At 44.4% G+C, this 72,089-nt stretch overlaps 1 protein-coding gene across 1 annotated transcript; it reads left to right on the forward strand.

The window, feature by feature from the left end:
* Positions 1-5,262: 5,262 nt before the first annotated feature.
* On the forward strand, positions 5,263-35,764 carry PDGFB (platelet derived growth factor subunit B). Its single transcript, XM_056847119.1, has 7 exons — positions 5,263-5,529; positions 21,619-21,715; positions 27,513-27,602; positions 30,162-30,367; positions 33,078-33,213; positions 33,637-33,807; positions 35,559-35,764. Exons 1-6 carry the CDS (start codon positions 5,440-5,442, stop codon positions 33,774-33,776), a joined length of 759 nt encoding a protein of 252 aa, XP_056703097.1. The 5' UTR covers positions 5,263-5,439; the 3' UTR covers positions 33,777-33,807; positions 35,559-35,764.
* Positions 35,765-72,089: the final 36,325 nt, after the last annotated feature.

The raw sequence follows: 72,089 nt of genomic DNA on the forward strand, positions 1-72,089 counted from the left end.
AGACTGTTAAGCAGCAAGGTGGGCAATACACCAACAGAATCCCAATCCTGCCTTTCAATCCCAACTTCAAAGCTGGAAGCGTCCTGGATGGGGAACCGAACCATGCTATGGGATAAAGTCCTTACAGACCACAGCAACACCCCCTCCCCACGTGCCAGACCTATGCTGCTGTATTGCTCGGGGGGGGGGCACGTTTGGGAGCGGTTAACCCCCCCAGTGCTATATATGGCCATGTAAACTGTGATCCCATTGATTTCAATAGAGCTTCAAAATAAACATGCTGAAGATTTTATTTTTTTAAATTATACACCACTTTTTTATATGAATGCACCAAGTTGTATACTATGATAAAACACAAATCATAAAACAGCATAAACACATTAAAATCTGTGAATTAAAATCTATGGACAATACAAAATTACATTCCATGTAGGATAACATTTTTCAAATCTGTAAATCCCAATGGAATTTGGAAATACAATGGCCCGGACATTAAAATGTAAAAATGGCTCAGTCAGACTATGAGTTGTACATCTATTTGGTGTGCCTCAGGGCCTACAGATGTTGTTGTAAGGGGGTGATCTACATAGTCCATACATTTATCAGCCAGATCTTAAACATGTTTACTCACCTTCCGGTGTGTTCAACTGAAACTTTGTTCCTAATAAATCTGCTTAGGACTGCGGCTGATTTCCCACAGTGATCTCACCCTACACCGACACTGAGTTGGATTGTCAGCAGGTAGCAATGGACAGAGCAGTATTTTTACTCCAGGAGAGTCCCTTGACTAGCTGCTTAAAAAGGTAAAGGTTCCCTGTGCAAGCACCGGGTCATTCCTGACCCATGGGGTGACGTCACATCCCAACGTTTACTAGGCAGACTTTGTGTATAGGGTGGTTTGCCAGTGCCTTCCCCAGTCATCTTCCCTTTACCCCCAGCAAGCTGGGTACTCATTTTACTGACCTCGGAAGGGTGGAAGGCTGAGTCAACCTTGAGCTGGCTACCTGAAACCGACTTCCATTGGGAATGAACTCAGGTCGTGAGCAGCTTGGACTGCAGTACTGCAGCTTACCACTCTGTGCCATGGGGCTCCTTAATAAACAACAATGGTGTTAAAGACTGACAGATTTAAATTGGTTAGTCTTTACAGTGCCACAAGACTCTTGGTTTTCCAAGCTTTTCTATGCGATGACTACACTTTCTTGTGTGTTCGCTCACCAAACAATCCACAAAACAGAAGGACATGGGATGCATATATATGATTTTTGCAATACATGGCAGTGTAAAGCCCCTGAATCATGAGCAGGGCTAGATTACATGAGATCGTAACAGTGCCTTTCTGGAAATGAATGAATGCAGACAGCGTCTAAGCCTTAAGAATGCCATACTGAAATTAAGGTTTGAACAGGCAGCTCCTCTTCCTCATATACTGTGGCGGATGTTTGCAATCAAGGTGAGGGTCCTGGGGCACCACATGGAGAGCAACCCGAGTCTTGTAGCTGGAATAAAATTCTGATATGGAGATTGAGTGCCCGACGCAGCTGGCTGTCAGCTCTGCCCGGGTTCTTAGTCTTTGCAGCGCAAAGTATGTCTAGATCCCAGAGGTATAAAAGTGAAATTAGAGAAGCACTGTAATCCCGCATGTGTCTAGCTACATCTATGTGACAGAAAAAAAGAATGAGAAGGTTGTGCTGTTCAATCCGTACGCCTGTGGGCTGTCTGAATTTGATGAAGTTTGTGTGTATGAAATAGATTATTTGGCTGACAGGATGGTTTTGCACACAGCTAGGGTTACAGGGCTTTTATTCAAACGTAACAGAGACGGTACTCTGCGACTAAGTAAACCCTTCCTGCATCCCCCACATGATCCACTTCCTCTCAGCCAAAGTACTTCTTGTTTCACCCTTGATATCACCACCAAAATGGATGACCAGATGATAATAGCAAATGGGTTCAAAACAGAGAGAGGAAGTTCACAATCCTCCTTTTTGCGGTGAGAATGCGTCAAAGTTAGGGGACATGTCACGAGGGGCTATGGTTCAGTGGTAGAGCATCTGCTTGGCATGCAGAAGGTCCCAGGTTCAATCCCCGGCATCGCCAATTAAAGGGACTAGGCAAGTAGGTGATGGGCAAGACCTCCGCCTGAGACCCTGGAGAGCAGCTGCCGGTCTGAGTAGGCAATACTGACTTTGATGGACCAAAGGTCTGATTCAGTAAAAGGCAGCTTCATGTATTCATGTGAGACCCTTCCCTCCAGTTCCTGTGAGAAGAGACCATCCTACCTGACTATTCCTGGAACAAGCACCCAAATGCCAAGCTACTTCTACAGACACACAGACACACAAGATAGTCCTGAGGCCATTTTTGAAATGTAACCTCTTATGACCCTGGGCTGTTTGCGTAAATACTAGACACCTGCTACAAGACAGGGACAAATTCATTAAGGGCTGAGCATTTAGCTGTTAAAAGACCCTGAATGTATGTTTGTTGAAGGGGAAAACAGCCTGGACTATGCCTAAAAGGGGGAGGAATGGCAGTGTATCAACTAATTCCCACAGGAATAACGTGCCTGGCAACAACCCAGTGTAGATGCCGTTTCCAAGTGACCCTCCACAGCGCTGACACCATGCCTTTCCTCAGCTGTAGTGCAGACAGATGCTTTGGATACAGGCACAACACAGTACGGACTACGCTTGCGGAATGTACACTGGCCTCTACCTGAAGTGAGATCAACCTGCAGACACCAAGGGGGTGCCGTCACAATCTAAATGGCGTACGCATACAACATATGCTTAAGTGGGCTTGCTTTGGCTGCTTCCACCCAGGGATTTTCCTCTGGGATGCAATGCAGCATACCAACACTTTTGGGGTGAGCTTCCACATGACGTCATGCTGTTTCCGAGTACAAAATGCACGTCTTCAGGCGCTTCAAGCCAGAACACAGGAAAACCTTCCTTTGCTCTGGCTGAAAGAGAAAATGGCAGGGGAGCTGCAGGCTGAGCCTTCATGTGGAAGTTGTGCCCACAGCCTGACCAGGGAGGACGGCAGAGTTAAGCTCCACCTTCAAAATAGTGGTGTTAACGTTCTGTTTCACACTCTCCCCTTTAGCCTTTTAACTGTCTTTCCCCCTTCAAGTTCACAGGTGAGCTGCACTGCTTTGAGAACATTCTTGCCACGTTGCCACTTATGTGCTGACAAGACAGAGGGGTGATACAGCAGCAAGCACCATGAGGCCTGGGTCTGTGGACCCCCTCCCTACCCAGCTTGCGGTAGTTGCCATAGCTGAGGAGGCTTTCCCCACCCCCATGTGAAAACAGCATTGCAGTATCTGAACATGTAGTAAGTGTACACAGAGTACACTGGACTATGGCCCACCTGGTTCATTTACAGCTCCAATGCTACTTTATTTTCCTTTCCCTTCTGACTCGGCCCTTCCCTTATCCTCATGACTCTTCACACGTTCCTAACCTTTCACCTTTCAAATTCCTGTCTTGCCTATTTAATCTAGAGGAATAACAAATTGTAGCCATAGAACACTTGTTCTCAGACCTGGAGAAGGGTCTAGAAAACGGCCTTACATGCCACGGGTCTCACATGGAGAGGGGCCTTAACACCGATAAAAGTGTTACGTACTTCACATACATGAAATCTTAGGTTTAATGTCTACCACCGTCAGCTAAAAGGAATGTAGGTAGCTAACTACCGCCAGTCAGAGTAGACTATACTGAGGTAGACGGACCAATGGCCTGCCAGCAAAGCAACTTCATAGGTCTGAAACATGGTAAGAGCACAGAAGGATATGGAGGTTTTGTCAAACGTGTTTTGGACTTAGGGATGTGACCAAGAAGAAACCAGAAGGATGGGCATCCACAACCATCTTTTACGACTTCCATATTCATGGATTTGGAATGTGAGTAAACTTTACCATTAATGTAGCCCCAACAGGACACATTTAGGTGGGGAAACTCTTTTGTTAACTATGTCTTGCTCTCACCTGTTAACTAATTGCCCCTACTTCCCTCAGCAAATATCTGTTGGCTCAACTTTCCAAAACTTGGATGTTTATTACACTGTGGAAATTACTATGCAACGGAATGCCTCCTAGCACTGAACACAACACCAAGCACCAACCCCTCTATGGATCCTGTTGTAACAGCTTTTATATTTCTTTGGCTCTCTTCTGCATATGCAGGTAGATCAAAGATATTAAAAACCTCCATCTCCCTTCTGAACCACAGAGGTGGCAGAACTAAATTAACACAAATTAATCTTATCTCAAAAAAGAAAAGAAAAAGTCGACAGAATATATTAAGAGCCAAAAACAGAACAAAATCCTGCTCTGATGAGAGCTACTATCCCTTTATCCCGAAGGAATAGATTTCCCCAAGTTCTTAGCTTTGATGTCAGTGATGTTTCTGCATTCACACTGTTTGTTGTTGGAGGTTGTTTTGTTTTTCTAAATAAAAAAAAATTCTGTTGAGTTCTCAATAGTGCCTCATTTTTTTCCTCTCTTTGATTCACAGCCAAGAGGAGTTACTGCTAGCTCTGTCTCCACCCCCCTCCTCTTTCTTCTCCTTTAAAAGAAGGAACAACTCAAAGGGTGACACCTTATTTTCTTGCAAACTAAAAATCAAGACCCAAACTGGCTCTCTCCCTGGTGCTATCTCTCCTCCCACTCGAGCTTACCTTTTCCCTCTTGCTGAAACAGACCAGCGGCGGCAGTAGCAGCAGCAATTCCAGTCTGAGACTTAGCAAGACTTGAATGCACACGGGAAAGCTCCCCTAGAGCCATCTGCTCACCTGTCCAGAAAACATACCAAGTCCAGCCTCAAACTTTCACCCAACCAAAGCTACTCGGAAAGAAACCTCAAACGGGCATCTGACTGAAAAGAGGAAGATTTGAAAACCAAGAGGGGAAAGTGTTTTAAAGAAGACAAACAAGAAAGAAGGGAAGCCTTCAGTTCTCCCAGACAAATTTTAATGTTTTGATATTTAATATTTTCTGAGGAATACTGCAAATTCTTGCTTTTGCTAGCAGATACATTTTTCCCCCTTAAAAGAAGACCTGATTTCACGTGGACTGCCAAATCAAAGGAAATGTTGAAAGACTTCTTATAGTGGAGTGGTGGTGGCTCAGACACACATTTTGGATATGAAATTTTTTTAATAGGGATGTTTCCCTGTTTTATTTTTCTATTTTTTTCCTCCTCTAACAAGGAGACAGAATACTAATCAGTAATTATCCCCCCCCCCAAAAAAAAAACTTCAGTCAAGACTGCATGATATTTTGGGGGGGAAGAAGAGTTTAGAGGGGAGAAATGAAAAAGCACAGAAACCCCTGTGCATGAAAGACAACACAGGCTATAGGCAAGGACTTTTCTCTCTCATCTCTGTGCCTACAGTGTGGGGATTCTATTTCTTTTAAAAGACTCTCCTTCAATGTGTCTAGAACTTCTGGGGATTGGAGTCGGCATGAATTTTGGAGTGCTCTTCCTGTCTCTCTGGTACCTGCCACTCATCAGCACTAAGGTGAGTACTTAACTGAATTTCCTTAACAATGGAGGGAATTTACCTGTGAAACTCAGATACATTATATTTTTTTTAACAAATAAGAGAGAATACTCTATGTAAGTGCTTATCAACAAAGTATATATGCTAAAGAGATACATATTTATGGGCTACATTCTTTTTAAGATTTGCGAAACTGCTATTTTTCACCATGATCCTAGCCCATTTAGATGAACGTAAGTCTAGCCAAGTTGATTTCCTATTGAGTATGTTAAGGATTTCAGTTTTACAGCATAATCCTATGCCTTGTTACTCGGTAGTCCCAATCAAATCAAGGAGACTTATTCCCTAGTAAACACGCAAAGGAATGCATTCTAAATTGGACTGCTAGCGAAACAAAAAGATGATTCAGTTTTATCTTGAAGCCTCCCTCCAGACTGAGCAAATGTAGCTCTTTGAATGTTTGAATTCCTGGGGCAACTTGTGCAGAAAAGACTTATGCTTTTAACTCTCTACCTGGTAGTTAGGTATTGTAGAACCTTAATTATGCAAACCAGATCTTCCAATTATCTCATTCACCCCTGTGCTCCTAACATCAATATGATCATACATAAATTATATCCTTCTATAAGTAGCTGTTATTATTCCAACATTTTGGATGCCCCCTCCCACACAACGGATTTAGGTAAAGGATGTTGTGTTGAAGTTCTTTTGCACCCTACCTCAGAGGCTAATGAGTTGACACCTTAAGGCTTTTTAGAAGGGTTCCAAAAGGCAAGGAATCTCTTCCACAAAACATATTCAAATGATATATTGGATTGCCCCAGAGGATCACTGCAAAAGCTTTGATGAAATCAGACAAGCCTACCTGGGAACTCAGCCCAGCTACTTGCTGCAATGAGGGTGGGAGAATCTCTGGTAGTTAATGGAGGGCTCTGCAGAATATATTATGATGCCTGGGGGAGTCAGTCTGAATGGAAAAGTGCAGATAGAACACTCTCTCTCCCTCGAAGGGAGGTCAGGCTAAAGGCAGCTGAATATTACAGTTTTGGCTGGCAGCTGAATTCCAACCAGGGGTTAGCAACTGAGGCCATAGTTTCCCAGCTGCTCCAAGTTGAAACTGCTGCAGAAAGGATCCTGTATCAGTTCCAAACAAATGCCTAGGAGGAAAGACCGGGACAGATCGCAGAGATGGGGGACTGGGGAGGGGCTCTTAAAGGGCTAGAGCTCTTATTTTCCTTTGATTTCAAAGACTGTGCCTGCCACCTCTACATTCATCTTGGGTGGGGGGGAGTTTGCACCTCCTTTTCCCAGTACCAATTTTAATCCTATTTACTGAAATGTCTGATAATTCATTATTTTCAGCAAAGTCACTCTGATTTATACCATGTAATGTCTCAGAAACAATGTTCCTTTATGGGAATTCCAGCCCAGCAGTTTGCATGGGGTTATGATTCAGTTTCCACTGGCTGAGTGGTTTTCCCCAATGAACTTCAAGTGAGGCTAGGGACATTTGGCCCTGTAGCGGTATACCTGGTTGACACCCTATAGGAACCAAACTCATGCTTTCCTGATGCATACCAAGAAAGGGTCAAAGGGAGTTTTAATAGAACTCTGCTCAAGATGCCTACTCAAGTTCATCTTAACAGCTTGATTGCCTCTTAACCACCTTCATCATTTTAGCGATGACAGTGTCCCCACCACCACCAGGGGAAAAAACTATGCTAGCTTATGGGGGTTACCGCACTTTGTATTCCCAGCAATGTATTAGGAGTTTGAAAATGTTATAAAAAACATCACTTTAAAAGGGTTTTTGGATACCACGGCTTATAAATGGTTGGAAGATGTCTTCACAGCTAAAGGGGCCAAACAAAGTGTGCAGTATTTTTTATAACGTTTTCAAACTCTTAATACATCGGTGGGAATACAAGTGCGGTAACAGCCTATGTTTGGTGGGGACTCTAACCTACAGCATGAGAGCCAGCGTGGTGTAGTGGTTAAGAGCGGTGGTTTGGAGCAGTGGACTCTGTTCTGGAGAACCGGGTTGATTCCCCACTCCTCCACATGAGCAGCAGAGGCTAATCTGGTGAACTGGGTTTGTTTCCCCACTCCTACACACGAAGCCAGCTAGGTGACCTTGGGCCAGTCACAGCTCTGTTAGAGCTCTCTCGGCCCCACCTACCTCACAGGGTATCTGTTGTGGGGAAGGTGATTGTAAGCCAGTTTGAGTCTTTCTTAAGTGGTAGAGAAAGTTGGCATATAAAAAACCAACTCCTTTTCTTCTACATCTATGAATAAAGAATGAGGCATAGGTAGGTAACAGCCTGAGTTAATATACACACAGGTACATGGTCTTGTGCATATGCCCGTTCACCTCTGAAAACCTGAGGCCTTTGTGAGTGTGAGAATATGCGCAGAATAAGAGCATCTCTGGAGGGGAGAACCAGGCCTGAAAGGCAAAGACTGTTTGCAAATGCATAGCTGCAAGGGAGGGACTGGAGAAATCAAGTCGGGTTGGTTTTTTGGCTCCTCCTTGCCACGAGCTGGCAGCAGCAAGAAAGCCAAGGGGAGAAGAGCAGGAGGAACCATAATCCTGTAATAATGTTATTTATAGAGAACCCGGGGAATGGTACGGGCGATCATAAACAAACTGTGTGCCATGCAATACCGCCCTTTTCAAATAGGAAGCAGGAGTGGGGAGGCAGAGAGAGAGAGAGAGAGAGAGAGAGAGAGAGAGAGAGAGAGAGGTTCAGATCGCAGCTTGCTTTGGGCCCAAGGCTCACCAGGTGAGAAGGAATGTTTCCAGGCTCCAGAGGCTCGTCAGGAACACGCGGCCCGAGAGCCGCTTGGAGCATGTGCAGAGCGCCCCCTCGCAGATGCACCTGGGGGAACCAGCCAGGCTTCCATGCTAGCTGGCTTGGTGGTTGTCCAGGTACATTTTAAAAAGGAATTAAGCGCAGAATTTGTGGGAGAATGGGAGGCATGGACAATATACTGTCAAAATGAATTTAAATTGGGAAGTACTGAAGGTGATGTTTTGTTCTAATTCAATTGATCAAGGTAGAAATATTATTAAGGTTAACGATTTAGATTTTAAGAATTGTAGTAAGATCTATATATGAAGTACTGTATTGAATTAGAAAGCCCTGACCTGGATGGCCCAGGCTAGCCTGATCTTGTCAGATCTCAGAAGCACTAAGCAGGGTCAGCCCTGGTTAGTATTTGGATGGGAGACCACCAAGTCAGTCCAGGGTTGCTGTGCAGAGGGAGGCACTGGCAAACCACCTGTTAGTCTCTTGCCTTGAAAACCCCATAAGGGGTCGCCATAAGTCGGCTGCGACTTGACAGCACTTTACACACACACACACACACACACACATATTGAATTAGAAATTAAACGCAAAGGTGACAATAAAGTTATCAATAAGATAGAGGAGGTGAGAAGGGAAGTCAATGTAAATATTTGAATTAATTAGTTATATAGAATAGCGATATATTGTTTATATCATATAATTATGTTAATGAATGATGGAAATTACTGTACAATAAAAAATGTTATTAAAAAAAGGAATTAAGCGCGGGTTGGTCGGGGGGGGAAGAGAAGGAATCTGGCAGGCCGCCCCAGGTCTGTTGTGCCTACAAACCTGTGCAAAGAATCCGCCTTTTGTTCTGGCCTAGGGGACGCGCGCGCTCGCCGGCTCCCCTCCAAGGCCCGCCCGCAGGCGGTCGGCGCAGCAGCAGTAGCGCATGCGCGCCCCTTCGCCACGCCCACCGGAGGCCCACCTTCTGGGAGGAGGGCGGCGCCCGTCCGTTGGACCTCGCCCGTTGGTTTCCCGAGACTGTGCCAGCCGTTCGCCTCCCCCCTGCGGCCTAGTCACTGCGGGAGGGGAAAGGTATCCCCGCAGCTCTCAGGCCGCTTTCCCAGGCCTCCTCTCCTCTAGTCGGGGGGGGGGGGGCTTGATTGCTTTGGAGGAGGGACGGTAATTTGCGCGCTTTCCTTCTCCCCCGCTCAAAGTTCCTGGGCCTTAATGGCTTCATGGTAGGAATTCCGCCGGGGAGGCTTTTCTCCGCATGGAAATGCAAACACCGGCCGGCCAGAGGATCGCTGGTGGGGTGGGAAAGCTGGAAACTTGTCACGTCTACAGAAACCAATGAGGCCCACTTAGGGTTGCCAACCTCCAGATAGTCACCAGAAAAAGAGGCTCTGTGCTGTATGTAATGTTATGAAGAACAAAACCAGCTCAAATATCAAATGCAATCACATATATTAAGTGCAGAAAAACTGAAAAGACAAACAATACAATATTTACAACAAGCGCAGACTAACAACAAAAATCTAGCAATGAACAATATATGTAAGATTATTATATTGTTCATTGCTAGATTTTTGTTTTTAGTCTGCACAGTATATGTAAGATTATTATATTGTTCATTGCTAGATTTTTGTTGTTAGTCTGCACAGATATGTAAGATTATTATATTGTTCATTGCTAGATTTTTGTTGTTAGTCTGCACTTGTAAATATTGTATTGTTTGTCTTTTCAGTTTTTCTGCACTTAATATATGTGATTGCATTTGATATTTGTGCTGGTTTTGTTCTTCATAACCTCCAGGTAGTAGCTGGAGATCTGCTATTACGACTGATCTCCAGCAGATAGAGATCAGTTCCCCTGGAGAAAATGACAGCTTTGGCAGTTGGACTCGATGGCATTTAAGTCCCTCCCCAAACCCCGCCCTCCCCAAGCTCCGCCCCAAAAAACCCCTGCCGGTGGCGGAGAGGCCCACTACTGATAGAGTTGCGGTGCATTCCTTAGGAGAGTTACTCCAGTCTAAGCCCATTCATTTCAATGGGCTTAGATTGGAGTAACTCTTTAGGAATGCACTGTTGGTCTTGGACTGGGGAGGCCTAGGATCTGATTCCTGTGCAGCCCTGGAGTTAACAGGTTAACAGGGAACAACACAGTCTTCCCTGGCAGAGATGTTGTGACGGTCAGATGGAATAATCTCCTGTAGGATTGCTGCGAGCTCTCAGGAGAAAGGTCGGTATACAAAACTGATGATTCAATTTTCACAAGTTTGCACAATGCTTCCAGTCAACTGTACATCTAGCTAGCAGTGAGGCGAAACTAGCAGTCTGGAACGTGTTTCCTAGTTCGTGATGCAATCAAAACACTCCTTCCTTAGCACAGAGTTCGCTGGTATAGCACATTATATAGATGTCAAGGGTGTCTTCAATGCTATAATAAAAATGTTATTTATGCTAAATTGTCTCAGATGAGAAAAACCCCTTTCCATTGGTTGTACAACCCAAAAGCTTGCCTAGTATATTATCTCAAATGAAGTTGGCTCAGCTAACAACAACATGTATCCATTTCTCAGAGTGTGTCAGCTGCACTCAGGTCTGCCCTTATGCACTTCCTCGCTGCATATTGATCAAACACACATGCTGTGTCAGTTGTGAAGCTGCATGTATATAAATAACAACTTTCTCTTTAAAAATATGAGCTTTACTGCTCATTCCTTGGGAAAAGCTGTGCACAAGTTGTATTTTGGGATCTGCACATGAATACAAATATGTTACTTCTAGTCAGTGCTTTAGAGGTGAGCTCTAGCCTAAAGATGCCAAGGTTGGTTTATGGAAAGAGAAGTTTGCCCATCTCTGTTAGACATGCACCATTAAAGACACTATCCCTTCAGCCCCATAGTTATACAGGTGCTAATTTCTCATTCATACCTGCACATGCTCTACGCATCTTGTTTTTAATCAACTAGAAGTATGTCAAGCACTTGCTGTAGACAAGTAAAGGCAGAGTCCCTGCCTTGAGGAGCCTACAGTTGTCAATAAAACGCGATATAAGAAAGTAATGTTTGCCTGCATCATCAGACAAAAGAATGGGCTGTGCTGTGAAACAAGGGAAAGTACAGAAATTATGACCATGATACCAAAGACCCTGCAAACGTACATAATATGCCTACTTGATAGTTCACCTAAATTAAGATGAGCTTCTGTACCATTAAATGAAATTAGATGCCTAAATTAAAATGAACATCTATAGATGTGAAGAACATATCTACTCAAGGAGTAGTGATGCAAATATTGTTCATAAACTAGTTTATCCAAGTAGGAATTGACGCTGCCACTTAAACCAACTGATAAGATCTCAAAGAAAGCATGATGTATCTTAAATCTGGTAGTTGTTCTGATGTGGGTATTGCACAATTGTTTCGGTGACTTATGTACATAAGGGATTGATATGGCTTACCACTGTGTCTGGCCACAACTAAATGACTGTTTGATAGAGAAGTAATCATCCTGTATAGTATCAGTTGGGGTGGAAAATCTGCAAAAGGCAGGAAGCGCTCTAATTGCTTGGTCACAATTGGTGACATTGTAAGCCTGTTGACTTCAGTGGACTTACAGAGGTATAACTCTGCTCAGAATGGCACTATAAGTGAGACAACTACTAGGGGGTTCCTGTAGCTCCTTGATATTAAAACCAGATAGCCTGTTCCATGTCTACAATGCTGGTGTATGTGCATGAATGCATATAGGTGTTTGTATGCTCTTCCTCCAATATTGCCTAGGGAAGATTCTCAGTTCGTGCTCCACAGACTTGTGGGAATTCCATTGGGTAAGCTCAGACCAGGACTACACAGAAGGTAGGGGGTGTAGAAGACATTTAGCACCATCCCAGTAACTTCTCCCATCTAATAGGAATGTGATACAGATAGATAAAATACAATCAAGGAAGGAGGTGAGTCTAGGACATTCTTTTTTCTTAGAACTCCCACAAACTGACATCATCCTTCTCTGTTCCTCAATTTGGTCAGCCCCTATGCAGCCACAGGAGAGTGGGTGTGTGTGAAGCCTTTGCCTTCCTTCCAATAACTGTCCTATTGTTACCCAGGTCATAAAGGGAAGCAGTTGGAGATGTGGGCTACTTAGTGGTTGGTTTGTATATATGCGGCCAATTATATTTCTTCCTTAGGCAGTAAACATTTTCTTTCCTTAGCTGCTCCTGTAATCTAGGAAGGAAATGTGTGCAGTGTCCCTTGGTGTAATCATGGTTGGTGTATGCATCCCCCGGCACGTACATGCTCTCACACACATGCTGCATTGTCGCTTCAGGACTGGTATTAGGCTGTAGAAATTCTAACCCCTGGGCAAGATGCTCCTAGAATTTATCCCCTATCTGAAAATGGCATCTGCCAACTAGGAAATCTCTGGTTCCATTCAGTATGTCATCAGGGGTCTTCAGCTCAGGTCTGCAATCTGAAGCTTTGGTTCTGTTGTTCTTGCTGTTCACTGTCAACCTGTAGCTGGCCACTAATGTATTTCTCAGTGGCGAGGCACTCGGTATGCACTGTGAGACTCTTTATTGGCTGCAGATGGGAAACTGTTCCTTACTTCTCAGAGGACTGGAGAGTAAGAAGTGTAGTTTTGCATCACTGAATGAGAATTTGGGAACCTTACTTGCCTTTCTGATGTTCCTCCATGAGTGCCCAGCAGTTTTTCCAAATGCATTTGATTTACAAGGGAGGTGCTTATTGGTGAGTAAGAATTCCAAACAGTGCAGCCCCTGCAGTCTGGATTTCTCTAACCTAGATTCTTCTTAATCTTCCCATACTATTCTGTATTTAGTATGCTTTACATTCTTTTCTTGCCCTGACCTGGATGGCCCAGGCTAGCCTGATCTCATCAGATCTCAGAAGCTAAGCAGGGTCAGCCCTGGTTAGTATTTGGATGGGAGACCACCAAGGAAGTCCAGGGTTGCTGTGCAGGGGAAGGCACTGGCAAACCACCTCTGATAGTCTCTTGCCATGAAAACCCCAAAAGGGGTCGCCATAAGTCGGCTGCGACTTGACGGCACTTCACACACACACACACATTCTTCCCTTATTTTAGATGCCCTTATATTGCAGGCAAACCACCTTTGAATGTCTCTTGCCTTGAAAACCCCCTACAGGGTCACCATGTCAGCTGCGTCTTGACAGCATTTTCCACCACCACATTGCGGGCAAATTCTGCATCTCTAGTGCTGCAGTGATTAAAAGACAAGGGTTTTGTGCACATGTTTAGCAAAGGGGCAAAACAATGATGTTCTAGTAGTGTTGAGAGGCATGGGGCTGTGTACATGTGAATCTCATTTTGCATAGCCCTTTTGGACTCAATTTCCTAGTGAATGAATGAGAACGGCTAAGTATTGGAGCAGTTAGATTGCACTAGTTATGCTAAGATAAGACACTGGAAATGGTAAAGCGATGCAGACATGTGACTACCTCCAAGGATGTCTCTCTGAACAGCTGATCTGTGGGTCCAGGAGATAATGACTCATGTTATTTCCTGCACTCATCAGTGTACATTACTGTATTGGGGAAATCCCACACTCTGCTTTTTTTTCTTGGAAGTTGCATACTGGGTGGTGGTGAGAATGTAAAGGGTGAATGGTGAACTGTAAGAACTATTAAGAAAATCTAGTTTTGCCTTTTTTAGTCCAACTATAAATAAATATAAATATATGTACTACAGTCTAAGAGGTAATATGAATTTATATTTTTTGTAACAGAACGGTTCCTTCGTGGAACAGGCTTTTTCGGGAGGTGGTAAGCTCTCCTCCCCTGGAAGTTTTTAAGAAGAGGCTAGATGCCCATCTGTCAACAATGCTGATTCTATTACCTTAGGCAGATCATGAGAGGGAGGGCACCTTGGCCATCTTCTGGGCATGGAGTATGGGTCACTGGGGGTGGGGGGGAGGTAGTTTGGAACTTCCTGCATTGTGCAGGGGGCTGGACTAGAGGACCCTGGTGGTCCCTTCCAACTCTATGATTCTATGATTATATTAATATAAATACTAGTATGGGATATAATTGTGGTATGACTAGTGAAGAATTGAAACTGAAATGCCCTTGTATGTAGAATTCATATGTAGAATTCTTGAAGAGCCTTCAAGAGACTTGAATGGCACGTGAGTCAGAAACTCCTTTTTTGAGATTTCCAAGGATGTGGCAACAGAATGGTTAATGGCATCTTCCCAGCCATGGAATCAATGGCCCCTGGGGTGAAGTCATCTTGTTGTATCTCTTGCTCAGTTCTGCTGGGACTCGTCTCTGTTACTCCATGCTGAGGAATGTCACGGTGTTTCCCCACCACCACCCCCAAGCACAGCTTGAGAAAAAAAGAAACATCTTTATTTATTTCTCCTTTGCTCTCCTTGTCCTCCAGGTGTGCAGAATGCACCCCACCCTGATACAACACAGAGCCATAACAGTTAATCGCTGTAAGGCACAGGTTTCCCCAAGGGTTGGTTGGGACCTTGTGGGTGGCCTGCCAGGTTGGTGGTAGCGATGGTATCAGTTTGGCATGCTGGGCCTATGAAACCTGGGTAGTATTTTCTAGATTATTGTTCTTGGGGGTGTGGGGGGAACCCACTTAGCTCTAACAATTTATTTGATGAAAGAGAATGAGTTGATTTAATTAGAATCCTCCCCTTGCTAAAATTTAATAGGAAGATAGAGTAGGACAAGGAACAGGATGGATTCCAAAACTGGGAGTTGGGACCTGCTCGAAAGTCAAACTGTTCATGGTAAGGGGGGGGATTACTATACGTTATGAGTCTTGGCCTAGCTCTTTCTCTCTGTCACTTCAATAATAAACTGGCCCAAGAATTCCATAATCTGCCATGATTTACTGAAATAAAATTTAGATAGAGAAGGAGAGTAGAGCCATTCCTTCATTTTTCAGATCTAGAGAGCTTCCATTCTGCCTTATCTGCCATTGCATTAACATGACACTCTGTGTGTGCCCAGAATTAGCAACTAAATGCAAGAGAAATCTTCCCCCTTTTTTCTCCCTACCTTATGACTGCTTGTCAGGTGCTATCCTTTGTCCATCACACTAACAATTTGAAATGGGCAAGTGGCACAGTGAAGTTACAAGGTTTATACATACTTTTTTTTATCAGCGGCTACAGATAAGAGATCAGGTAACATAACAAAGGTGAGTCTATGGGGAAAGTATTGTAGGACTGAAATAGCTGATGTTGTATAAAAGAATTTAAGTGAATGAGACAAAGATGTGTGGCTGTCCTAAAAGTGGAGGGAAGGAGGGGACATTATTATAATAATACAAGCAGGGGACCCACAAGGACTTGTGGGGGGCATCTCATTTTGATTTCCTCTACTATTTCCTCCTTCCCTTCCCTGGCAGCCCCATAGCCTCTCCTCTTTTCCTGCATCCTTCTCTCCTTCCCACCCACCAGCCAACCTACCTGTACCTGCCACTTGTCTTCAGCTTTCCCTCCTCCCCTCCCTGGCAGCCTCTATCCAGAAAACTATGGGCCAGCATGGTGAGGACCCAACCTGAAAGGACTTGCAGGAGGCACTTCACTTTCCCCTGTATCCCCTTCCCCACACTAGTTCCTTTCCCTCCTCCTGGCAACCCTCAAATTTCACTTTCCCCTGCTTGCTTCTCTCCTTCTCATCAACAAACCTACCTTTTTTCTGCTCCCATAATCGGCTATATTTATTATTTACTTTATTTTTACCCCACCTTTTTCTCCTGTGGGGACCCAAAGCAGCTTACATTGCTCTCTTCTCCTCCAATTTATCCTCACAACAACCCTGCAAGGTAGATTAGGCTGAGAAAGAGTGAGTGGGCCAAGCTCACCCAGTGAGCATCCATGGCAGAATCCAAATTTTAACCTGGGTCTCTCAGACTCCAGTCTGAAACTCTAACCACTATGAAATACTGAAATACTGGTGGCTGCTGTTGAAGAGTAGGAAGCAGCCATGCCAGAGTTAGTTATGCAAGTTACATAGTAGCAAGTTGCCTAGTGGTTGCTCCCTTACCTGGTCCAAATGAATCCTCCCTCAAAGGCCAAAACAGCCCTGGAAAGAGCCCGCTCCCCACCCTTATTTCCTCTCCCCTCCCTCTGTCTCCCCCTCCCCACCATTTGCCTTTACAGCAGCCCCAGTGTAAAGAGGTACATTATGATTTTTCATACCAATTTGGATATGGCTAAAGAGATAAGTGGCTACCCCAAGTGTTTAATTGAGAAGCTTTCTCTCTTTCCTGCACAGAAACTGCAGAGGACAATATATGTCTTCCACTTCTCTCGTGTATACCCATGTCAGAGAATCAGGGATTGAATTGGGAATGGGAACCTCATAATTTGGTCCACCCGGTCAGTAAAGTACCTCAGAAGTATGTCCGCTCAGGCCATGGTACTTTTTTCAGGCCCAAAAGGAAATGTGGATATGTAACATTGGCCCCCATATTTGGCAAGGAGCCCAGGCTTCTGGATTGGCTGTGTATAGGCGCTTGGCCTGCTGTCTGCCTAGTCAGGAGACCAGGAATGTTCTGCTTGCTTTGGTTCATACCCCAGCCCCAACTTAAGCCTGCAGGTTTCTGAGTTGAAAATGCATTCTAGATCTGGCTCCTGTTATAGCTGCCCCACCCATCTTTGACAGCTAGATCTGTGGGCAGCTGTTAGAGCAGTGTGTGTATATGGAAAGAGTGCTCTTGTACGTGTTAGTCTGGTGGCTTGTGAGCATGCGGCTGCGCATGCCGGTACATAGTGTACACTTGGGGAGCAGTAAGATTGGGAAGGCAAGGCGTACAAAGAGATATAAAAATCACCGGGGCTAGGTATTCTCAGCCTTGCAGCAATGCAAGGCCAGGCCAGGCCTCAGGCACTTGACAGCCAGCCAGCAAGGCCAGTGTCTTCTTTGATCTGCTGAGCAATTAAAAGGAGATCATTAACCTGCTCTAGACATACAACCTTACCTTCCTAGAAGCGGGCCATAAAATAACTCTGGCTGCCTTATTGGTCTGTGGACAAACTCTGCCCCTTGTTACCTCTCTTACTTTTCTCCCAGTCATTTCACAAAGGAAGGTGGCTTAAGTTTATTGTTAATGATTTGCACTGGGTATCTGTGCTTATGAAGTCTGACAGTGTCTGCCTGTCTGGAACGTGGGTGTGCGACGGCCTGAGCAAGCTGCCTCTTCTGAACTGGTTTCTATGTCATCAGCATGCTGGGATGGTTTAGAGTGAATCAGTTTCCTGCTGGAGAAGTGTAGACGGAAGGAAAACAAGGCTCGTAATTCCAATCTGAAGTCCCTCTCTTGTAGGCACACACAGCCCCAATCCTATGCCTTTAGACCTAGGTCCAAAGTGAAAATAAAGAGCCTTTGTAGTGCAGGCACACACGCCTCTCTGTGAGACAGAGGATAATGAACTTTACAAGCTGGGCGTGTTGACATGCTTTGGTCCAACTGATAACATCTCTGACAAGGAAAAACTTGGCACCTGAACCCATCTCTCGGAACAGGGAGTGGGAGCTTAGTCCTATAATCAGTTCCTCATCATGTTGGCCTCCCATGCTCTGTTTTTTTGCAAATCCCCCAGTAAAAGTGTCGATCCCTAACATCTCCAGTTTTCTGTCCTCCCGTTCTCAAAAATGTACTGTGTCCTTCCCACCAAAGTCACACTGACAGTCAGCATTTGCCAAGATGCCCAAGTTTTAAATGAAGCCCTGTTTCCTACATGGATTAAATACCCAGAGTCATCTATATGGTTACGATATTCACGCACAACTTGCTGTCCTTGACAGGTGCAATCCTTTCAAAATGGCTCCATTGATCAGTTCTGCTATCAGGTTGCAGAGATCTAAGCTTTGCAAACTGTTTTTTTCAGATATAATATACCACTGCAACATTGGGCTTCTGGAACAAGATGTAAATTTCATCACTGCATCGCAAACTCAAACCAATCCAAGCTGGCTTATAAACTGACATTTTCTCAACTGGCAGCTGCTGCTTGATTCCCAAGTGAGATGTCCTTGTGGTCTCTGGATGTATAAATATACACCACAAAAAACTTACCCTGGTTTAATATTCATTCCCTTTCCCTGGGAAACCCTGGGAACTATGACTTTGTGAGTAGGACTAGGTTCTCCAACAGAGAATTCTCAGCATCTCGCAATCCTAAGAACTGCTGGCAAAAAGCCCAGCCAATTAGACCCCCAAGTAAGATCCTGAGCAGACCTGCTCAGGATTGCACTGTAAACTACAGTTCCCAGGCTTCTTTGTAACTGGAAATTCATCTGTCTCTGTGAGGCCCCCAGATAACAAGCAAACCCTTAAATATATTGCAAATAGTCTTATTTATTAACATAGACCAAGGGAAATATGCTGGGTTCTCTTTGTTACAGAACAGCCAAATAAGTAGCTCTAGACTTGGACTCAAAACAGCCCCTAAAAGGGACCCTATTTAGGCAGTCCGCCCAGCTACTTCAGGGGAAAGAGACTTGGCTCTCTGGATTTGGCTTTCTGGCCTCATCTTCCTGGCCATCCCCCGAAGAAAAGTTGCCCTGTATGCTTCAGCCAATTTTTATGCTCCCTTCCCTTCTTTCCCCTCTCCAGGATAGCCTGCTATAAAACCAATATAAGTGTGTTGTGCACACATTGAAATTGACCTTTAGAACTTGACATCTTGAATTGTTGATGTTATCCTTTCCCATTGTAGCTGTTTCTTGTGTGGGTAAAATATTATTATTAGAATATCATCCCAAGTTTAATAGCGCTAAAGTTAACCAAGGATCATCAAAATAAGACATAGATGCCCCATTCCTGATGGGGGGGGGAAGCTTCTTTTGCGGCTGTCATGACCCCATGCTGGCATAGGTGCCACCTTATGGAATGTGGTGGCATCTATGCTGGCGGGGGGCAAACATGCCTCTGTCTGGGTGCTGCTGGCGCCATCGCAGTCACGCCGGCAGGGCTTTTCTGGAAGAGAAAGCCTATGCCGGCATGGGGGGGGGGGGCGTTCCCAGGGGTAGAGCTGCCTTTAGGCAGCTTCCACAGCCCTTTTACCCCAGGAATGCCCCCTTGAGCAGCAGCGGGGCTTTTGACCCTCAAGGGCTGAGCTGTGTATGTTAAGATGCATTGCATAAGTAAGAGCTGATGGTGCAACAACAATTTTTTAATGTTGCTGGCATTGGGGCAGATTTATGGAGGATCATGCCTCATAGAAGATGGGCTAGATGATATTATATTGCCTTTCCAGATCTACTGCTCCATATAGATAAGCCAGAATACAGTGGCAGTGGAAAGGGAACACAGTTATATCCAAATAAATATAGTGCAATGTATAATTTCAGCATTGCATCTTCAGTCCAATTTTATCCTCTAACATTGTGCAAACTGATTTAATCCATGGGACATGTATCTAGACTAGAGCAGAAGATCCTTTGTCATCCATTTCCCAGGTCAGCAGTCATCTGAGAGCAATTTTGCTAGCTAAGTAAGACTATAGAGAGGACAAATAGAGTAGTGAATAAAGTTTTATAGCGTTGTAACTTTTTAAATTACATTTGTCTTCTGGCTGATACAATGTTGAAAAAGCAGGTTTTGGCTTCTAACTTAGCCTTCCCCCACTCCGTGTGTATTTAAAGACTAAAACGAGTTCAGCGCATCTTTTAATTAAAAGTTATTTGGATACTGAGTGTTTTGTTTTGCTGACAACGGGTGTAATCAGCCAGAACTTCCGCACAAAATCTGCTTAAATGACCAGGGTTTGCTAAACACATCCATCATCTGATTGGGATCATATTCAGTTCAGTTGAGGCTTGTGCAGGAGAGCTTACTGGCGGATTCTTGTATTTCAATCTGTTACAGCTGTATATAAATATATTAGGTGGGTGATGGAGTCTCTTCCCTTTGATCATAACCTTAGTTATAGCTCAGCATATGCCTTCTTTACCTCTTTTGTTAAAGAACAAAAAAACAGAAGAGTCGCTTGGATCCCACAGAGGATTTCTACAGGTGGAAACGGGGGGGGGGGAGGAGCAGCTTCCGCCAGTTACCCATTCCTGCTGTAGAACTCCAGCTTTTCCCCGAATGCTGTCCCTGGGGATCCTCTGTGCCTCTACAGCAGCATTTTGGGCTGCTGCGGGAGGAGTGAGATGAGAAAGTAGTGCTCCATGGATGGAAATGGAAATCCCTTCTATCTGCGAAAATCCTCTGTAGGATCAGACGGTATATTTTGATTGGACGTCCCAAAACTAGGGTATTTTGTTTAAAACAAATCAGAAACACCACCATTATTTATCCTGGCTTCATTGTAACCCGACTGAGATTTACACAAATACACACATTCCCTCCCAAAACGGAGGATCAGATGCCCTACGATGCATAAAACATTCAGGCATTTAAAAAGTGAAGAGACGAAAATACCACTTCAGCAAGTGTTTCAGCATTTCAGAACATTGCATAACTATAATTTGATGAGGCAGAGGTGAGTAAGAAAAAAGGCTTAGATTGCCCCCCATTAGAAAAACTGCTATTAGTCACACTTGCCAGAAGCTGCTTTCCTTTAAAAAAAAAAAAAAAAAGCATGTTTGTATGTACTCTGTGATTTTTGTCCCTATCTCTTAGCTGAAAGGACTCAAGAATTTGTTGATAATACATTTGATAAAAATTTGCCTATGATTTAAAATGCATCAGGGTTTGATACGAGTTGTGATTGCACCTTTATTGACAAATGGAAAAATCAGGTTATCAAAGACAACTCCAACATCCCTTTCCTTGCTCCCAGTGTTTTAACAGTATTCATGTTCTCCACATAATGGGTCAACATTATAAAATCAACAAAAGAACAAACCTAGAGAACACATTCAAACTTTATTCTACCCGCTAGCTTGATATCAGAGAAGCCCGTGTTTTCTTTGGAAGCGTTTTCAAAGCTCCCTGGACCACGTGTGTGTGTGTGTGTCACAGGAGAGCCTGCCCTCTCGAGCAATCCCAAGATCTGCCTATTAGCGGTGTGTTCAGCGTTCTCATGTGTGCAGTCCTGAGGGACGTCAAGTGTCATAGCTCTCATTCTGTGGAGCAGGAATGAGAGATTCTCTCACGGGCCATCGAGCCTCTCAGGTTTCCAATCCCACACTTTGGCAGGGGAATGCTCCTGTACACATTTTGTCTTGCTGTTGCGCTGGCTGGCTGTCCACTAGCCCACCCCCTGCCATAACTCTCAAGCAGCTGGTGCAGAACTAGCATACGGGACTTATTTTACACTTAATCTCTCTCTCTCTCTTTTTATTGTCTGGCAGGGAGACCCCATCCCTGAAGAGATTTATGAAATGTTGAGTGACAGCTCGGTGCGCTCCATCACCGACCTCCGGCGGATCCTGCGGATAGACTCCGTAGGTAAATCTCCTCAACACAGAATTGTTCCTCTTCCTTAAAAACCAAGTAAAAGCAATAGTAAGATGAGAAAACAAGTGCACATGTGTTCCAGTGAGATATGCTCTTATTGGAGTTCACTCGAAGGAACAGAATGCTTCATTCTCTAGATTTGCGGCAGACAACAGAAAACCACTGGCTGTAGCTTGTTGGTCAAAGTCCAACCTGATCCACAAATTGTGTGTGGGACCAACTTATCCACAGGCCAACTAGACATTAGGAAGAATTTTCTAACAGCGGTTCTTCAGTGGAGCAGGCTTCCTCAGGAGGTGGTAAGCTCTTCTTCCCTGGAGATTTTTAAGAAGAGGCTAGATGGCCATCTGTCAGCAATGCTGATTCTATGACCTTAGGCAGATCATGAGAGGGAGGGTACCTTGGCTATCTTCTGGGCATGGAGTCTGGGTCACTGGGGGTGTGTGGGGGGAGGTAGTTTGGAATTTACTGCATTGTGCAGGGGATTGGACTAGATGACCCTAGTGGTCCCTTCCAACTCTATGATTCTATTCTGGGAGAAAAGTATGGGGGGTGGGATTCAGTGGGTTGGGTATGGCCTGCTTCTATTTCCTATCCTTGTTCTAGGTAATTAGTTTGCATTGGCCCAGTTTTGAATAGTGGAAAGGGCAACAAAAAAAAACCTGGTATGTGCCTGGAGAAATGCCTAGAGGATCTCCTGGGAAATGGCCGGACCTGGTAATGGGAACAGAAAGAAATGGGATGGTTGAATGCATGGGTGAACAGATGCAAGAAGGATAGTGCTGTCTTCACCACGTGTACTGCTCATGTACCTGCAGCAGGAACTGGATTGGGCTCCCGTTCTCCAACACATGTACACACAGAATACTTTCAGTGCAAAAAAGACATTTCTAGTATATATGTATAGTATTCATGCCATGTAGCTGCTGGTTCTGTAATGTTCAAAAGAGCCCCTGCCTGATTAAACAAAACAAAAATTCACATAGTGGCCAAATCTGACATCTCTTTACAAGGATTATTTTTGGCACGAATGATGGCAAAAAAAAAGCAAGACACATGAGAACATTGTGGGGGGTAGAGGAAGAGGTCGGGGTGGGGGCTGTGAAGTCATGGCTTCTAGCCTCTGAAACTTTCATCTGCCTGTTTGCGGTTTCTGAGAAAATTTAGCCCGACAGTATGAAGTAGGAAATTGCCAAGGGCAAATCTAGATGAAGGAAACTTTTAATAGGGCTGCCAGCGTAATAAAATGTACTGCTGTTAGAGATAAATATTTTGAAATACAATTTAACAGGTAACCTATTGAATGGAGGTGTATTTCATGTGCACCTGCCAGTGTGCTGTTGCTGGCTCACACAAATACTCTGGCTGTGTTCACACTGTCAGCACTCCCCCACGCACACATTCTCTGATAATCTTTTCATCACTTCTAGACTTTCAGAGCAATTGTACCATAGTAAGTCTCTGAGCCAGGAATTCCCCAAATTTAAAATTATTCTCCACCATGAACCTGCCTTAAAGGGTCTTAAATGAGCAACTGCTTTTTCAGAATGGTCCCCAACCTGTACCTGTGAATAATAATACTGGACTACATTACAAGATCGTTGTTCATAAGAATATAAGAAAGGCCATTCTGGATCAGACTAAGGTCCATCAAGTCCAGCAGTCTGTTCACACAGTGGCCAACCAGGTGCCTCTAGGAAACCTACAAACAAATCCAGTTCCATGAGCAGTACACGTGGTGAAGACAGCACTATCCTTCTTGCATCTGTTCACCCATGCCTTCAACCATCCCATTTTGACTTAGTTACAAGAAGTGCTTTCAACACCCAGAAAATTGTTATGTAGACTAGGCCGCATTCAAATATCATGATAAGCCATGATTTGGTTTAAACTGTGGTTTGTACTACAAACTCTCTGATGGTATATAAACTCTGGTTTGTATGCTTCTTGAAGGTTGCAAAGCTGCCTTCTGCTGAGTCAGACCACTGGTCTTTCAGGGTCAATATTGCCTACTCTGATTGGCAGAGGTTCTCCAGGGACTTAGGCCAAGGTCTTTCACATCACCTATGACCTGGATCTCTTTGCTGGAGATACTAGGGATTGAACCTGGGTCCTTCTCCATGTGAAGCAGGTGCTCTGTCATTGAGCCACAGTCCCAGCAGGAGGGGACTTCTTATGCAGCTGTCTCTAGCCAGGTGCCTATGAGGGATGACATTAACTTAATAAACTGTGATTAATAAATTCCAGCATAGAAACAAACCACAATTAGTACAAACTGAACAAACCAGCTACATATCATAGTTTGTAGTTCCAGTCAACAAACTCCATTTTGTTGGCCTGAACACAACTAACCAGGATTTATCATGATGTCTAAATGTAAGCTTGTTACTTTCAACCCCTCATAAGCAGACAGCACTCTTAGGCCAAGAACAGTTCAGGGTATCATGCTAACTTAAACCTGGCCTAACATAGCAACAACTGCCCCCAAGTACCACCAGCATTTTGGGAAGTAGCTGCAGAGGGAAGGATATGGGAGTGAAAGGAAGTGAGAAATACCTTCCAGAGCTCCCAGCTAATTGCTTTAGCATATTTGTAACGAGTTTCTCCTCCAAAGTCATGACTAATAATCTCTTGTTTTTAGATCAGGGCAGAGATCTCAAGGAGTCTGGTCATTTCATCAGATTTTACCCTAGAAACTAGACTTTCCTGATTCATGGCACAGTCGCTGCCTTGTGAATTTTACCGCCCTGCTCCCTCCTCTCTGTACACGAAATGAGGCTATACGATGATGGTGAAGGGGGGCCGAGGGAAGCATTCTGCCTGGCTGCTGCCTCTGCATAGTGGTTTTATTTTGGCTGTGTGGTGCTGCTCTGGGGCCGGCGGTCACTCAGCAGCAGCAAGATTGTGGAGGGTTTGGCGCGTGTGGGGATGTGAGCACGCGTCACGGCCACCGGGCTGGCCCTGGAATGTATTTATAAACGCTTTCTATGGAGCAAATTCCATTCTGTTCCAACTTTTGCTGTCGTCTGTCCTCCTCTCTCTCTCCCCCCCCCCCGCCTCTTGCCTTCTCTCTGGTGTTTTGTCTGTTTGTAGCTTTGTAATCCTTGCCGAGACACTATCTACGGGGGAACAGAATTTCCTGCTTTTGTTTCCTATGCCAGTCGGACCACTGGCGTGCTCTCAAAAGCATTCCCGCTCCCTTTCAAAATGCCTGTGAGGGGAGGAGGGAATGAGAGAGGGAGGGCCCCAGCTGTGTTCTGCTATTGTTTCCCTTAAAGAAAGGCGACTAGGGCTCCCCCCCCCCCCCGCCTTCACTTGGACTCTATAAGCAATACAATGGCGTGGCTTCCAAAATTAGCAGCTCTGGCTTTTCCAGGGCTGGGCCAGCCGCCCCCGCCAGCAGTAGCTGTTTTGCCCTATCAAGGAGCGGGATAGCCCTGTAGGGAAAAGAAGGTGGGGTTGAACGGTGAACTATGTTTTCCAACAGAAGATTTGCTTCAAGTCAACAGTGCTGCTATTTTTTTCCCCTTGTCAATTTAACCTTTGGGCGAAAGGCGGCCCCCACCCTAGCCTGATAAAATTCCAACACATGGGGAATGGAATGATGGCGGGGAAGAAGGTGCACGCAGCCCGTCAGGCCCTTCAGCGCAGGGATAATAAATATACCTTTGTTCCACTGACTAATCTCACTCATTTCCTCAGGAGAAGGGGCTATTTAAGGGCACTGAATTTGGGAGCTTTGCAAAGTAATTTTAACTCCTACATTCAGGATTGTGTGGGGCACTATGTGAGGTTTTGAGATTGATGTTGGAATAACGAATGGCCTCAGATGCCCTGCTGGCCATTCCATATGCTGTTAGTTACGGATGTAGAAATGCCTACCACATCCTAATCAACATAAGGAGTGGTATCAGTCAGATATAGAAACATTGTGCCTATGGGTTGAGCTTGAGTAGGCTTTCCACCAGTTCTTTATTTCAAAGAACCATTATTTATTGATTTCATATTACACCGTTGTGTTCCCACCTTTTATGTGATGCACCCCCTAACTTGGAAAAACATTTTAACTGAATACATTACAAGGATGGTATAGTCTCATAAAGTATTGCTTAATATTCTGATGCACATAATGCATTGTTTCCTTACCATCTCCCAATGCGTCCCTTGTTTTGGAGCACTGGTGGCGACCTAGCTTGAAGATACAGCCCTAGTGGTGCACCGTGAGAAGCTGGACTTTATTCCTGGCCTGCTGTACAGATAAACACAAGCCTTCAGTTCCCTACGCCTGCCAATCCAAATCAAGCCCACAGCATTGACGTCTGCCCCATTTCTCACGACAAGTCAACTAGCTAACAGAAGGAAAGACCTGCAGCTGAGTGGGACCTATCTTCGAATGTTGCCATTGTCCTCGGCTTTAAAAGCCGAGGAGGAGCTCCTGGGGTGGGCCGGGAGGGTTTGACGGAAACTGCTTTATTCAGCATTTCCTATGGGAAAACATAGGGGTGTGGGTTTTGGGAACTGAACTGAATGCACTGGCAGGCCTTTCCTTCTCTTGCAAGTAATCCTCATTCTGTTACCCTGCACACCTGAGCCTTTTGCTTCAACGCTCCTGAGCTATTCATGTCTATTTCTTTCTCTTAGTTCAAAAATGTTCCATCTTTTATTCCCCAAAGCAGGCCCAAGGCAAATAACAAGGCAGTCACGCTTATACCATGCAGACATAAAAACACCACATAACCATAAAATAAAAATCCAGTACAGTGAGAAATGTAGATAGATTTTTTTTCACCTAACAAGCCTGCAGGGTCAGGGTCCTTCTTCAGAAGGGTAATTCAGAGCTATCAGTCCACAACCTTGCTCCTAACCCTCCTGGACTTTAGTTCTTGATCGGATAGGCCTTGTAGAAGCAAGGATTATTAAAAAGCAATTGATGGTTCAACAAGGTACATTCATAGGGCATCATCCTTTCTGGAAATACTGTGTGCGGTCCTCCATGGTGCCCAAGTAAGGCTTGGAATGCCACCCCTGGGGGAAGGAATGGCACTTGCCTGCCCCCACCAACTGTTCTCCCATAAAAAAAAAACATGTAGTTTGGCCCGATGTCTCATCTTTTTCTCATTTCTTCACAATCTCATCTTTCACTTAAACATACACACGCACACAATTTCTGCCTATTTGGCTATGCATTTGTGTGGCGCATCATGCAAGGAAAGGGTTGCATTATTTGAAAGGTAGCAGTTCCATACCTAGTATAACTGTCTTCTGCTTGTGGTCTCCACTGACGTTTCTCACATTTCTTTATCCAGTCATCTTTGTTGCCCCTCAGCCTTATATCTGATTTTTTTTCTTTTTATGCCAAAACATTATGCCAAAACAACCAGTTGGCAAACATGGGGTTGATTCATATATTTTATTTGGTTTGCAGAAATATATATTTTCTTGGTGCAGAATTTGGAGCTTTTCCCGAAAGAACATGCTCTCTGCACCACACTTGTTTACCCAAATTGATCCTCCTGGTGACTAACCTATGAAGAAATGTGTTTCAGAGGGTAACCATGTTGGTCTGCAGTGGAAGAACTTGATTCGAGTGCAGTAGCACCTTAGAGACCAACTAGATTTTCAGGGTATAAGCTTTCAAGTGTCTAAGCTTCCTTCAACATATACCTGTGAACAAATGGTAGTGCTTTCATTGATTTTATCGAACTTTCTGAACCTGTCAATCTCCACATGCTTGCTTTGATGCTGTATCTTTTGCATTGTCTTATATACGTCTTTTCCTCTTTTGCAGAAGAAGATGACTCCAATTTCTATCTGAACTCCACCAGAATACGTCCTGGTCGAAATCATGTTCCTTTTTTCCGAGGAAGACGAAGTCTGGGTGAGTTTCAGCCATGGCTAACCTAGGGTGCTTTCACAAATGCACTTCCATTCCACTTTCAATGCACTTTAACAATAATTTGTAAATGGATGTTGCCGTTTCACACAGTAAAATCCAGCTGCAAAGTGCACTGAAAGTGTTTTGAAAATGCATTATTCGACATGTGTGAAAGTGCCCCTAGACTCGGGAGGAGATGCAGACATAAAACTGTTGCTGTAGACCCAAATAGATAGTAGGAGTATCATAGTGTGTTTTCTGCTCTACCATGGAAAAGGTGCACCTGGAAAGCTTGGGTTGGAGCTACTTTGCCATGTATCTTCCACACTTTCCTGTCCCTCAGCAGTCCCTTTTGACTCTGCAAAAGTTGATTCCTGAGACCCACCTGGAGGTGGGTGGACTGCAGTGAGGAGGAGGAAGGTGGTGAAATTGCCCTTCCTGCCTCTTCCATCAGTGGAGCTTCTTCCCCCTCCTCACTGCATCCCACCACCTGGTGACAGAAGGAAGGAGAAAAATTGCCTCTTCTTATCACTGCAGCCCATCAACCTGCATGGCTATTGCTCCATGTGGGTACCACAGCTGCAGGAATAAACTTTCCAGGGGTCAGAAGAAACTGCTTGGGGGAGTGCCGCCTGCTAATAGACATGGACCCAAGCCCATGCCCTTTGTCAACCAGGGATTTGTCCCGTTTTCTTTTTTAACTGTAAGTAAGGCACATTTCGTTTCCAGCGATATGTCTTGACCATCTTTGACCTAACTCAGGGTGGAATTTGCTGTGGGGTAGCTCAGTGGGAGTGCAGAGGACACTGCATCCTTCTCGGCACTGCTTGCAGCATTTTTGCAGAAACCAGCCACATTTTGTACAGTCTATTTGATCGAATGGATTCGCAAGAACTCCCATAATCTGAGTGGACTGTCAAAGCAGTGAGAAGGTTTGTATGAGCAAAGGCGTAGTATGTTTCACAGCTATTAAGGGTGCAGGATGGGAGACAGACAGTTCTGACACATGAGGGTACAGCCCTCCCAGGAAATCATAGAATCATAGAGTTGGAAGGGACCACTGGGACCATCAAGTCCAACCCCCTGCACAATGCAGGAAATTCACAACTACCTCCTCACTCCACATCCCTAGTGACCAGAAGATGGCCAAGATGCCCTCCCTCTCATCATCTGCCTAAGGTCACAGAATCAGCATTGCTGACAGATGGCCATCTAACCTCTTCTTAAAAACCTCCAGGGAAGGAGAGCTTACCACCTCCCAAGGAAGCCTGTTCCACTGAGGAACTGAGAAATTCTCCTGTGCAAGCCCATCTTGCATGTTTTCTTTATCCTTTAGTGAGATTTGCACTGGAGACATTCCTGGAAGTTCGTACTGCATATTAATTAGTATTCCATCTCAGTATTGCATTATTAATATTCAGCTAATTAATATTGATCTCTGGCTTGGTATTAGTATCCAGAATGATAGGGTTGCCAATCTCCAGGTGGGACCTGGAGATCTCCTGGTATTATAATTGTATTCCAGACTACAGAGATCAGTTTCCCTGGAGAGAATGGCTGTTTTGGAGGATGGACTCTAGGTTATTAGAGCCCATTGAGGTCCCTCTCCTCCCCAAACTCTGCCTTCCTCAAGCTCCACCCCCCCAAATCTCTAAGTATTTCCCAGCCCATAGTTGGTAGCCCTAGTGTTTTTGTGGATGCAAAAGGACTTGTGCCTGTGAAGGGCAGCTTTTTTCTTTCTTTTTTTGCCTAATTCAGCAGTCCAAAATTCTCCCTGAAATCCCATTCCCAGGTGTCCCCTATTCCCTAGGTACAGAATGTCAAGGGGGCATTCAGGGCTGCCGTGAGAGGGGGGATGTGGAACAATCACACTCTGCAGGCACAAGTCCTTTTGCCTCCAGAAATTGTCAATCCGAATCCAACCCTCCAGCTCAGTTGTTTTCCAACTCAGACACAAAAATCCCTTGAGCAATACTAGAGCTAAATATTTCACTGAGGACTGAATGGTGATTTGCATGCTTCGTATAGGCCACTCAGAAATTTCTTTCCATGACTTGCACTTGAATGTGTGAATGGCCTCCACTGAAAAGCCTCGGGAGTTGTGGAGTTGTTGGATTAAAGGCTTGTCTTTGTGGTCCATGATGGCTTCCAGTGCTATAAAAATAGCAGAGGGTTCAAAAATAAATTGGGAAGCAGTAGTACAGAGACACAAGTACCTGGGGAATGACTTAGAACTGTGTTGAATTTAAGCTCTGCACTCCTTGTCTACTAGAAGTCTTAATTAAGGCCCCTGGTAGTCTCTGAATATGTAGGAGAATTTTCTCAAGTTTTCCCCCCAACCTTTTCTTCATAAACATAAAGACTAGAAACCGAATCTTTTCCAGCCGTTATCTAATAATAATCCTGCCTTGAGCCACAAGATGAACAAGTCAGTACATTGGATGATGCTTAAGTGAAAATATGTGTGTGTGTGCATGAATATCTGTAAGACTAGAAAAGAATATGGTCTTGTCCATCAAAACTGACTTATCCGAGATGGTTTTCCTTTTGAAACAGGTTCAGGTGGTGAGGAATCAGTTGAGCCGGCAGTAATCGCTGAGTGTAAGACACGGACAGAAGTCTTTGAAATCTCCAGGAATATGGTAGATCCCACAAACGCCAACTTCATAGTGTGGCCACCGTGTGTGGAGGTGCAGCGGTGCACCGGCTGCTGCAACACCCGAAACATGCACTGCCTTCCTACTCGGGTTCGTGTGCGTCACATCCAGGTGGGCAAAGACCTGCTTTCCTTTTCGCAAGTCTCCAATTTTTCTGTTTGAGCAAATGTGGAATAATGTAGAGGAATAATAGGGTACGCAGACAAAAGAGGGTAGAGCAGCCGACTTGACAGTTTTGGAAAACTAAACAATGTAGGTCAGGGTTCCATCAGCCTGACTTGAACTTCTCTCTGTCTCTCTGTGTCTCTCCACACACACGCACCATTTGTGAATCACTGCTGAAAACAAAGCCTATAAATGGAGAGTGTTGTGAATTTGGCATCTGAGCTGTAAATGCTTCTATCACAATTCTTTTCACCTAAATTGTTATCTGATGGATGTTAGAAATTTGACAAAAGAACGTCAGTGTACCTTTAATGGCTGGGGATGTTTTCTGGATGGAAGACTCACCTGCAGGCCCCAAACCTGTGCTTTACAGTATATATTAAAGATTGATTCTAGCTGTAGTTAGTTAGCTAGAATGGTGGATGAAGTGGGGGAGGCGGAGGGCTACACAGGCTCTCTGGGAAACTCTGCCTGCTGAAGAAATGTCTGTTTGCTTCCAATGTGCTCTGCTTGTATATTTATAAAGCAAATTTTACAAAGATGCAGTGACTCATCAGCACTCTCTCATCTCATCCAACCAAACAGTGTAACTTCTCACTGCTCAATCAGATGGGAAAGTGTATCATTCTGTGGTTTGATAACCCTCAATTAAACAAAAAAAATTAAACATTCTGTACAGCCCACATCGTGAAGCAGTGGCATAGATTTTAGTCTGTATTGCTCTTCAGTCTTTGTAATTCCCTATGTGAATTGGCTGACTTGCATTTAATCTTCAGTCTCAAGACTTCTTGTTCTGTCATAACTTGCAGACAAGCTAAAGACGTGCAAGAAGCTCTCATTTAATGCTTTTCTTTGAATTCTGGTTTTGAGAAATCTGTTTTGATCCTCTTATGGAGGATCTGGTGTTTTGCCAGGAGTACTTCTTTGTTTCAGCAATCGAGGTTATGTAGGTGTTCCATGGCACTTTGTTTCCGCAATCCCCCATCTTTGCCTTCATGCCGCTGTGTCACCTATGGTTTTGAGAGACAATGTGGTGTAGTGGTTAAGAGTGGTGGTTAGGAACGGTGGACTCTAATCTGGAGAACTGGGTTTGATTCCCCACTCCTCCACATGAGTGGTGGATGCTAATCTGGTGAACTGGGTTGGTTTCCCCACCCCAAGACATGAAGCCAGCTGGGTGACCCTGGGCCAGTCACAGTTCTCTCAGAACCCAGCTCCACCTACCTCACAGGGTGTCTGTTGTGGGGAGGGGAAGGGAAGGCGATTGTAAGCCAGTTTGATTTTTCCTTAAGTGGTAGAGAAAGTTGGCATATAAAAATTAACTCCTCTTCTGCAGAAAAGAATTTTGCATAGTGTCAAGTCTTCTCTGTCACATGACTTATTTGGGTCTTCTGTGGCACTGTAATCCAGTCCTACAAAGCATATTTCACGTAGCTAGCAAAAACTTTGGATGCTTTGGTGAGGCGAAATGGAGTCGGTGTCCTGTATTTAAACCAAGCAGCGCAAAAGTGGTATGCGGTGGTAGAACTAAGAGATCAGAATATGCTGCCCTCTGCTTCTTCACCATGCCAACACACCTTGCTCTCAGTTCACACACTACACTGGGCCAGCGGTTCCTCCTCCTCTTCCTGTCTAGAAGCATTGCAAGCGGATACCTGACAGATGACCTCTCACTCTGATTCTGTGAGATGGCCAGCTCAGTGTGATCTCGATGCTTCCTCCCAGACAGATTGTTTAAAAATATCATGAAAATCCCTTGCTTGACCTGTGTGCGTTGAGGGAAAATTCCTTGGGCCTCTTGTGGTATGAAGTCATGCGGCAGAGAAGATGTTACACCATCCATGTGTAGGAAATTCTTTCCTGCAGAATTCATAGGGAACATGGTGGGATGACAGCAAAGATGGGATTGTTTTTGTGGAAAAAAGGCAAGCCAGAGGTCAAAGGCTAGCCCCCAAAATGTGACCTGTAAATGCTTCCCCTGAAAATAGAGATCCCTGTATTGTTTGGTTAGAAACATTTGTCTAGCAGGCAGTGTGTGACTGAGGTATGCAGAGCAGAGCGTTCAACGGAAGATAAGCAGATAGTTTGGTCACTGTTTAGTCTCCAGAAAGGATACTGTCCAGTGCTCTGATCAATGATAGATTTTTAATTGCTTACAAATGGGTTACTGTCTCTTCCAGGAGAAAGTAATATTTATGTTTCCAACCCATTGTCTCAACACACCACATACGTTGCCTCCCCTTTATGGCTAGCCGGCATAATCTAGAACTATTTTCTTTGCGGGTCTCTTTCTGCAGTGTATCAGTTCATGACTTGTGGCGTGGGGCTGGGGAAAGGGAGGTTCTCCTTTGCGGTGGGAGGTTGGGTTGGGTGGCCTTCTGATCTCTTTCAGATTTGTTGGTCCAGTCGAGCAATAACTAGGAGTTAACAAGGAGCTCTTGCATCCACTGTACCTTCAAGACTCCTGGGTTAGTCCAATGAAATGATAGCTGATGGCCCAAGTGAATGAATGTGGTGGTTGCATTGAACTGTTCTGCATCTGAGTTTCAGCTAAAGACTGGAAAAGGCTTTAAGAAATCTATAGATCCTTTGGTGTTAGTTTTGCGCTTGATTTGGCATGTTTACATATCAGGTTTTTTTTTAAATCTCTTGATAGGTAAATAAGATTGGAATTGTCCAAAAAAAACCAACCTTTAATAAAGCCATTGTGGCCTTGGAGGACCACCTGGAGTGTCGATGTGAGGCAGTATCAACCCGACCTCTGAGCCGGGCACATTCACACGAGCACAGAGGTGAGTATTACAGAACTGGTGTTTATGAGGACTGGGTGAACATGAAGAGGGAGAGGTCAGAAGAAAAGACAGGGGTGGGCATCTTACCACTCTGTGCATGAAATGCAGAGTTTTCTTCTGTTCCTGCACCCTTTCCAACCCCCAGAAAGATCAGTCCCACGGTTGCAGGATCTGTGCAGTGGACTATCAGATACAGAGTGGGGTGAGAATTAATTGCTGCTCCTTCCTCTTCCACTGAGGAAAGGGGTCTGTTTCATCCCCTTGTCCCTCCTCACTCAAGCCCAGGAATAGAAAGGGGATGAAGGAATGGAGAGTAATGTGGGGAAACTCTTTGTGCCTTCTGTTTTACTATGGTGGAATACACATCTTTGTTCTCCTGCCACTGTAACTGTTGCTACTGGTACATTGTGTTCCCTCCTCCAGCAAGTGGGCCACGACTGAGCACTGTCGGTCCTGTTCCAGCAAGGGCACGAGCGCACCGGTTGATGCCACAAAAGAGGAAGCATCGGAAGTTCAAGCATGTACATGATAAGAAGGCGCTGAAAGATATCTTCCCAGCATAGAGATGCTGGCAGTCAAAAGTGCAAATGTCAGGTAAACGCAACAAACTCAGCGGCTGTGTTAGGAATGCACAGGAATGGCCATTGTAAGAGCTCCACCTTGGAATTTAGGAACAAAGTGGACGGTGTAGGAGATGTCCATTGGGAAAGACACAAAAACTGATGCGATGTGGGAGAATCCCAAGCCAACATCATAGTAGGGTCACTGGGACATCCTGGGCAGGTGTTGACTCTGTGTGTGGCTTCCTGTGCAGTGCAGGCTTCATTCACTCAAGCACACAGTGTAGAAGTCACAGTGCTAATTGTTATCCAGAGTGTAATGTTCTTGACAAATGAAGATGCCCAACCTTGCCTTTTATGCATAAAACGTTTGGTGGCTAGCCCATGTAGCTGAGAGCAGTTTAAAATGCGATTCCTTGGTAGCCGCATGGGAATCACACTTAACTTACTTTTCATATCTTGGAGTACAAAGAATGAGAGGAAGAGACAAGGAATAAATATTTCCTGCACTGGGATTTCTCTTATGGAGGAAGGCTGATTTCTGTACCAATCTTTGATTCGTCTTAATGGGCCATCACCTGTCCAGGAAGGAAGGAAAGCATAATAGGTACAGAAAAGATGTAGACCTGCTGACTGAGATGCTGGATCAAAGGGAAGGAACAAGTTACTAGTCATTTGAGCTGACAGCTTAGCCCTTGATTGACGGGTTACATCGAACAAAGAAATGGCTTCAAGTGTTGCCAGTGTGGGCTCTTCTAGGACCAAACACAGAAAAAGGACTGTAGGCCCATTTTGCTTCCTTCTGCCTACACACCCCAGTGCCTTCTCTTTCTCTTGATTTTCTTTCTGCCATCACGCTATCTTTTCCTTCTCTCGCTCAGAAAAAAAATCCAAATTGTAGAAAATCAGATGCTGGATTTAGCCAATGGGATGACTTTCCCCAAAAATAAAATAAGAGTGCATTTGCATAATTTCTTGTCATTTTGCCTTCATTTGAAAAATCATAATGTGTCTTCTCCCAATAGTCCCCTCCCGCTTGAGGACACAGTCTGTGACAGCCTAGGCCTTTTCCAATGCTGCTATGGAACAGCCCCCCAGTAGGAATGAGACTGGCACCTGCCCTTAGAGCCCTCCGGGAAGGCTATAAGACAGAATTATTGTTTTATTTTATGTTATTATTTTAAAGAGCTTATTGGCAGCTCAAACAGGTTGTGGCTTAACTGCTGTAACTATTTGCTGTAATTAATTTAAATACTGACATTTTCTATTTTTATTGTTATCAGGCCTTTGGTCCCGATTGTGACGGGAGAAACACAAAGTATAAAATGTTCTAAATAAATACATTGCACACGTATTTAAAATCCCTTCTCAGGTGGCCTTTTCTAGCAGCCCCAGAGGGCCCTGGCATTGCCACCAGCAGTAGCTTCTTTGAAGACCCTGGTGGGTGAAAAGGCAGCATAGCAGCGGCCTGTATAAATAAAAATAAATGTTTGACATCCGGAGTCAGCCATTGATAAGTTTGAGATCGGCTTGGAAATCATAATGTTCAAGGGAATCTCTTTGTCTTCTGAGACTTTGAGACATATGCTTATTATGTTTCCAGGCTTTAGTCTACAACCATGAGGACCAGAGGTTTTCTAGCTTTTTAAAAGCTTTAATGAGGCTCTGTCAGCCGCAGCCCTTCTACTAAGAGTATATTGTCCGTCTCCTCCAAGAATAACTGCAATGAAAGGATATGGTAGAACAGGATGGAATCTAAACTTTCTTTTCCTGTTTACCTTACAGGTTTATTATTTAATATATTTGCTGTATTGCCCCCATGGGGTCCTCAGAATTTTTCTCTCCGTCCATCTGCCTCATCACTTGTTCTGGACGGCAAATGGTGCTTTCCAATCCCTCACGCACTGGACGTTCTCCCACCAAAGTTTACCCTTCAGGTTCTTACTCTTCAATTCTTAACCGCATTTCAGCATTCTCCCAAAGGAAGAAAACTGTGGGCAGGGAACGACAACTTAACACATGGCAATTTGGACGGACTCTGTGCTTCCTGTTGCAGCAAACCCAAATGGAAATGTGGCACTTGTGGTCCCAGTCTGCTTTTTGAAGGGGGAGGACAAAATGGGGAGAAGGGTGTTTTCTCTCCTATTCCTTTTCCCCACCCCCATCCAGCATTAGCTGGGCTTAGACTGTTTGGACACAATTCAGAGCAGTCGGACTTGGCATCCAATGACAGCAAATGCACTAAGGACTTCTGTTGTTATGTCGGAATAGATTTTTTTTAATGTGTGTTTGTATATTTTTATTTTTAAACCACTAAACCACACCATGCCTCGGGGAACAGAAACAAAGAAAACAAAATACATTCACCTTCTGTACTCTGCTGTCAACTGGACTACACGCAGGACAATGAACAGAAAGGGAGCTGCGGCCAGGAACACCACTAACCCCCACCCCGATCCATGGATTCCCCTGGGTCAAAGAGGCCTTCTTTGCACATGACTATGGAGGGCTTGGCTTATCCTGTTTCCAGTCTCCTACATAAGATGGGAGTTTAGATTTGGGGGGGGGTATGTATAGCTGTGAGATTTCACTCCTTGTTTTATTCCACAGGAGGAACTTGTTGCTGGATCTCAAGAGTGTGGTAGCAGAAAGAGCAAATGTGCGGGTATTTACCATGTGAGCTGTGGATTCATGAGGAGAGGGGATGGGAGGGTGACAGTGGTCTAGTTTCCTGTTGCCTCTTCAGCTCTTTTGGACAGCCAAAGGGGGGTGATCTTCAGACTCTTTCCTGTTTCAGAGCAAACCATAGTGGGCTACCCTCAGAGACCAGGATTAGATGGTCTAGTGGCCATTGGAAGCAGGCATAGATGTGTCCCATGGATGAGTCGTATGGAAGCTTACTGACAGGGCATATATTCCTGCAGATGTACCCTCAAGGTGCTAATCTCCAAACATGCAGTAGCTTCACTTTCTACACCAGCCTGTGAAAGTAGAACATAAAATTGCAGAGCAAACTAAAGCTGATCATTTTGGGGTAAAGTGGGTCTCCAACACTGCTGAATCGCTATCCCAGGGGTAGCTGCCTCCATGGCCGCTAGACTATTTTCTAGGAGAAGGCCTATAAGCAGCAAGAGAATACATAGAAGGCTGCATGTTCCATCAATGGCATCTCTGTGGGACACTGTTGGAGCAGGACAGGGCAAGACCACTTAAACTGAACTTGGGAGGGCTATTACCATTCAGGGTAGACAGTACTAGACAGAATGGGTGACTCATTGGTTTGATTCAGTTACATATGTTATAGTCAACCTAATATCCACCAGTCAGTCACAAGTGTCCCTTGTGTATGACCTTATTTACAGATGCTTCTTATTACCATTTCACCTCCACCCCCCATCTTTTAGGAATTCCATTAGTTAAGAATGTGCAAATGCTCAGGATACTAACACATTAATAACATTGGATTAATATCTCCTGGTCTGATGAAATGCAATTGTGCCCTGATTGTACAAAGTAGCCATAACAGATGATGCACTATATATAGATTATTCGAAACTCCCAAGTGGTGCATTTGTACTTCATGTCTACTTCCAGTGCTGACCAACCAGTCCCCAGACAAAGATCCAGTCAGTAGCATTCAGTACTCGTAGCAGAGGAAAAGAAGGCTGGAAGAATGGACGAACCCACATTAACCATGTGCCATTTTAAAGCTTCCCCTTTGTTTGGTTTCTAGAACACTGGGACAGGTCATTCTTTTCTGTAGTTCACAAAGCCATTTCAGATCACCAAAGAATGAGACCCCCTGAAAGTTTTGAGTGATTGGACAGAGTGAGACACTGACCTATTTGCAAGAGTGGTGTAAAAAAAAATGAAAAGGAAACATGTCTGTTTCTCTGAGGGAGAAAACACGGTGGTAAAAGTTGGAGGGGAGAGCAAAGAAAAATAAAATAAACCAGGCCCAGAAACTTGTTGAGAGAGAAATTTTATTTTCCAACTACCTCTATGGCACTTTTTGTTCACTGTATTCTCTTGCTCCAGAGGAGAAAGGGAAAAATAAATCATGATGTGCAGGAGACATGGGTGGAGTTTGATTTAGCTCCTCCCTCCCACATGAGTTCTCCACTGCTTCATCCTTCCTCTCAGCTGTTTCAGTTTCCCAAGTTCAAACGTGGAGTCCTAAGCATACAGGATGTTTATTCAGTGTAAAATCCGCCTTGAATAGACCCAGCACATAGAAAACCTGCTAACTACATCCTTAGAAGATAAGGTGGCTAGAGGAAGAGAACAGCACATTCATGTTAGTTAGGAGGTGATGGATGCTCCTACTAGTGAAGACAAGGCTGTGCAGAGTTGGGGGTGGGGGGAGGAAGGAACGCACCCTCTGGGTGTCACTTAAAATGTGCAGCAATTACCAAATGCTTAAATAACATGGAGGAGAAGCGAATGATGTAAGCCTCTTTGGGTCCTCTCTGAAGAGAAAAGTGGGGTATAGATGAATTAAATAAATATCCTAGAGCTGGTTTAAGCTATTTTGGTGAAACAGCCTTTTTTTTTTTTTTTGCTCCTTTCACTTGTATGGAGCAAGGGAAAGGGCAGCAACCAGGAGAACCACTGAGGGGAGAACCAACCCCTAGTCCCCCCAAAGGGTTTCCCCCCCTAACAGTAGCCCCTTTTCCATGATCCATAGAAGTGAACCTGATACTTTCATTCCATTCAGTTGGAGAGAGGGAAGGGAAAGGTGCATTCAATTTCCTCTCTCCCATTACTCAACCCCCTTAGAGTCTCTTGTCCGAAGGGATCGGGGGTAGTTGTGGACAGTGTTCCCCTTAAGCCTGCATTTCTATGGAACACCTGGAATTCTCTTAGCCCAGGCGACCATCTATAGATGGTCCGCTGACCTGGCCTCCCTCCCCCCCACCCGCCCAAACTCTTTGGGCAGGAAGACTTGGCAAACGTGTTTAGTGGCTTACATCAAGAAACTATCAGCGAATAAACTAATAAATCTGGTGTCAGCATATGGTTCCATTGAGGAAGGACAAAAAAAACATGTTTTGGTCACAGGTATCCTGTCTACCAGCCTTACACCCAGAACTTTCTAACTCTCAGACACCTCTTACTCTTATCCTTCATGTCTTAAAGACCATTTGTTTCCCAGCATCTTGTAATTTTCAAGGATGGTGAGGCCTTTTTCTCTCCCCCCCTCCCCCTGTTTTATGTAAAGTTAATTTATACTCAGTACTGTATTTAAAAGTTGTTTAAAAAAAATACTAAAATCAAAACTCTCAGTGGTTTAGTGTTTTATTTGTGTGTTGCTCCTAAAAGCATGATAAAGGGGTGGTTGGGGGAAAGTTATCCCAAAGGTTTTATTGACATTATGTAATGCACACTTCCACATTTGGATTTCCATTTTTATTGTCATGCTACACTTCATTCGGCAACTTTTCACATTTTCAAAAGTTTAAAACTTAGACAAGTGTCAGTCATACTCCAAGAGTCCAAATAATGCAGACCATAGCCCATTTCATTTCGAACACTTTGGGTCCTTGGTGTTCCAAGAGGGCACACTACACATGATCCTCCTGATATACATAGTCTTTATTTGTGTGAATAAGTTAACGTTGATTTTCAACTTTGGTATGTGCAAATGCATATCCACAACAAATCTGTTTCCAGTAGTGCCTAATGAACCTATTCTACTGACAATACATATGCTGCCCTATTCAGACAACATGACAACCATGCATTTTGGGAAGATTGTACATAGCATATTTATTATTATTTTATTTTATAAAATTTGTATCCTACTTTTATTTATTTATTTTACTTCTACCATGCCTTTTCCCAACCAAGGTCAGGCACACAAGGGCCACCAAGGCAGCTAACAAATTGAAACATATAATAAAATCACATTTTAAAACCAACCAAACAACACATCATCAAAGCAATTAAAACGAGTTTTTTTAAAAAAAATACAAAGACATAAGCAACAATGAAAACATTTAAACCATTGGGCCAGTAGGAGGGATCACTGAGGGAATGCCAAACAAAAACAAAAAGTCTTCACTCACTTGTGGAAGATTGCAACAGGCAAGCCTCCTTGGGGAGTGAGTTCCTGAGTTTGGGTGACACAACCGAGAAGACCCTCTCCTGGTTGGCCACCCACCTAATCTAAGAGGTTGTGGGCACCTGAAGTGGGCCCTCTGAAGATGAGCATACCCAAAGCAGAAGTGCCCAAAAAGTTATGACTGGAAAGGGCTATCAGTGTACCAGCCAAATACAGTTGCTGATCTCATAAAAGACGCAAATTCAACAGGCATCATGAGAAATTAAGTGCTGTATCTCTTAAAATACAGCCAAATCTAGACAAGCTTGTCTCGAGCAGGATGAGTCACTTCTCTTATAACTGAGGTGACTCATTGTTTGTTGTATGCCCCCAAAGGCTCCTCCACTCAAACAACATCCTTATCAGTGAATGTGCTGTAGTGAGTCGAATAGTGCTGAATTGTCCCATGGCTGGCATCCTATAAAGGCTGGACAATGTCTGGGAGTTGTTAGTGGTACACAGAAAGGTAAATCTCAGCTGTTTTAGAATATCTCTCAGGCTCCATGCCAAAATCCATAAAACAGAAGTCATAGCAATGACCTTCCTACAGGGATTGCCTAGTACCAATTATTGTAATGATTACCCCACATACAGTGATTACTCCTTGAATAAACTGGGAACATTCATATATGGTTGTTGTAATGTTACAGTGCATTCACCCTTCCTGATTTTTTTTTAAATAACAAACAAAACGGAGATGGTAAAGATTGCAAAATTTGTACATATATTGCAAAATTTATACAGACATTGGATGCCTATTTTAAAGGATAAGGGGAATATTTTGGGCATTGCGATTTAGTGTGGTCCTGCTTAATACCTATTGGTCATTTGAGCAGAATCGTTAAAGTAATACTACAGTAGAGTACCACATTTTGCATCAATTTATGTCCAGCATACAGAATAGGGATAGAAAATGTCACATGAAGTGAACACTGGCACTTTATTACAATTGATTTTCAAACTTTCTGTCTTGAGGGATCTCTGTATTTTCATACTGACTTGTCTGCTGAGGAATTTGGGACTTCTCTGAGTACAGTTGCTGGAGCATGCTTTTAAAGCTACCGTTCTAGACTTAAATGGCCGCTTCTTAAATTATGAGCATCTACCATGGAAGCTTTCTATGTTGCAAGGGATTCTGGAGCATATTCAGTTCACCCAGCAAGCCTAACTGGCATCTCTACCACTGCACATGAGCAGGAAATGTGCCCTAGAACACACACAACACCTTTGCAATATCAATAATTGCAATATCAATAATTGCAATATCAATAATAAGCAAATTCAAAACACTTTTTCAAGGAGTCTCATCCACCATTACTGCTCCGCATTGTAGAACACCTGATATAATTCCAAGGTTTCCCAGGAACATAGTTCAAAAATGACTACAGATCTAGGTTTAAATGATTGCAATTGTTAGAATTCCACAGTTCAATGCATGTCCCCACTGGCAAATTCTCCCTCATTTCAGAACCCAGAGGTCATTTTTTCCTCCCATTCCTTGCTCTAACCCATTCAAACCGTTCCAGAAAATTCCTCTCCCACCTTGCTGTTTACCGTCTTCAAAGCCCTGCAAACACTGAATGTATTCTACCCCCTTAGTCATTGTCTAGACAGATTCAGCTCCTCCGAGTTCAGAAGGGCATGTTGTTTTGATAAAAGAGGGAAGCCCGTACTACACCTGTGTGCTTTGCTGCCAGCCAGTGGCACAATGCAGTTAGCACACTGGCAGGGGTACACAGTGGCTTGGACCCTAACCAGTATGAGTGAAACAGCACTTCAGAAAGGCAACTTTGCCTCTTCCTCCTCTCACTGTATTGCCCTGAATTGTGCTTCTGCAAGTCAGTGAACCTCAAGGAACAGTGTGTGTGTGTGTGTATGGGGCGGGGGGGGGGGGTAAAGTGGGAATCTGCAGTGGGAGGAGGAATCAGCAAAAGCTGACTTCTCCTCCTCCACAAGTGGAATCCCTGTTCCATCAGAGGAAGGGCTTTTGCATTGATGGGACAGCATATTAGGCGCTAAGCCAGCGTCTCCGACTTGTGCACTCTGCCTCCAGCAGCTGTTGGGATTTCCTTCTCTTTCTGAAGGGATTAACTTCTGGACCTCTTTTCTCCCTTCTTCCAGAAGATGTTACAGTTGACATAGTGGACTGACACTGGAAAACAATCCTGCACTTTTGGCAGGCTCTTGCAAAGCCGTGAGGTGGGGGAGAGGGGAAGTAGACTCGTGCTTCGGTTACTCGGCTTTCTATGCTTTTTCTTCCCACACTGTAGGTCAACTGGCCTACCATCTTTTCAGTACTGGCTCAACTGCGAGTATCACCTAAGCTTCCTCCAGCTCCCCTCCCCTTCCTTTCCTGCTACCACCCAGGAGTCAGAGCACCTAACACTCATTCCCTGCTCCCTCTCCCAGGCTTGCCAGCCAATGGGCTCAGGTATCTTCCCCTGGGCAGGTGATAGGTAAAGAACGTGGCAGTGTGGAGCATGCACTAGCCATTGAGGCCAACTGTGCCTGCCTGAGCTTTAGGCATTCATGCCATCTCGCAGTCTCTACCACAGAGACATGGAGAGGGTGGAATGCCTAGAGTGTCCATCCTTGGCAACTGCAAGCACCCACAGCCACCATTTTATTTCTCCCAGGCTCTGGTCTTTCTGGTCTGAAGGCTGGGTCCATGCCAGAGACCTATGGCAATGCTATGTGGAAAATTAAGAAACCCTTAAACATAGTGTAGCAAGGTGTGCATGCACAGCAGGGCTTCCCAAATGCTCACAGTATGCAAGAGTACAGCTTGTTCCACTGTGTTTCAACATGGCTTGGAAACAAGGGGCAAGCAGAAGGTGGTGACACAAGGGCAGGCTGAACAGGGGATGAGACAGTGGGGGGGGCATCAGAGGAAGCAGAGCTAGATTCAAATCTAGTTGCACCTTGCAGACCAACAAGATTTTCAGGGCATAAGCTTTCAAGAGTCACATACACATGTGTGTGTGTAAAGTGCCGTCAAGTTGCAGCTGACTTATGGCAACCCCTTTTGGGGGTTTTCATGGCAAGAGACTAACAGAGGTGGTCTGCCAGTGCCTTCCTCTGCACAGCAACCCTGGTATTCCTTGGTGGTCTCCCATCCAAATACTAACTAGGGCTGACCCTGCTTAGCTTCTGAGATCTGACGAGATTAGGCTAGCCTGGGCCATCCAGGTCGGGGCTCACATACAAATACCTTTATTGGCATAATTACAATGTTTCGGACAAAGATCCAAACAGAATACAGATAAAACATCCTGCAAATTGGGAGGATACAGTAATATTCCACATGGATTATAATATTACAAAATATACTAGTTAAAAGCAGTTTTGATCGTAAGCACTTCTGCGAGAAATTGAGCCACCAGTTATTTCAGGAGTCGAATAATTCAAGAGGAATTGACATTTCAGTTCATTGTTCAGAGATCTTTTAGGAGCTAGTAGAGTAGACAACCATCTTTCGCGCATAAACGTTAGTGCCTTGGGATCTGGGCTTTCAAGAGTCAAAGCTGCCTTAGTCAGATACTCTGCCTCTCAAAAGCTTATACCCCAAAAGTGTTGTTGGCCTCTAAGGTGCTACTGGACTCGAATCTAGCTGTTCTACTGTAGACCCTCTGGAACTCTCTTCAGAGGAAGAAGAAGATGTCCTTCCCCAACATTTTCCACTCGAGCACATCACCTCAATATAGAGCCAACATTGCTTTTGCCATAATAAATCTGTTGGTTTTTAATGTGCCACAGTGACAGGCTAACACAGCTGCCTCTCTGAAACCAGTACTTTTTTGGTTCCGGCTAACTCAGTGCCCCCCACCAACTCTGGCAAAGAAAAACAACAACCAGATTTCTTAAGCCTGAAGCCTGCCCCCACCCACCAGCCCTAGTGTGCCATGGCACACTTTTCTTGCACTCTGTCTGCTAGAAACTAGGGCTACTTTAATATAGATGTAAACATTGGATGGACTTTTCATATCATTTTAAACTTTTTGCATTGGGAACAGTTCATGCAGTTCAGCTGTGAGTCACCGAGTAATAATTAATTGAGTGAAGGATGCATGTGTGAATCACAATGGCCAACTTGGCTACTCTTCAGGAAGTTTCCCTGTAGAAAGAATTGCTCACTTTGCTTCTTAAAACATGTGCTGTCTAATATGGCTTAAAGATAGGGTTGCCAACCTCCAGGCTCTAGCTGGAGATCTCCTGCTGTTGCAACTGATCTCCAGTCGATAGAGATCCGTTCACCTGGAGAAAATGGCTGCTTTGGCAATTGGACTCTATGGCACTGAAGTCCCTCCCCTCCCCAAACCCTGCCCTCCTCAGGCTCTTCCCCAAAAACCTCCCGCTGGTGGCAAAGAGGGACCTGACAACCCTACTTAAAGATAATAGCAAGACCCCCAGAAGTTGGCTACTTTAGCACTAAGCTAAGTAACTTCCCCTGAAGCAACAATGACTGATAGAAGACTGAGGCCATTTATGCAGGGTCAATTCTGCTTGCTCAATGCTGATTTTTTAAATCCGACCTTTAAAATGACTATTCATGGTCTCGATGCAAGAAGAGAAAGTCAAACAAATTCCACCCCACCCCCGCTCGCCTGCTCCTTTGTTTACATAGCCATAAGCAATAGTCATTTGCATAGCTAAGCCACGGCTGGAATTCTGCATGCTTCCTTCTGTGAATGCTTCGATGCAGGGGTGGAACAAATACAAAAGGTCGCGTTAAAGGGGCTCTTAAGAAATGCAAATCAGGTATGCGCCGGCTTCGCAGTGATGTCTGTACTGACGGTTCAGCGTGATTAAAAAAAATATGCGGGGCACTTCAGCCTGGAACACACTGCTAATTACCAAGCATAAACAAACACTTTATTACTTCCTTGCCAGAAAAAAATTACCAAGTATTACACGGCCTGAGTGTAAAGGTTCCTACCCAACCAAGTTACCCACCGTCCTTCCTTAGATGGTAGATGAGCAGCGCTAGTGCTGATGCGAAGCCAAGGGCATACATACAGCCGCCACCATAGCATTTCCTGTGCTGGCATCAGCCAGTGGGTTGAAAACCTGCAACGTTATTATTGCAAACTATGAATACTGTATGTCTTTTCTTTGAAAAAAATGGCTGTAAAATACAAGAGATTGCTTGGATGAGAGATGTGGACTAGGTGGAAAGGAACAGAGAGTTCTGTGCTCTCTCCAGAGTTGATAATTTAACAGGGAGAACTTATGTTCTCACCCTAGAACAACAGGTGCATATCAGCCAAGCTTGTTAGCCACATGGCAATTAGAATGCCTAGCAAGAATTTCAGGAGATAATAACATAGTCTCTGGATTGCTGGAAACAATTAGATCTATATCTGTCGCTAAATCTACTTTTGGTTTGCAAAATTGTAGCAAGAAACAAGCTGACCTCCCCATGCAATGCTTGTGTAATGCCATGTTTCCCCATAAAGCATATCTCCCGGCACTGATCTAAATCAGGAGGGCCTGCAGGATTGTGCTCTCACCACAGGGCACAGAATTGGGGCCACAGGTCCACTATCTAGTAGCGGATCTTGTCCTCCTAAAATACTTCTTTGCAGCACCCAGAATTAGGATGGGTTTGTTTTACAACTGTTGCTTGGTTTGTTAACTGCTTTGGATATTGTAATAAAAGGTGGTGAATGCATTTCAATAATAAATTACAGATATATCCTGCCCCGAAAGATTCAAAATGAACAGTGCGACAATTGTTAAGCAAATCAATGCATGACTGCATAAATTAAGGTAAACATTTCCAGACTTTGGCAGTAATCTCATTGAAGTATTATGAGTGTTTTGGAATACCAGGCCTGTGGTAATATTTTTTTTCCCCTTTCAGCCTCAAGTATTAACAGTGGCTTTTAAGCATGCTCTTTGTGATGTCTTTTATTCTGTGGCATTCTGTAGCATGTGTGCATCTGAAGTAGGGTTGCCGACCTCCAGGTATTAGCTGGAGATCCCTTCTATTACAACTGATCTCCAGCTGATAGAGATATGTTCGCCTGGAGAAAATGGCAGCTTTGGCCATTGGACTCTATGGCATTGAAGTCCCTCCCCTCCCCAAACCCCACCCTCCTCAGGCTCCGCCCCAAAAACCTCCCACCGGTGGCGAAGAGGGACCTGGCAACCCTAATCTGAAGAGGCAAAGTGAGCCTAATTACGCCAATATGTCTCTGGAAGGGCAAACTGTTAATCTCTGCCTGGCCTGCCTTATATGTTTGTTGTAAAGACTGCCGACCTACACGACTTGGAGCGTGTAGAAAAAAGCCTGCTAAAAAACGATTTGCTAGCAAGGAATACTCAGGGCTGGGTTTTCCATTCTGCAAAACCTGCTCATTTCCTCCTCCCCCGCTGTCCAGTCATATCAGCAGTTTCAATGGTACAGAGATCACCAATGAAATCTGCCATTAGCTTTTGCAGCGAATGAGATCATCAGGCCACCATCGCTGGTCCTCTAGGATTGGTGTCTCATAGCGAAGGAATTTAACGTCTCAACATTCCATTCATTCCGGGGCCAGGGGGCAAAATAACCCCTTCACATAGGAGGCAACAGAACTTCAGGAGAAAAATAATTCTCAATACAGTATTTGGTGAGAAAGCCGGAATGCTACCTGGATTGCATACACTACATTTTGACCTTGGGATGTTTGCAAATATGTGAATGCCCCAGTGCTGTACTCATGCCGATTGCCCTCCATTGTCTCATTTGCTCTCATAAATATTTTCCAAACATGATTAACCGATGTACCAAGGATAACACACTCCCCTAAGGTAACCCAAAACAGAAGAGAACTCCATTCCTTTTAGGAATTTTGAAATAGCAGCACATACGACCTTTCTCACTCTGGCATAGAGTTGCCAGGTCCCTCTTCACCACTGTCAGGAGGCTTTTGGGGTGGAGCCTGAGGAGGGCGGGGTTTGGGGAGGGGAGGGACTTCAGTGCCATAGAGTCCAATTGCCAAAGGGGCCATTTTCTTCAGGTGAACTGATCTCTATCAGCTGGAGATCAGTTGTCAAAGTCAAAGTCAAAAACCTTTAATGGCATAAAAAGAGCATAGAAAGAGCATGTTAAAATAGTACAATACTTCTCAAGTTCAATATAATATAACAGTGGAGTTCCACTATAGGCACCAAAGAACACAAGCAATTGGCACAGCTATTATTTGTCAGTGTTAAAATCAGCAGCTAAACTTTTTGCCAAATATTTGGCAACTGCTTCTGTAGAGTTGGGGGACTTAGTGGCATTCTGAGTACTAATACCATTTCAATAGACAAAAGAGAAATGATGGGCAGGAGGGGGAAATGGCCCCAGATGTGCCCACTGAACCTGTTTACAGCCCTTCTCCCGCTGCTAATGTGCACATGTGAAAAACTTCAAGGCCATTCTAAATGTGCCAGTATCAGGTTTCTGATATGTGAAAAACAGAACGGCGTTTTTTGATTCACTGGTTACTGAATCGATTGATGGCCATATAATCACATTTCAACCTTCCTGTAATTTATAATGCACGTATGATTTGGGTTTCAAATAATACGCTACATTAGCTCGGTGAAAGGAATTCAACAGCTGTTTGCCAAAGAAGGTCCAGGTTCCAATGCTCCACTTTATTATGTAGGGGGAGGGTTCACTCCCCCTACATCCAAGCGGACCGTGCAGGATTAGTTTCTTCCCTGGGATGTGAAATCTGAAGGTTGCTGAATCCATAGCAGCTTGTAGAAGGGAAAGGGGCAGCACCTAAGCTGTGTCCACTTAGTCATGGGAAGACTAAGGATAATATTAAAAAAAGCTGCTGAATTTGCTTGTAGGTTGAGTGAGGATATGGACTGAACAGCTGTGGAGATGCGTGGGTTTTTAAAATGTCCCAGGACCAACACAGATGAAATGGTAGTAGACCTGTGAGTCAGGATTGGGGTGCCTCTGAGCCCCTAGAAAGGGGAGGGGGGGAGCTTTAAAAAGCAGTACGGATGGGCAAATCCACTTATTTTAGCTGTGATATTCCTAGGGTTGCCAGCTTCGGGTTGGGAAATACCTGGAGATTTTTAGGGTGGAGCCTGAGGAGGGCAGGGTTTGGGGAGGGGAGGGACTTCAATGCCATAGAGTCCAATTGGCAAAGCGGCCATTTTCTCCAGGTGAACGGATCTCTATCAGTTGTAATAGCAGGAGATCTCCAGCCGCTACCTGGAGGTAGGAAACCCTAGTTATTCCCAGCAGCATCTCCTATCAGGAGAACAGTCTTTAATACACTTTCTTAGAAGGGATACACAGGTGATGCAGTCTTTCAGCTCCCCCACTGCTTGCCCAAGCTACATTTTAAAGCTTTTTAAATACTCCCTCCCCTTCTCTCTCATCTCTCTCTTGGCCAAGATGGACCATTTAATGATGTTTCTTTTGAAGTGGTCTCATGAGATAAAGGCATGCAAAAATAACTGTGACACATTCGCCAATGGTGCCAATATTTTATCCGCACCACATGAATCTGCACCTGGTAAAAGTACGTATTTTTTCAGAGGGAGCCTAGTCGTATTTCCAGAGGAGCATGTGATCCAGGGAGTTGCACAGCAGCCCTTCCTATTCTTTTTCAGTGGGTTTTGGGAACCATTCTCGGTTTATACAAGGAGCTGGCCGTGCCAGAAACAAGGGCAGGGGCCATAGCCCAGTGGTAGAGCATCTGCTTGGCATGCAGAAGGTCCCAAAGGTCCCAGATTCAATCACCGGCACCTCCAGTTAAAGAATTTGTCATGAGGTGATGTGAAAGACTTCTGCCTGAAACCCTGGAGAGTCGGAGTAGACAATAGTGACTTTGAAGGACCAAGGGTTTGATTCAATATATGCAGTTTCACATGTGTTCATGTGAAACACTGTGAGAACATGGTCTTGAGCATAACTTCCAGCATAGGGGGCAAAAGCATCATCTGACAACAACATATGCCGGTGTGAAATGCACACTTCGCCTCCTCCTATCTCAGCTGCTGCCTCCTCTTGGGCAGACAGGCTGCTTTTACCTGAGGACGTTTCAAGGATATTTCTTCAGCCCCATTTCCAATATCCTACGGGAACTGGTGAATTGACTTTATGGTATACAGAATTTAATTGTGCTTGGAAACTTGATTGGAATTAGGGATGAAGAAATATCCTTGAAAGGGCCGTCCCCCACCCACCTTTGCTTAATGAAGACTTTGTGATCATCTATACATGTACCTTATGGACTTTTCAAATGAATTTTCCTACATATATATACTAAGAAGACTGTACCAGTTATTGGCTGCATCAAACATGTTTTGTATATTTTATATATATTTGTAATTTGTCACTTTTTGTAGTCCACTGTGCTTGTTGAATTGTTCTGAAACACAATATAGTTTTTGTACCATTGTACTGATTTTCTCCCGTGCCAGTATCTGGAGGTTGGCAGCCCTATGTTGTTCTTCCAAGCATAATGTGTGGGGCTCATCATGGGCCTTTCTGCTTGAAGGAGAAGCAAAGGACCTAAAGTGCAAATGATGGGGTGGTTGCAGGCAGAGGCTCTGTGTGGAAACCAAGACAGGGAGGGGAGATAAGCTAGCTTCACTCCCTGCCCCCGAAGCTTTTCTTCTCCCAGCTGAGTGCCAGTGCTGCCACTCAACTGTGAAGGGGCAAGGGTGGTTGCCCCGCAAGGTGAGGTGGGGGTCTCACACAATTGTGATTGCCTCAGTGCTTGCACATCAACATGCCAGATCACGGAGGGGAGGGAGAGCAGCCAAGGGCATGAGGATGTGGCCATAACAGAAGATGTCACATGAACACACATGAAGCTGCCTTCTACTGAATCAGATCCTTGGTCCATCAAAGTCAGTATTATCTACTCAGACCAGCAGCAGCTCTCCAGGGTCTCAGGTAGAGGTCTTTCACATCACCTACTTGCTTAGTCCCTTTAACTGGAGATGCCAGGGATTGAACGTGGGACCTTCTTCATGCCAAACAGATGCTCTACCACTGAGCCACAGTCCTTGCTACCTTCATCCCATTTGCTGTTGCTTCCACAGTGGGGCACCTTTTCCCACCCCCACAGGGAAGCAGCCAGAGAGAAGCAAGCTCGGAGAAGTGGAAGCAACCGAAGACCTCCCCCACACACACTACTTCCCCTTCTCCACCCACCCCTGTTCAAAGACATATTCGGGGGGGATACTTTGGATCTAGCGTTGTTTGCAGCATACTATGTTGGCCTGCTGCTTGAATTCTGGCCAGTATAGGTCCAGGATGAAGCTCCTATGTGCCTGCTATTAGGAGACCAGGGATGGCTATTTGGGAAGTCTAGAGTGAGCCAACTGCTCCACTATAAACAACCAACAAGATAAGACCCTAATCAATTAAGCAAGCAAGCTCAATTAAGCAGAAGTGCCTGACACCCCAAACATTTATCGGTTGACAGTCAACTCATTTTTCATTTCAAGGGCCTGTTGCGGTTTCTGGGGTGCTTGTGAAAACGCAAAGTGAACCACATGAATGGGGAGACGCTGGCCTTCTCAGCACAAATCCAGCAATCCCTCAAACTGTTGCAAAAAGGCCAACCATCCCACCCAGTCTGCTAATTCAACTCTCACACCTCCATTCTGACAGGCAGGAGCATCTGCTTACCCAAGTGCCGGATTTCAACTGTGCTGGGGCATAACTAATCCATTTTCATAGCCACAGCTGCATTTTACAGTGGTAGAAATGACTCTTTTGGCTGACTCCGAGGTCAGACAACACCACTCCAAAAACTGTGGTGTGGTCAATTTATCCTAGTAGCGCTATCAACAAACAAACAAGTGGGAAATATCCTTGGGTAGATTCTTCCCTTCGCTCTGCCAAGTACGAACCCTTTCTTTGAGCAAGGGCCATTTGATTCCTCAGGTTGGTGCTTTGATCAAAGAAGGGTGGGGCCTAAGAATTACAAGTCTCACGCAAAAGCTGATTTCTAAACATAATGCATGCCATACAGCATTAACAGTGCAATATATTCTTTTTGAAATCTAAATTTGGGTACTGTTAGTGTCAAAAAAACTAAAGTGTGAACCAACACGCAAATGCAACGTAAAAGCTTCTTACAACTTCGCACTTTACAATTCATCGTATACCATTTTCAAGCTATTGCACTACATAAATTCATACAGCTTCCCACGCATGCGATATGCTAGTTTAGACACAAACCATTTCACCCAATTCTATTGGTACAGTATAGTATAGCAAATTTTATTCAGCATAGCTCATCTGATCAAATGCCATGTGGATATCTGTTTCCCATGTTACAATCAAAAGGTATGTGAGTATGTATGTGTGTATGGGGGGCGTAGATAAAACCTCAAAATAGGCAGAGAGAGGCGCATTCAACATGCTGCCGCCACCATCTTGGCCCAACCTCCACGTAGAAACCTGTTTCCAAATTCAACCTGCCACTGCTTCTGGCTGTCTCCAGTCCTTCCTAGAGATCAGTTGCTCTGGAGCAAATACAGATGCAGAAGGCAGCCTTTACACAGTTACCTCTCCACTGAACTCCCTCTCCTTCCCATAATTTTGCCCTCCCCAGTCACCACCCCCAAATCTTCAGAAATTTCCCAAGCTTGAGTTGGCAACCCTATAATCTGTTCTGACTACATATGCACTGTCACACCAAGTTACACATTACAAAGCCCTTGTGCTTGTTGGGGAGCAACATGAGGACTTTCAATCAGACGTCTGATGGGAATTTTGTGTCTCCCAGATTCACCAACCTCTTATTTCTTTTTCCCTACACTGTATCCTCTCGCCATGGATTCGACTTCTCAGCATTCCTTCCACATTAACAAATTTTAGCAAGGTGGATTCGGTTTAGGATCACTTAATTTTCTTCCTCACATGGCCAAAATAATACAGATTGTTGGGAGAGCCTGCTGTCATCAGCATTGGGGTCATTGGTGACAACATGTTCCCACTGCCCCCTTAACATTTTTTTGATGGATGCACTATTGCATTATATCAACGATGGAATACAATTTTTCCCCAGGCTTTATGGCTGCCAGTCTCCTTGTCCTGCCTACACATCCTTATTGCTCCTTTCTTATTCCGGCTTCTCTGACAAGGACCACATCACTCCTCCCCATCCCCCAACCAGAAGCTTCTAGAAGAAAGCAGGTTTAGAAGAAAGCACTAAATAAGGATAATTCAGTCACTTTATCAGATTGCATCCTTTATCAGACTGCAACAGACACCAGCATGGTGTAGTGGTTAAGAGCGGTGGTTTGGAGCGGTGGACTTTGATCTGGAGAACTGGGTTTGATTCCTCACTCCTTCACATGAGCGGCGGACACTAATCTGGTGAACTTGCTCTTGTTTCCCCACTCCTACACACAGCCAGCTGGGTGACCTTGGGCTAGTCACACTCTCTCAACCCCACCTACCTCACAGGGTGTCTGTTGTGGGGAGGGGAAGGGAAGGTGATTGTAAGCCAGTTTGATTCTGCCTTAAGTGGTAGAGAAAGTTGGCATATAAAAACCAACTCCTCCTCCTCTTCTTCTAAAAATGGAGTAATGGGTTTTCTGTAGTTGAAACGTGCAAATTCCTGGGTGACACATTACATGTGCTTAATCATCAATCCTCATGGTGCCTGTTGGGGTCATGGTGCTCATCAATGTGTTTCTTGGCACCCACTTGCTTCTTGGATCTTGGGTGATAAGATCCAAAGGGTGTTGAATTTTTTTTTAAAAAAACAGGGAGCTTCAGGTTTCTCCCTACCTGTCTGACAAGCAAAGTCCTGAGGTGATCCTAGGTAGGAATGCCGCAGCTGTGCACCCTCACCTTGACCATAGTCTCAGAGTCTCTTATGTATCTGGACTTGGAAACCTTTGCCTGGGCCACACAGAGTACAAACCCATCTTGCTTTGGAAACAACAACCAAACAGCATCTTTTCCCCAAAGCAATGAGCTGATTCTGATTCCCAGCATTCCTTCACCTCCTTGGTGCAGGAGGTGCTTCAGAAGAGGCCAAAAGACATTGCCTCTGTGTTTTCAGGGAGTGCTCATTCAAAAGCAGCTACTGCCATAGTAGTACAATACTTGGCTTGGAACTCCTGTCTCGTGATTGGCCTTGCCCTTATGGTAGCCATTTTGTGATTGCTTCTATCCCCATGGTAACCACTACATCTCTGCAAAATACCTCTCTGCAAAAAAGTCTCATCAAGATTGGGGAATCCTGTCCTTAGGGTTCCCAGCCCTGTGCTGGCAAATGATGGGAGATTTCAGAGGCAGTGCCTTGGGAGTTTCAGTAACATATGACCTCACTCATGGGTGACACTCTAGGATTTTCTACTAACCTCTATGATAAGGGCCATAGAGACCAGGGGAATTCCCTAGAGTATCACCATTAATGCCCACCCATGTTTTTTCCTCACCAATTATCGAGGGCAGGGTATTGAGGGAGAGAGCAAGGGCTTTTCCACTATCAGTGGGCAAATGGCAAGTCTACGTGTGCTAAACCATCCCTCTGAATGAAGAAAACATTAAAAAAAGGGCCCACTCAAGGTCGTAGGGTTGCCAGCCTCCAGATGGAACCCAGAGATCTCCTGGAATTTCAACTGACCTTCCAACTACAGAGGTCAGTTTTCCTGGGGGGAAAACGGCTGCTCTCTCCCTCTCCAAACTCTGCCATCCCATTGGTTCCACCCCTAAATCTCCAGGAATTTCCCAACCTGGAGTTAGCAAACAGAGGTCCAGGTCCCCATGGTAGCACTAGCTTATTGTATTCAGGCTAGATTCAGTGGCCAACCCAGTCCCTGTGCAAATCTACACTGGAGTATACTGCACAGCAGACACATTTCCTATCGGAGTGGGCTGATTTGTTGTGAGATATGTAGAGGGAGAGACATACGGTAAATAGGGGAGCCAAAAGTGTTATATCTCTTTAAGGCTAGCTGAAATGTGGTTTACATGGAAACTTGTTCTAATGGAAAGAGACAGAGAGAGGAGAAGACCTTCCTTCCCCATTACAGATCCATAATATTTCCCCACTAATCAAGAAGAAAAGGAAAACAAACTTGTGGGTGTGATGGAAGGGTAGGAGTGGAAAAATGAGGGATCCCTGGTGTCCCATAAACCTGATTGTCATGGGCAAAACATGTCAATCTAAGGAAACCCTGGATTAGAAAGCCTGTCTAATTTATAAGTATGCTTTCCACAGTAATGAATATTCAGGCATAGTTCTTTCTCTGGTGCTCCCAGGCTGAGCTTTCTGAATTTCCAGATTTACAGGCTGACATTCAGGCAAGAATTTAACAATATTAGAAATTAGATTGCGCAGTATATTACTGTAATTCCTTTTTGTTGTTACAGCATTGGGAATTATGGCTGTTGTGCTGCTCAGATTGCACTGAGTTGAGCCACATCAGCCATAGAGATTGTGAGATCTGAAGGACCTCATTATTGAAAATATTTTTCTAAGTCTTTTACACTTAAAGAAGTCCCTGCTAAGTAATACACTGGGTGTTTTCTCAAAGGCTTAAATTAGAAATGGCTCGAAACCGTTGCCTTGGCTTAGCTACAAAGGGTGGGAAATGTACAGTAGCCTAATTGTGCTTTCCATTGTACTTCATAAACAGAAAGGAGCAGCTGGAGGGATCTTGCAGTTTTGCCTTTGACAAGCCTTTTCTCTATCTTTGTTTTAAGCTTTCCACTGCTAATTCCTTTGGGAGTTGAAATTCCTAAAAATGTTTTGTACATAATACATTTATATATAATGTATATGAATTTGTTTTTAAGTACTTGTAGCCAGTACAAGAAGTAGAGAGAAGTACTATGAAGATCCCCCCCCCATTCTAACTTAGTTTATTTATTCACATTATTTGTACCCCACCTTTCCACCCAGTGGGGACCCAAAGCAGCTTATAGTAGTCTCCTCTCCTCCAGTTTATCCTCAAAACAATGCTATGAGGTAGGTTGGTCTGAGAGAGTGGGACAGGCCCAAGGTCACCCATGGCACAAGTGGGCATTTGAACCCAAGATACTCGTCTAACACTCTTAACCACTACACCACACTGGCTTAGAGCTGCAATTTGCCATGGTGGTATTGGGGGAGGACAATATCTGTTTACAAATATTAATAGTGTGTGTGTGTGTGGGGGGGTGTCCATGGCTAAGACTACAGAGGCACATTCTGTGATCTCACAGGCGGTGGCAATCACAAGGTCACTTCAGTGGGGGGGGGGGAATGGATTTGGCTGGGAGGCAACCAGAACACGGAGCTCAGCTTGGCCTGTCATTGCAGGTGAGGGTCTCATTGAGTCTTCCTTTCCATAAACTACCCAAAGCAAGCAAGGAGGGGCAGGTCTTAAGCTACCAGCACTGTCCTATCATCCAAGGCTAGCGCAAATGAGCATCTTCCAGAGAGTACTGAGGGGAGGTAAGGGGAGACTTTCTCCCTCACTTCACACGCAAACATATCAATTGTTGATGTTTTAGGCCCTTCTGACCAGGCCCACGGCGCCTCTGCTTTAAACCGCAGCTTGATGTGCAAGAATTAAAACGGGAAACTATTCACAACATGGAGGGGGAAAGTATGGCTCTGAAAAGCCTCATCACTGAGGGTCTGTACCTCCAAGTCCTTTTCAGCTCTCAGTGTGGTTCCTGCTATTCAAGACCATGGAAGACATGATTTTTGAGTTGGGGGGGGGGGACTTTGAAAATGCCCATGTTGCCAAAATAACCAGTTTGTCCCAGGACATGTGGTCTCCAAGGAAGCCTGCTTGAGTGGGTGCCATCTCTACTTCCTTGGCCAGCACAGGGTACTTTCTCTGCTTGCCAACAAAACAAAACAAAACCCCTCAACCTGGTAGAAGCAGCATTGTTTCAGGCCTGAACCAGTCAAAGAAACAATTGCACAACCAAAAGGGGAAATTTCAACCCGAGCTATTTCCATTCTCCATTGTTTTTGCACTGCAGAAAGACAAATAAGTAAATCTACAGAGATTGCAACACTGCCATCGCTTATATGTGTTTTGTAATATTTAATTTTAGTAGCATGAGAGGGATTAGCGATATCGAGAAGAGAGAAAAAAACAGTTCAGAGGAAAGAGGAAACCTGCAGTAATGGGGCTATATTTATACCATAGAAGGAAATAGACCAGCCCAGTGACTCCATGGATATCATGATCTGTGCCCCTCTATGACCCACCAAGCAGAATTTAAGCAGCGAGGTAAAACTATATTAAAGCTGGTTTCGCCAATTAATTGATGATTGTCTTAAAGAAGTTGGTCAACTATCAGCCATCTTGACCTTCCAAGTTGAAGGCAGTAGGAAAAGACTCAATAAAAGGAAGCCATGGTGTACAGTTTGCAAGACCTGAGCAAAACTGTTGATGATAGGATGTGTTGGAGCATGGGGAGAGAGGTGGTCTCGCAGATATGAGGGTCCAAGTCCATGAAGGACTGTGTACATGATAGCTAATACCTAAATTGAGCCTGGTAACTGATGGGCAGCCAGTGTAGTGCCTGAAGGATGGAGTACATAAGAACATAAGAAAGGCCAAGCTGGATCAGACCAAGGTCCATCAAGTCCAGCGGTCTGTTCACACAGTGGCCAACCAGGTAATATGCAGGTAATATGCATGCTCCATCTAGCTCCCGATAATAGCTTGAGCCGTGACATTCTGCACCAATTGGAGTTTCCAAATTGATTTTGAGGGGAGACCAATGTACAGTGCATTGTGGTAGTCTAGTCTCGGTGTTACTGTGGCATGGATCCATGTGGCCAGATCAGCTGTGCCATGGTAAGGGGCCATCTTTTGAGCTAAACTGAGTTGATAGAAAGCCTTTTTTGCTACTGCATTAGCTTCCTTCTCCAGTAATAAAGTTGGGTCCAGTATAACCCCAGGGCTCTTGAGTCAGCAAGGGTTAGCTGAACTCCATCAAAAGTGGGAAGTACAATGTCCTTCAGGATCTCCATCTTCCCAGCCAGCATTACTTGTCTTTTCAGGGTTTCGTTTCAGTTTTGTTCATCCTTAGCCAATTTACCACAGTAGCCAGGCAGTGATTTAGGACCTCTACCGCATCACCAGGGAATTTGGATAAGGATATATAGAACTAGGTATCATCCGCATATTGATGGCAACCACCCGCAAAGCTACGAATAATTTGTCCTAAGGGTTTTACATAGATACTGGGGGATAGGATTGTACCCTGTGGAATGCCTCAGGTTAGGTCCCACACTGATGACAACTGGTCTCCCACAGCAACTTTTTGAGTTCGATCTGTGAGAAATTATTTGAATTAGTTCAGCGCACATCCTCTGATACCTGCTTCTGCCTCCACGTGTCTCAACAACAGATAAGTTGAACAAGAGTAACAAGGAGCCATGGCCTTTGTCTACATTCAGACGAAGGTCACAACTAAAGCTAGCAGAATGGTCTCTGCCCCACAGCCTGGCTTGAAGCCAGACTGAAAAGGGTCTAGAGTAAATGAGTTATCCAAGACCTCGAGTTAGTCCACTATTGCTCTCTCAATCATTTTGACAAGAAAAGGCAGGTTAGAGACTGGGCAATAATTGGCCAAATTGTTTTTCTGCAGGGATGGTTTTTAAAGTAGTGGATAGATAACTGCTTGTTTGAGTGGCCGAGGGAAGGTGCCCTGAGTTAGTGAGTGATTTATAATAGATACTAAGGGTTTGTTGATATGGTCCTAATGTAATTTTAGCAGCCGGGATGGGCAAGGATCCAAGGTACAAGTAGTGGCCTTCACCAATCCCAGGATCTTGTCAACATCCATCAAGGAAACTGGGACAAAATGATTTATGAATAGACCAGGGGGTGTATTAGTCCTGTCTTCTGATGTGCACTATATTACAACTGACATCCAGGTCAGAGCGCATTCTCGCTATTTTATCAACAAAAAACCTGGCAAAGGTATCACAACTAACTGGCTCTTCCTGAGGCAATAAAGGCTCAGATTTTAGCGGCAGCAGTTGCTGAGCTACCTTTGATATGTCTGTATTATTGTATTAATTCCCAATGACAATAACACAGTAGGAGGTTGAGAGTTTAAAGCAGTTTGTTTATTAGGCCCAATATACACACCGGGTGAGAACTGCCCTAAATGCGAAGGACAATTCACACACCAGAACAAAGGATTGCAACAACGTTTATAACTTTTGGTCAGGGGTGTTACACATACGTAGATACACAAAGACCCAATAATGGACACATTTGGATTAGCATAACCTATCTGTGTGGTTTCGAGGTGTGGGTCTAGGTGGCTACATGATCTGTAATGGAGAAACGAAACTTAACATTCCTATCTGACACCCCTAAATCACTGCCTTGGGCCTCATTAGGGCGGCTAGCTGTACCAGGCCTGCAAAGATGATTTCACTGGCACCTGATTTATAGTGTATGCCAGTTTATGCTAACTCAGTGATCACACCGGAGTGAATAGGAACCAAAGAATAATACTTGACCCCTTATACATGGGGTATTGCCCTTTACATATGTGTGCAGAATATGGTATTGTGCTAGACGCTAACCCTTATACCCCGGGCTTAGCATCTTTATAAGTGTGAGTATGCGGACTGAGTATAAAAGCACACATTTCCAATAATAATGAAGATTATAGGCATTACACCTTGAACAACTGGAATAGTTGTGAGATAGCTGATGCCATAGTAGCAGACTAGGAACACTTCTTTGCTGCTTTCACTGCCATTTCATAGGTCTTCCAATGGGCTTTATAGTGTAATCTATCAGATTCAGTATGGGTTTGCCACCAGCATCTAGGTGTCTCCCAATTCTCTTCAGGTCACCCATTTCTGTGGTAAACCAGGGGGCACGTTTATGCCCCGGGGCAGGTGTGATCCCTACTACCAATAAGGAAACCCAGCAAAGTATCCACAAGAAGAGGGGTGATGGATTTGGGGCATGAGGAGAAATGGCACCTAAGGTGGGCAGGGAAACACAGAAACCCACACCTTTCTGACCCCACTCGCAGCACAACCAAGAGGGAAAACCCAGAAGGTCAGCAAAAGCACAGTGATTTCACATGGAAGTCAATTTTTTTTTTAAAAAACTGCTATTCTTTAGAGGGAGGGGATTGTGGAGCACGAGCTCTGTGTAGAGGCCACATAAGACAAGGAAGACCCAATTTCAAATCGCTCTTCTGCTATGAAGCTCACTGGATGACCTTGGCCAGATAACTTACGATTCTATATACTTATTATTACTCCTTCTCGAAACACCACCACACAAGGACATTCTGTGAGCTTTACAAAAACAAACACATTTTCATTTCCTCATAAATCATGTTTCCCAGATGACTTCACAACCTCCCCCTCCTTTGCTGCCATGTTTCTTCCTCTTCCCAGGCATACAGGCCTGCAGCTGGCGATTAGAGACCGTCTGCTTTCTTTGCTGTGCCTTTTTTTTTTTTTTTTTTTGCTTGCTGGCCTTAAAAATAGTAAGATTTTAGGCGGGATGCATTTTATTCAGAAAGTTACTAAAACCAGAGCTGGGGAGAGAGGAAGCAGGCTAGTCTGGAAGAGGAAGGACTGGGTCTGGATAGAATGAGCCACAAGAAAATTGGTTTCATTCAAAAAGCAGGTTCATTGCCTATTCCAAGAGTGTAGTTTGAAGACTGCAAGATCTCTGTTTGCTACCTGCTGGTTTACAGCCCAATCCTAACGGGGTGAGGGTGGGGTAGTTCTGCCGTGCCTAGGGATGGCACAGCCGTGCCGCCTCCTGAGAAGCTTGCTGCCGGGTGCAGCAAGCCAAAAATACAAAGAAAACCCAGTGAAATTCTCCATATAGTTCCACGAGGCTATGCCAGCAAAAAGGGGTGTTGCCAGGCCGAAAGAGCTTAGGAAGCTGAATAATGTCAGCTCTGCCCACAGGAACGCCCCCTTTGACACCGGTGCGAGCCCTTGCGCTGGGAAAACGCTGTGCCGGTGCCAGCAACTGAGGTTTGCACTGCCGTGCAGCTCTCCAAAATTGGTATAAGTGACTCTACTTACAAGTGGCACTAACACTGGCACCTATCCCTTTTTTGGGGGGACGGGACGGTTATGATTGGTCTGTTAGAATAGCAAAACCATATCCAAAATCATATTCTTATTGACCAATTCCTAAAGTTGTGGACAGAATGTTGCTGTACATATCACCTTTAACTATCCGTTGTCCTTTATGTTATGTGTTATGCAGTGTTAAAAAAACCTCCAAAAATTCCACGCCCTTAATTATTGTGTTAAACTCACAGGGTATCTCATACTCGAGGCATGAAATGCTGATTTAGGGGTGAACCTGGAATGGGCACATGCACATTTTTTTCGTTGTGGTTTCCCACGGTTTTTGATGCCCCGAGCATGAATCTATTGGGCGTAGGCTCCTAACCGTTGGGCAATCTATTCAATTTGGCCACCTTCTGTGCTGCTATATAAAGATTTCGTGACTGCTTCTGGGTGAATGACGTCAGACTTCTTACCAACATTGCTTGCGCTGCAAAGACAATTCAAAAGAAACATTTAGACTTCAGAGTAATTTTTAAAAAGGTTTAACGATAAACATATAAGACATACACATCTTAAAAAAAACTTACTTGTAACATAGCTTGAAGCAGCTTGAGCCAAGAAGAAAGGTGGGCTATAAATATTTTAATAGGTGATGGGAAAGACCCTGGAGAGCCACTGCCAGTCTGGGTAGACAATACTGACTTTGATGGACCAAGGGTCTGATTCAGTATAAGGCAGCTTCATGTGTTCATGGGTTCAATATTGGCTGTTTAATTATACTGGTAGCCAAGCTCTGAGGGATCCACCCCAGGCCAGGAGAGGTGGATGATAAAAAAAACATCCCTAAAGAGGGATCTGCTTGACATGCTCTAGAAATGGAGTCTGCAGCTGCTTCCATGCAGGGATTTTGCCCCGTGTGGCCAGTTGGATGCCCCCACTTTTGGGAGGAGGGGTGGGCTTCCACACGACATTGTGCTTCTTCGTGCAAAGCTGTGACAGTGCCTGGCAATCAAATGGCAAACCAAGACACAAAAGGAAAGCACTGCTGGGTTTCTTATCTGGAAGATCAGTACACAAAGCTAGCAGGAGGCATCACTTTCACTAAACTGGGGATGCCCCATGCAGAGAAACAATGAGTACTGGCAGGGGAATTGCAAACCACAGTCACAGTCAATGCCCACAAAGGCCCACATAGGTACAGTCATCTGGTTTTTTTGGCATTTTGTCCACGTAGGGTTGCCAGGTCCCTCTTTGCCACCGGCGAAAGGTTTTTGGGGCAGAGCCTGAGGAGGGCAGGGTTTGGGGAGGGGAGGGACTTCAATGCCATAGAGTCCAATTGCCAAAGCAACCATTTTCTCCAGGTGAACTGATCTCTATCGGCTGGAGATCAGTTGTAAAAGCAGGAAATCTCCTGCTACTACCTGGAGGTTGGCAACCCTACGTCCACCTGTGCCATTTCCCATTTCTTTTAGCCAGAGGAAGCCATATTGCCATGTACCTGGATAATGTCTGAGTCACAGGACCAACCGAAAAGAGCACATGATGGATTTGGAGGAGGCTATTCAACACTGGGAACACATGGCCTTCTGCTAAAAAGGAAATATTTGGTTTTTTTCCAAGTTCCTGAAGTGACTGCAAGCCTTCAACCCCTTGATGAAAAGTAAGAGCCATTGATCAAATCTCAGTGACTTGTGACAAAAGGGAGCTGAAAGCATACCTTGATCTTTGAAACTCTTATGAGAGGTTCTTATAAACTTGTTCAACCAAGGATCAAAATCCTGCCCTCTGTACAATCTCCAGAAGATGCAAAACGGGTATTGGGGCCTGCCCAAAGAAATGAGTTTTAGCCATCTAAGGACTTTTTCACACACCCAACTTATTCCTGATATATATAACAGATGAAAACTGGGAACGGTTAGATCACAACAATAAACAGTTACAACTTTTTAATGCCTTAGCAATCTAGCAATTCCCAATTTTTTCAAAGCCCTATCAAAACCCTCCCATGGGGAGGAAATAGCAGCTGCTGAGGGCTGAGACAAGGAAAGTGTGGAGAAAACAGTTGCGTGGACAATGTGTGGACAAAAGTAAGTCTCTAGCCTTTTCCACTGTGAATTTATAAAGGAGAAAGCATATCTCCACAACAGAAGAGTTAGAGATTACTTTTTAAACAAATGAAAAGCTGGGAATTCATACAACCTGTTACACTTATTGTTATAATTGTATACCAATATAACAAATATGAAATTGATTATTTTTTCAAAATCGAAAAAGTCCCAGTGGTCCAGGGGGAGAGAAATGGCCACCACTGGAGGATCAGAGCATGAAAGCAGGGGCGGAACCTGCCACGTGGAAGACCTGTTTCCACTGTGCTATATCAGAAGCCACACTGGCAATGGGGAAACCACACAAGCCTGTTCCTGTGTGGAAACCACCCTAGCCTCAGGGTTACGATTGCATGAATTAAAAAGGACAGATCTGGTAAGATCCTCTAGCAAGGTGTAACTGAAAAAGCCAGCCTTAGCAACAAGTCCGGTTTGTTTCTTTGATAGCAAGTTTGGAGCCAAGAGTATACTGAAACTTTTCACATGATCTCTGAGAGATAAAGTAACCCCAACCAAAGCAGGCAGCACAATTCCTCTAGAGCAGTGGTTCTCAACCTTTTTTGCTCCATTCCCCCCTTTCACTATTGTTCAGAATATAATTCCCCCCTTCCCAAGATAGTCTAACTCAAAAAAACAAACTACAATTTTAAAGATTGTACATAATCTACAGGACATCACACTTTGCTGAATAGTGGTCCAAATCCCCCCCCCGGAACCCTAAAATCCCCCCCCTTGTTGAGAACCCCTGCTCTAGAGCATCAGCTTTACCAACTAGCATCACCTCTGTATTTTTCCAGAATCAGTTTTATCTTGTATTCCCTGAGCCACGACCACAGAATCCAAGCACTGGCAGTACTGAGGGCACAGAAAGCCACTTCCAGGGGCTTAGTCAAAGTATAGAGCTGGGGATCAATTGCATATTGTTGACATTCAACCTCAAAGCTACGAATGACCTCATGTAAAGGCCTAGCATAGATGCCTTGCGAAGACAGGTGACAGCTCCAACAATAGATCCAACAATACCAAGAGGATGCATTGTCCTTAACCATCTGTAGGTGGAGATCGCCCACCGGGGCAACTGTTTCAATCCCAGGGCCATGCCTGAAGCCACACTGAAATAGGTCATGAGCAGATGTGAAACCCAGGAATGCTTGAAGTTGCTCTGCTTGATCACCTTTCCCCAGAAGTAATTCGCTGCAAGTTGAAATGTCCATGCGCAAACTCTCCTCACTGTTGTAGATTTTTTGCTTGCTCTTCCTTTATGTTTCCTAGTTGATGATATTACGTGTACTTTTCGTGAAGATAATTTCACATTTATTTGGCTAGGATGTTTCCGATGCATTTAGTGAGCCAAAACCAACAGCATTGGCATCATAAATATTGTGGCTACTCAACCATTAATCATACTATCCAAGTATGCAGAGTGGGTGAATTTGCAAAACATATATTGCTTCTTTTGCATTAATCCGCATCACTCTGTGAAGCAGTTTCTTCCTCCTTTGAATTATCTGGACCTTCACAGTTTTGTGCCTGCCTAAGCATACCTCATATGTCTTTAGCCAGGTGACCACATGCAGGAAGCAAAAGCACCTCTCTCTGCTGCAGAGGGGTGCCTGTTTACAGTTGCGTAACACCTCCAGGGTTTTCTCAAACCCATTAATGTGCTTTATTTCAGCACAAGTGTTCCTATGTCGAGTCCTGCATTGTTACAGACTACACATTTTCCTTCCACAGCTATTTCAGGAAATAGTGATACCAGATGCTCCATAGGCTTAATGTAGTACAAACTCAAATTGTAATGTGTATAGTGCCAGTGACCTGCACAAAATAGTATGGCAGCCTTGTTTCCATTGACCACAAGCATAGTGCTGGTTAGCTTAATCCTCCAGGCCCCCTACCCCTGAGCATAAACAGGATAAGCCTCAATGAAGCAGCCTACTCATAGGCATGCTGTTTTAAATGCTCAGCCAATCCACTCACATGTAAGAGAACGGTGAATGTATACTAGAGATGCTCAGACACCTGCCAGTTTGGTTCTCATGGTCACCAGTCACAAATGGGGAGCTAGGTTTTCTATAGACTGCCCACCGACCCACTTGTGGTTGTTCAGTGGGTTGCTTATTCCTTCCTAACGGTACAGTATAGCCAGTCAGCTTTTCATGCATAAACATTCTCTCAACTTCCACCCTGGCTGAGCTGCTGCTCCACCTAGCAGGCAATTGTTTAAAGAGGCAAGTAAAACAATCATGTCATATGTGGTGGAAAGTGCTATGGGCAAGAGAAGTTCGGAGGTGGTTCGGAGGTGCCTGCCTCTGCATCACGATCTTGGAGGTCTCCCATCCAAATACTTGCCAGGGTCGACCCTGCTTAGCTACTGAGATCAGGCTAGCCTGGGCTATCCAGGTCAGGGCAGGCCTCTATAGACATGAATAAATGTGGATCTGGAGGTTTTTGAGCTAAGGATGCTTATTCAGAACTACACTTGCTCCAGTAGCAAGAAACAGTTGAGCTCCAGCTAGCCTCGGGCATGGATGTGAGTTTTAATTTTCTAGTTGTAACATGGGAATGACAACAACCATCCCCAACAGATTGCTGGACAAGGAAAAATAAATTGTACTATCTTTGCAAACTGAAAGTGCTGTGTAAAGGGTTAGTAATAACAGTATTTCTTGTGCACCGTAGACAACTCTGCAGCATGTACATTTCAAATTCCTTTCTGCTTTGGCTCAGATGTTTGCAATGGGCCACCCAGTGGGTATCTATTGTTCTACAAATAAGGTGAAAGGGCAAGCCATTTCCCCAGGTATATCTAGTTAGCACTACAGCATGCCATGCTGTCCCCCACAAAGCCACTTAGCTGCCGTTTGGTCCCTGACCGGCTGCCAAGAATTCCAGGAATGTGAAGTCTCTCTGTGTGTTTTGCGTTTTACCGCTCCAGAACAGGATATACACCAATGAGGGGGGCTAAGCTGGGGAGGGGGGAGACCCACATCTTGCAATCAGGAAAAAACATGCAGTCAGCGTCTGGTGAATCATGTGGCACAATCAGGATTTGAGCATAAAAAAACCAACAACCAGGAATATTACCTTTGAAAGGGTACCCTGGCAACAGTGGGCAACGTGATATTTGCCACAGCAGCCAAGGTGTAATAGAAAAATAGAATGCCGTTCCACAATGCCACCCAGAGAATGTATTAGGAAATCCTCTGTGCATGCTTTGCTAAAATAAATGTAAGTCTTACATGGCTTGTGGGGGACAATGTCCCAATGGATTTTGTCTTTAGTGAGTAAGCCCAGGGTCATCTATCCTATGGCTCTACGGCAGTGGTTCCCAAACCTTTTGAGTTACCTCCACCCTGACCCCTCATCACTGATATCTGAAAAGGTCTTTGGTCTAAATAGAAAGCCAAGGTGATCAACTTTAATTTTCACACCTGTTGGCAACAGCATACAAAAGCAGAATATTTTGTTCCCTTTCGTGATAATAATTCCAAAGGGCTAGCTGTGTGAGTCTGTTGCAGCAAACCTAAAAAGAAGTCCAGTGGTGCCTTAAAGGTTTCATGTATTTTTAAATATTTTACTTTGTTTTTATTCTTTCATAAGCTTTTGTGAGCTGGAGTATGCTTCACCAGACGCATGATAAGGTACACAATTTAGTAATCCACTGGGCTCCTGTTTAACTATCTTCCATGTTGATCTTTCCCTACTTTAGGCAGTTCAAAGCCAAGGTCCAATGGGGTTATTTTCACAGGAGAGGCTTTTAATGTCTGGTGGTTGTTCATACAAAAGAGGGAAGCAACTGTAATGCAAATTAGCACTCTGACCAATGTTTAGTCAAAAAGGGCAAGAGTCCAGTAGCACCTTAAAGACTAACAAAAATATTTTCTGGTAGGGTATGAGCTTTCGTGAGCCACAGCTCACTTCTTCAGATACAGCTAGAATGTTATCTTGTATATTTACATCATAAAGCTGAAGCCCAGAGCTACTCTAAGGGTAGGGGGGAGGGAGATTTTACACATAAATCCAGAGAGTCTTTGGGCAAAGGTAGATGTTACCTGGCCGAAAACTGAAGGTTTCTGTTCCAGGTCAAATAACAGCACCTCTCCTAGACTCTGTATGTCCATTACAGTGACTCATACGAGCATATGTGACCACCACTATCGCTTCTCAAAACATGACCATTCTCAGGTAAACAGGATCTTGCTGGACTTGATGGCCTTGTTTACCTCCCTGGAATAAAATGTGATAGGATTTTCCCCCAAAGAGCCGGTGAGTCAGCTTTCAGAAATGCACTGCCCTTTTGATACTGACTCACAGCTATTGTACTCCCCTTCTACCAGTTTTTTCACCATCTCCAAGGCTCACCCCCCACCCCCCAGGCAGTCAAGGCCAAACGAGAGCCTCCTCCTGGCATGCTGATGATGTAACGGAGGTCTTCATCTGCCCCAGCAGAGACAGCCTTTGTCTTCTAGGGCTCTAGTAATTGTCTCCGCAACAGGAAGTGAGGCCCAGTGACCAGGTTTTCTGTACGCCAAAACACAGGAAGTATGTTGAGAAATTGCCATGGGTATTGTCAAATTCTTTAAAACACACACACACAAAGACTTGCAAGAACAATTCCAGAAAACAAAAGGGGAAAAAAAGGCCAAATAACTGGAGAAAGGCCAAGGACCTTCTGTTTTTGCTTCTTAGCACAATGTTTATTAAAATGTTTCCTTCTAATCAGAAACCCCAGTGTCTGTGTGTGTATTGCGGGAAGGAGTTACTTGTTCGTCCCCCCCCCCCGCCCCCATTATTGAGAACGAATCCCTCTGTAGCAGATTTTTAATGTATTTATACGCTACACAAACATTAGACAGCATAAGTCCCCCAGTCAGTTAGTGTTGCCAACCTCCAGGTGGTGGAGAAGAAAAAAATACACCTCTGTACTATTATCAGGAGGATGAGAAAACCAGTACAGGAGCAATGCTGATAACAATGCCAATATATTATAGCTACATATACACTTTACAGTATGTGGTAATGAAACCACCAACCACACATACATTCAGTACAACAGTGGATGTGCAAAGTTTCCACAATTAATTTGAAATATAAATTCTATCAGGTAAGTATCAAGTAAGTCCTTTGAAATAACTATCTTGGTCTTTTCTCAAAACAGATGCTGCAAGATGAACAGTCAAGGAGAATACGATCGTTTCGGAGCACAAGGCTCAGTTCTTCATCAGTCCTTCAAAAGATGCAATGCATGCAATCATATATCATCATCCATGATACCAGGTTTCAAAGAATAACCTTTTCCAAAATAAAGTGCATAATGCTTCCCCAGAGGGGTAAGATGCTGAGTTCCTTCCACTCCTGGAAAAGCCGAGGGATGAGACGACTTGGCTTGAGATCGGCGTCGAGGAGATGGTGATCAGCTTGGAAGAGACTTCGGCGAAGGCGATCGGCACCGAGGTGATCTGGAGTGGGAAGCATGGTGCGAAGAGCCGCGGCCATCTTGGGAATCCGGAGAAGTAAACTTTGCCGGACAAACAATGACCGACGAGGGCTTCTTAGAAGGGCCACCCTTCTTGGATTTTTTTGTTGGGGGTCCCAACAGATTGACCCCGCGGACGAAGAGACTCTGTAGAGGTGAGAGAGCAGGCGAGTCAACCGAACCCTCAGGGCCTTGTTGGAGAGTTTGGAGCAACTTTTGCAAGTTGCAGGAATGTGGCCTTCTCCCAAACAAAGGAGACATTCAAGGTGAGGATCAGTCTTCGCCATTTTGGTACCACAAGAGGTACATTTTTTGAAAAGTGGAGCTTTCTTGGACTCCATAGCTAGAGATGAAGCTAACACGTTCTCTCTCCGTGGCGGCAGAAAGAGAACTGTAGGGAAGAGTGCTCCCTCCCCCTTGGGTCATGTGACCGATGGGCGGGGAGATAGTAAATTGAATTAATATAAAATAAGAACAAAGACAGCTCCTCTATATCCAGTTCTGCATTTTTTCTAGTGGTATCAAGTTGGTGTTCTATACTAAAGAATAGCCTGTTTGGATCTGAAGAGAAACAAGTTGTTCTTTTACTAGGGAAGCAGACGCCTAAGGCCTAACTGCATTAACCAAACCTGAGTATCCTGACACTGTTATTGTTACCTTGCAATTTTTCTGGCCGTGCTTCGCCCTGGTACATCCAACTAAAGCCAAGCAAACAGCTCAGGGAAGACAAAGAACAAAGGAAAAATTGGGCGATGGCAGAATAGCAAGGCTGGACAGTTTTAAGCGCCACTAGATTCTCACAGGGGTAATTATTTTTCCAAATTAACCATTGGTCCAGAAGTACCCTGAGTAATGTGATTAATTTCCAGCGGAAGAAAGCATTTGTATCACTAAGTTAATGCCAGCTAATGTGCTATATGTTTGCCAGGCAAAACACAAATATGAACTATGTATCTTTGCAGACAGACATGAAATGAACAGAACTAACACTGATTTTGGTTATTAAATGGGCCACGATAAGAGGAGGCTGTAGGCAGGACAATGCCCCCTACCCCATTTAAAGCTGCTTCCAGCCCCCCTCTGATTAGCCCATTTGGCCACATATAAGCTCTTTCCTCCACTGGCTGCCCAGAAAGCCTGGCCCCCCACTCCCAACCCCTGCAGGGCAGGGTAGGATTGACTTTGCATACTAGGCAGATATAATGGAAGAATTATCATACTCTCCACTTTATAAGAGCAATGCTGAGAAGCTAGATCAGATTGCATTGCTGGTTGAATTGCCCTAAAGAATTTCTTTTAACACACCAACAGCTGCAAGAACTAGACAATGTATTTGGGATACTTTCCATATAAATTTTATGGTAACTATGAAATTCAGGTTGGTATATACATGTCATGTAGGATATTTTTTTCTTGGTTTTAAAGTGCTGTAGCCTGTTGGGCCAGACTCTTTCTCAGTCTACCTACCTCACAAGGTTGTTGCTGTGAGGATAGTATGGTTGGGGAGAACCAAACACACTGTCCTGGACTCCTTGGGAAAAGGGCAGGATAACAATAGATAGATAGCTCCTAATAAAGGTCCTAGCAGAGGCTCAGAGTTAATAATAGCCCTCTTCCAAGATGAAGGACTGAGCTCTGGTGAATGAAAGGAAAACCCAAAACACATGATCAGTGGGAACCAAAGTAAAACCAAGACCCTAAAAAGAGACTGGAGCAACAGGGGTTAATCTGTGATACTTCCTAGGCTCAGGATCGGCTAGATTTCAGACTCAAACAACCAGCCAGATGGCTGTAGAGCAGGAACAAGGGCAGAGCCTGGGAATTCAGTCTGTGTAGGAGGGTAGAAAGAGAAAAGAACTAAACCTGTGGCACAGATTCAAAGGAAAAACTGAGGTCTAAAAATTAAAGCCTGTAAAACTCAGTGGGAAATTTTGGACTAAAGAAGCCACCTACATGTGGAGAAAACTAGGAATGTGCATTGCATCTGAAGTACCTTACACTTGTCAGATGTCAGGGTTTGATCTGAACAGCTTGAGGTTGCATTTCCTCCCTCTGTGCCACCCCAATCATGGGCCACTTTTTGTTCAGACTTCAATTCTACTGAAGATGAACAAGTTTCCTGGCAAACCTTTAACAACTACGGGCTCAACTTAATTAAATCAGGATTGTGTGCAATATTACACAATTTGGAGCATAGGAAGTGCCTAGGTTGTCACCTAAGGTTGCTCATACTAGTCCCACAATAGTCTATCGCTCATATTAATGGACCAGGGATTAGCTAGAACTGAGGTTGCATTCAGACCACATAATAAACCATGCTTTCATCAAACCCCAGTGAACGGTGACTTCTGAATTCAGATGGCCTAACAAACCAGGTGTTTGCTGGTTGGCACCGAACCAGGATTTCAAAATAAGGTTGGAAGTTAGTTGAACCAGAGTTTGTAATTGTGGTTTGTTGTGACACTGGAAATCATAAACCAGAGTTTGATGTGTAGCCATCTCTCAACTACTTGAGGACAATAGGAAGATGCCCTCTTTACTGGGAGGCAAGAACCAAACAAATCTGGGTTTATACACAAACCAGGATTCGTTGTGTCCGGTAGACTAACTCGAGTTTGTTGCTACAAACAGTTTAAACAAAGCACAGTTTATCCTGACATCCAAATACCTCCTGAAAGTGTTTGTTGTGCTGATTTAATCTACCAGCTTCTTTTTTACACTGATAGTCCCTTATTCTTTTTCAGAGCTCCAGATATAGCAGGTTTCTCATGAAGGCCCTGATCATGCTGAGAGCTTTTTAGAGGTCTCAAAGATTTCCCTGCCTGATATTAATTACTATCGATTGATCCATTTGACATCCAACAATTTCTCTCATGATGAATCTCTTCCCCTAATTATGTTGCCAAACTTGCTCTTCTCCATAGTCCCCACAAGAATATCTTCCCACTGCTTCTTCCTTAGACACCTGCAGTCTTGTTTGAAGGTTATGGGATGCAGTGAGGCATCCACACAGACATGTCAGAACATGGATGGGAATGAAAAGAGATGGAATCTGCTGTCAAATTGTGATAAAGTATGATTAAAAACCCAGTTTAATACTTAATGCACATAGACACGCAGCCAAGAATTTGGCAGTCTGAGGACCAGCTGCTTCCTACACAAATAAAAGGCATGCATGATGCATGAAAAGGGAATATTTTAACACCTCGATTCATTAGACAAGAAGGGAAACAAGATCATTTTTTTCTTTTTTAAAGTATCACGATTTTGCTCGTGTATATAGTTAAAACCTTTCCCCCCAGAACTGGAGGTCAACTGACTCAGGATGGGGCTGACAGAAGAAACGCTGATCCAACAACCAACCGCAAATGGAAAGCAGAGCAGGAACAAATAGTAGGAGGACTGCCAAGGAGACATGTAGGTTTGTGGAGTCATGTGCATATTTATGAGGCATGAGCCAAAACAAAGAGTCAAGTAATGGCTTTGAGGCAGATCAAGGCCAGATGAAAGGGCTGTGGGGGCACTCTGCTAAGTCAGGATTCCCATCCACCCACCTCAGCCCCTTTATGTACTCACTGTTTCTAGCCACACACAGTCATACATGGGCACATGCATTCATAGGCATGCAGCTGCCCACAAACACCCAATTGTATACTCCTATGAAAACTTCTTAAGTGTAAGGATGTGACACTGGCAACCAAGATCAGGTTAATTCATGCCATCATATTCCCTATTACTATGTATGGGTGTGAGAGCTGGACAATGAAGAAAGCTGATAGGAAGAAAGTAGATTCCTTTGAAATGTGGTGTTGGAGGAGAGTGTTATGGATATCCTGGACCGCCAAAAAAAAAAAACCAATCAGTGGGTTTTAGATCAAATCAAGCCCGAACTGACCCTAGAAGCTAAAACGACTAAACTGAGGCTGTCGTACTTTGGACATATTATGAGAAGACGTCACTGGAAAAGACAATCATGCTAGGAAAAGTTGAAGGAAACAGGAAAAAAGGAAGGCCCAACAAGAGATGGATTGACTCAATAAAGGAAGCCACGGCCCTCAATTTGCAAGATCTGAGCAAGGCTGTTAAGGATAGGACACTTTGGAGGACATTAATTCATAGGGTTGCCATGAGTTGGAAACGACTTGACGGCACTTAACACACAGACACACACACGAAAATGGCAACAGCCTGACACTCACTCAAGTGAGCACCCATTCCGCATCAACACGTCCTTTGCCAACTGTCAGCAAATCACACCAATCGTGTAACTCAAAAAACATGGGGGAAACCTAGCAACATACTCACCTGGAGAGAAGTGGAAGCTGCCATATAGGTACTCCCAGTCTGGGCAATTAATGATTCTGATGTCTGGACAAAGACACTGGGAGTGTGAAGGTTGGTGACTGACTTGACAATAAAAGGAAGCAACATGGATAATGGAAGTTGTCCTGTGACAACATCAAGTTGCTTCCCAGAATTCCTAAGGTTAAGTGTCTCTTTTTCAGTAGCAGTGTACTAAGGGGGGGGCATCCTAAGCAAGTCTACGCAGAAGTCCAGTCTTATTCAGTGGGGCTTACTCCTAGGAAAGTGTCCTTAGGAAGTGTTGAATTTGGAGAACTGACTCGCATT

This window comes from Euleptes europaea, chromosome 3 (genome assembly GCF_029931775.1).
Source record: "Euleptes europaea isolate rEulEur1 chromosome 3, rEulEur1.hap1, whole genome shotgun sequence".
In the NCBI taxonomy this organism is placed as follows: domain Eukaryota; kingdom Metazoa; phylum Chordata; class Lepidosauria; order Squamata; family Sphaerodactylidae; genus Euleptes; species Euleptes europaea.

Excerpts from the sequence above, each read along its gene's own strand:
- PDGFB (XM_056847119.1), top strand. The coding sequence starts at position 5,440 with ATGTGTCTAGAACTTCTGGGGATTGGAGTCGGCATGAATTTTGGAGTG. Across the intron at positions 27,603-30,161 it reads CCGAGGAAGACGAAGTCTGG|GTGGTGAGGAATCAGTTGAG; the intron begins GTGAGTTTCAGC and ends AAACAGGTTCAG. Across the intron at positions 30,368-33,077 it reads TTCGTGTGCGTCACATCCAG|GTAAATAAGATTGGAATTGT; the intron begins GTGGGCAAAGAC and ends ATCTCTTGATAG.